This window comes from Podarcis muralis, chromosome 6 (assembly GCF_964188315.1).
Source record: "Podarcis muralis chromosome 6, rPodMur119.hap1.1, whole genome shotgun sequence".
Lineage (NCBI taxonomy): Eukaryota > Metazoa > Chordata > Lepidosauria > Squamata > Lacertidae > Podarcis > Podarcis muralis.
In genome coordinates, this window is record NC_135660.1 from 60,236,322 (window position 1) to 60,295,715 (window position 59,394).

Consider the following 59,394-nt stretch of genomic DNA (forward strand, 5'->3'; position numbering starts at 1 on the left):
TGTCTCAAGTCAATTCTGCCCTCCATTTAAAAAAAAAGACCTGTTTTAGAGTGAAAGGATAGACAGAGCATCTGAAACCACACCTAGCTTACAAATCAAATGCAACCGTGACTCACGGTTCTTTTAATTTTGCTTCTGGAAAATACACACAGAGACATGCATGCATGCATTTCCACTGCAAGGTTAGGGTGACACTGGAGGCAAATTCTGAGGTTTTAATTACGGCTTCGCCTAACGCAGCAGCTGGAAATGGGAGGTACAGCCTTTTAGAAAATGAGCACAGGAGCAATCTGATAACTGAGTGATGCCTGCTGTGGAGAAGGGGTGTTCTGAGCATGTCTCTGCCCTAGAGAGCTTATTGGTTTTCTCAAAGTGTGGGCAACATTGCTTGCAAAGTCCCTAACTGGTGGGCTTTGAAACTGTTTCTATGGATACTTGGGGGGGGGTAGGCCACCATTGTAATACCATTTGGGGATTTTCCAAACAGTGTGTTTTCCCCTCCCCTCGTCAGCTAGATAGGTATGTTGTTGTTGTCGTTTAGTCGTGTCCGACTCTTCATGACCCCATGGACCAGAGCACGCCAGGCACTTCTGTCTTCCACTGCTTCCCGCAGTTTGGTCAAAGCTATATAGGTATAGGATACAGTTACTACGAGACCAGTCCTTAAATGAGTCTAAGGGACATTTATTTCCTCATCCATGTCCGTAAACTGGTGCCATAGCTACAGGGGAGCTAGCCAGCTTTTTGCCCTGGGTAAAGCCTGTGGAGGGAGGCCATTGAGGCTCCCAGTCTGTGTGTATATGTACACAAATGTGTGTGGGGTTAGTGTGTGCCAAACTGGTTCTTTGACCCAGGTGAAATAAAGCCTAGTTTTGCCCCTGCGGTACAACTTTCATAACAGAATTTAAAGTCCAAGGAAGTTAGATTCTAATGGCATGACTTTAATCTACATTACAAATTGTACTGATGGCTGTCTCGTGGTGAGTGACCACAGGTGGGCCTAGTTCATTCCCAGCAGCAAACTATGAGTATGAACAAGGCAAAGGCCGATGTGAAGCAACTATAAGTGTCACAATGATGTTGAAGGGAATTTTAATGTCAAGGTAACTGGATCTGTGCCTGGGTTGTCTGCTGGAAGTAGGGCATCAGCGAGAGGGCAAGACAAGGCAAGTATCTTGCCAACCTCAAAGGAGGTGTGGTCTGCTAAAATAAACCAACTGGATAGGTCAAGATCCTTGCCAAGAGTTACCAAGTACCAAATAATTTTGTAGATGACACATTTACACCCTCATAAAAATGTCATTTCTTCCATTTCTTGGTTTATCAGTTATTTTTCTACTCCACCCATGGCATCACACTAATTATAGTGGTCAAGGAGCTTATGAAGACAATTCCAGAAGCTAAATCATCTCCCCAGACTTCCTCCAGGTTCAACACACATGTGAACACCCTCTCAGAAGTTAGAAAGTAAGAGCGGTTGTTTCATCTGCATGCTGGTGAGACTCAGCTTTATGTTTCTTTTCCTTTTTTTTTAATGTGATACAGGCTGGCACTTCATGAAGTGCCTGACAATAATACAGAGTTTGGATGAAAGCCAGATGACTGCAAATCAGAAAGGAGTGGGGAGTTTTGCTGCAGCTAAAAAACAAAGCAAAACACCAGCACACTCCATATATTGATAGCCACTGTGTTTTGTCATCCCAGACAAACATTTCATATATAGGCAATATGTCCTCTACCTATTGCATATTTTTAGACCGGGGTGGCTATCCTGAACTGGACTCCCAAGCATATTCTCCTGACCCACCGCAACCTCACTAAGTTTGTCATAAGCAGCAAAAGGTGGGAGACATTAAGTAGACATGGCACTGGCCAGTGGTTTGATGGCAATGCAAACTTCTGCCTTGCCAGTCATCACATTTGCCATTTGATAAGTTTGGATGGGCTGCTGACCCCCCCCCCCTCCTTGATCTACATGGATCAATGGAGGAGGAAGTGGCTGTGTGTCCTGCACAAGTGTGTGTGTGTAAGAGAGAGTTATTGGTGGCTGGCTACACCCAGTTTCATTCATGGAGCTGCAGGAAAGTTGGTCAGGTGTGAAGGCAGTCAATGGGCCCAAAACAAGTTAGTCACTCCAGTCTAGGCTCTTATTAGATTGCTGATTTGAGTAACAAAATGTTTTAGCCAGGCTGAGTAGAGAAAAGACACACACACACACACAAAGTACTTCAAGCAAAGCTGCAATTAAAGTTGCCAAGTACAGTGGTACCTCGGGTTAAGTACTTAATTCGTTCCGGAGGTCTGTTCTTAACCTGAAGCACCACTTTAGCTAATAGGGCCTCCCACTGCCGCAGCACCGCTGAAGCACAATTTCTGTTCTCATCCTGAAGCAAAGTTCTTAACCTGAGGTACTATTTCTGGGTTAGCAGAGTCTGTAACCTGAAGCGTATGTAACCTGAAGCATATGTAACCCGAGGTACCACTGTACTAGTGTTGAAACAGCACCAGACACAAAGTCTGATGCTGGGCTGATGTCCACTGTCCTCATGGGGGGGGTGGGGGGAATGAAATATTTATTGTCATTTTACGTAACTCAAATATGAAACTGAGCTGAAGCCCTAAAATATATGATACTCTTTTATTACAACCATTGGTGCTGGAAACTTAGTAATTCCTGTTTGTCTACAGTTAACACAATTCCTGCTCTCCCTCCCTTCACTGTTCTGATATCCTATCATAGGTTGCCAAGAGGAGCAGTACACATAATTTCACCTGCAGCTGTTAATGGAATTAAGCCCTTTCTTTAATCTCGATCAGAACATTTTTCTCACCATTTTAGAAATATTAAAGCATCAGATTAATATGTGAATTGTGAACTTGACAGGTTAGGTTTGTTTTTTTAAAAAAATCAAACTCTATTGGCATGTTTGATTTACGGTATATTGTTAAACATTTGAGGAATGACTAGACAGATGAACCTTTCTCTTGAAGGCTCCACCTCCATGAGCAGCAAAGGGTGTTCCTCTCTTACATCTGAGCTCATGGAGGCTTTGCGTAATACTCTGTGCCGAGACTTGGAAATAACTTGTTGAACATTTGAAAGACCAGCCTTACCAAAATAAAAAATAAAAAAATCAGCAAATAAAAGATTACAGAAAACGCTTGTTTCCAATAGATAAAAAAGTGTCAGATTTGTAGAAAGAAAATTTGTTTTTACCCTTTTGCAAGGTTTCCCCTTGGGCTACAAGCCACCACATTTTACTTGCTGCTAAATCACAACCAAGAATAGGTCCTGACAAAGCAATACTTCCAAGCACTCATTTACTCAAAGCTGGATCTGCAAAAGCTGACTCACCAAGTTTGTAATATCCTGTAGAAGTATGCAAGGAGTGTCAAATAACTGGCTCAAGAATTGTCATTAGTCAAAGGACTGACTAGGTTCTTTGCATACCAGCCTACAAAAGCCACATCACTACTACTGTCAAGGTGGTGAAGGCTTTCGCCTTGCTTCTCAAGACTTCGGGGCAGATCCTCTGGGAGCTGATGACAATGTTTCAGGGATCCCAAGGGAGATAGAGAATTACTCCCTATATACAGCCATACCCATTAGCAAAAGGTGGCTGGATTTAATAACTCCTGGCATCACACTACATTGGATTAAGTGGAGCAAAGAGTGACTCCCTCCCCACACTGTCCCATCATTCCAAACCAACTGGGGAAGAAGTTACATAAAGAAAAATTGCTGCTTTAAAAACCGCCAACACTAATCTTTATTTTCATGTTCCATAAAATCACGTTATTAAGATAGTCAGAAGAAATCAACAACAGACATTAATTAAACAGTGTGCTATTTTGTTGGCAATGATATGCTAGCAAAATGGAAATTAATAATAATAAAATAATAATAATAATAATAATAATAATAATAATAATAATAATATACCCCCACCCATCTGGCTGGGTTTCCCCAGTCACTCTGGGCAGCTTCCAACAAAATATTAAAAATACAATAAAACATCAAACATTAAAAACTTCCCTAAACAGGGCTGCCTTCAGATGTCTTCTAAAAGTCAGATAGTTGTTCATTTCCTTGTCATCTGATGGGAGGGTGTTCCACAGGGCGGGCACCACCACCGAGAAGGCCCTCTGCATGGTTCCCTGTAACTTCACTTCTCGCAGGGAGGGAACCACCAGAAGGCCCTCGGAGCTGCACCTCAGTGTCTGGGCTGAACGGTGGGGGTGGAGATGCTCCTTCAGGTATACTGGGCCAAGGCTGTTTATATACAGTGATGTGGGTGGGACAGGGAGGAATGTACACTCTTTCCTAAACCTCTCCAAACCACAGCCCCACACCCCACTGTTGATGCAACTTTACACCAACCCCAGCACTTTTGCAAATCATTTCTTTCCTACTGACTTCAACTAGAGGGATTTAAAGCAAACCAACAGCCCTGCCCTGGAGTTGATGACATCACCACAACACAGCATAGGCTATGGTGTAACTCAATACCCAATTGCTACACATTACCAGTTTCTGTTGTGTGCCAGGAGCTCCTAAACAGGCACCTCACAGCTGATGGGGCAGAGGGCGAGTCCTGGAGTTGCTTTGCAGATAAATATCCGGAGTAAATTATTTACTTAAAAAATCTCAGCGATGAAAAATAGGAATGAAGGGTCTGGGCTAGTTACTGCACTAGTTGAAGCAATTTTTTAAAAAAATTAAATTAAATTAAAAAGCATCTGAGTTGATTGACCACAGCTGTTCTTCATGCTACACAACAGTTCCCTCAAAAAACGTCTCTTGACCAGAAGGCCCCGAAGTTGGGATTCACCATGGTGGAAGTCATGAGCAAAACATTGTTTAGTGTGAATTTACCCTGATATACATATTTTGGTATGCGTTTTGCCTAATATACAACTTGCAAATCCCCCTAACAGAAGACATTTCTGTATGTTTTCTCTAAAGTGTGTGTTGCTATGCACGTTTTACACAAAGCATGAGCGGCTTAAGAAAAGAATTGCCAATGGCACAGCTATTACAGGTGTGCACCAGATTCAAATTAACCCCAAATCCTGAGCATAACCGGGCTGATTCAGAGAGATTGGGACTAGTCAAAGGTGAAGAACTTCCCTTAGAATCACTACAGATCGAATCTGGGATTGCCAAAAGCCTCATGAGTGATTTGAGGATAAAGAAGCTGTTGCAACATTTATCCCCAAACTTCCCCAATAAGTAAAACAGTAGGACAATGCTTCCTAAACCATTTTTACCCATGTACGGTACCACAAGAAATTTGGCTAACCTCTTAGTGATTTTTTCCCCCTGGCTGTTGTAGAAATTATAAAGTACTGTGCTACATACTGCATATTTATTTTTACTTTTTGCTTCTCTCATTTCTTATATTATACAGTGGTACCTCGGGTTACAGACGCTTCAGGTTACAGACTCCACCAACCCAGGAATAGTACCTCGGGTTAAGAACTTTGCTTCAGGATGAGAACAGAAATCGTGCAGCGGCGGCGCAGCAGCAGCAGGAGGCCCCATTAGCTAAAGTGGTGCTTCAGGTTAAGAACAGTTTCAGGTTAAGAATGGACCTCCGGAACGAATTCAGTATGTAAGTAGAGGCACCACTGTATTTACAATCTGAATTCCATAAAATTCCATACAATTCAAAGAGAAGGGGAAGACAGGTGATAGTGTAGTTTTGTGACTGGCGGGCCTACCTTCTAATAAGCAATATTCTAAATACCGTATTGGCCCAAATATAAGCCGCACTCGCAAATAAGCCACACCTTTAAAATTGAAGGGGGGAGGGAAGAAAAAAAGACAATACTTGGGCTGCCTTTCCCCTTCTTTCCGGCGGCTCGGGGGAGGCTTGGGAGTGAGTGCGCTCCCAGGCTGCTTCCTGGTGGCATAGCTGTCAACGTTTTCCGTTTTTTAAGGGAAATTCCCTTATTCTGAATAGGATTCCTTGCAAGAAAAGGGAAAAGTTGACAGCTATGCCTGGTGAGGGGAGCTGCGCTAGTTTGCCAGCGGCGTAAGGTCGCGAATATAAGCCACACTTTTACTTTTCATGGTCAGAATGGGGGGGGGGGGAGTGTGGCTTATATTCAGGCCAATATGGTATAGGTATACTACTACTACAACAACAACATTTGAAAACATCAGAAATCTTAAAAGAAACAAACTTGATATTGTATTAAATGAATGTTGCCAGAACTTTTTCTATCATCTTTGATAACGTAGATTTGCCATTTAAGCTCATCAATTAATTATAGCCACAATAGGTAGGAACAGAACCTTCATGTCCAGCAGTGGTTTATCACTGGTTTAAAACCTGGCAATAAACTGGGGATTACAGCCTCCACGATACCCTGCTTGTGAGCTTAAGAGATATTTGGCAAGAGAAAGAGTGCTAGGCTACACGCTCTTTTGATCTTATCCAGCCGGACTGAATTCTTAAGGGTTTTAAGCTGGGACATGTAAATATAAGGGCCACTGCTTCTTGCAACACAGCTTTGTTCTTTCTGAACACTTTTTACCATAGCAAAAAATCAAACCACCCCACACAACAATTAGCAACATAGCTGTTAACAGAACAAGGCATGAGAGTTTATATACGAAAAGGTGTGTGCATGCATTAAATGTATGTAATGCTGAAATGTGTTTGCGTAATTTGACAGCTACAAAGATACATGCCAAGGGGAAAGACACATAGCTATGATATGATTTTCTATTAAAAGACAGGCCTAGCAGAAGCCTAATCCTATTTTAAACAGGTGTGCAGTTAGAATTGCCAGAGGTTCTATTTTTAAAGCAATAGTCCTTGTTTACGAACACCTTGCTCTGTAACACTCACAAAATAAACAAATTGGGTTGTAGCCAACATTAGCTCTGATCAGAGTAAACCTGTTTAAATTAACCCATTTAAATTGAGGCCCATTATTTTCAAGGGATCTACTCAAAATGGAACTGACATTGGATATAACTCAATAGCTCTACTTCTTCCTACTGGGAGCGAGGGTTGCTCTCCTTGTCTTGGTAGACGTCATCTCACAGGGTAGCCAAGTCAGTTTCCATTCCAAAATCAGGCCTATAACCTGCCTGAAACTAATATAGAAAGTCAGTGTCATCCAAGAAAGTCTAGAGCAAGCTGGCAATCGTCTGCTTGAATGCCTTACCCAGTGTGGAGGCCACTCCTGTTGTATTTCTGCCTGAAGTTCTGAAAGAAAGAATATGGCATCCTATATACTTCCCTGGAGCTTCATGTCCCTTCTCATAGTTAGAAACCATTAACAGATACACATCCCACTCCTTTTATAAAATGCCTTTCTCATTTGTATCCAAAGAAACCAGGGTGACGTAAATGAAATTTCTCATACTATCTTCACAAGAACCCTGTGAGGTAGGCCAACTGCTGCCTCTTTGCCTAATCTAAGATCACAGAGTATTAGATACTCAGATCTAACAAGTACGGCTAGAAGGAACCTTCCTGCAACAAACTACAGTGGTACCTCTGGTTAAGAACTTAATTCGTTCTGGAGGTCCGTTCTTAACATGAAACTGTTCTTAACCTGAGGAACCACTTTAGCCAATGGGGCCTCCCACTGCCACCGCACGATTTCTGTTCTCATCTTGAAGCAAAGTTCTTAACCCGAGGTACTATTTCTGGGTTAGCGGAGTCTGTAACCTGAAGCACCTGTAACCCGAGGTACCACTGTACTCAGGCTTAAGGGGATTCACACATGGAAAACAAAGTATAAAATCATAGAGTTGGAAGGGCCCATGGGTGCAGAAGATCTTAAAAGTTTTATAGTAGGTAAGGGTAAAGGAAAAGGCACCCCTGACCTAAAGGTCCAGTCGCGGACTCTGGGGTTGCACACTCATCTCGCTTTACTGGCTGAGGGAGCTAGCGTACAGCTTCTGGGTCATGTGGCTAGCATGACTTCTGGTGAACCAGAACAGCGCACGGAAACGCTGTTTACCTTCCCGCTGGAGCAGTACCTATTTATCTACTTGTACACTCTGACATGCTTTTGAACTGCTAGGTTGGCAGCAGCAGGGACCGAGCAACGGGAGCTCACCCCGTCACAGGGATTCAAACCGCCGACCTTCTGATCAGCAAGTCCTAGGCTCTGTGGTTTAACCCACAGCACCACCCTGGGTTCAAATCTGCACTCAGCCGCAAAACTCACTGAACAATCTTGGGTCAGCCAATGTCTCTTAGCGCAACGTACCTCATGGAGTTGTTGTGAGGTCCATGAAGTAGAAGGAGATATGCATACCACATGATGTGCGATAAATAAATGAGTGGGCAACACTATTACTGTATCAAGCAAACATTTCTATGTGATTGAACTGTGTGCATCCCAGAACATTCTGCAGTATGTAGAGGGCTTGTGTGTATAATAACATAAATTATTGGCAAGCTGAAGGAATTATCTTGGACTCTATTCACATAAAGACATTTTGAATGCTTGAGTTTCCTTCCTGGATTCAATTCTAGTAGGACTCTTATGCAGACTTGATACAGATTAGTCTGCCACAGTTCTGTATGTTGGATTTATAGCACTTCTAGAATCATAGAATTGTAGTTGGAATCTTGAGGGTCATCTATCCCTACCCCCTGCAATGCATTACTTTCCTTGATCAAACCATTATACTTCTGTTGATGTAGCCTAGAAAAGCATTAGCTATTTTTGCTGCTGCATCACAATGTGGACTCCTGTTAAGCTTGTGGTCTGCTACTAGATCATTTTTACATTACTGGCAAGCCAGGTGCCCCCATCTTATATTTGTGTAAGATGGGGAGCACATTGGAACAAATAATGCTCAAACCAGCTTCTGAGAGCTTCTGCATCTTTTAAAACACACTAAATATACCTTACTGTGTCATTGCAAAAATATTATAGGAAGAGCCCTACTAATGAGAACTTTCTGCATATAGCTAACTTACCAAAGCACAGCCAGGACAACCCTATGCTGAATTAAATGTATTGCTTTCTATTTTCATTGTTACACATGTGGGTTTCCCCTTTCCTTTTCAGTTGCTTGCCCATAACAAAGCTAAGTTTTCAAGGTAAAAAAAAAAGGGGGGGCGGCTTTGCAACCTGCATAACAGGCCAACTTAAATTTGGCCCCCAACAAGTCAGGTTGCATGAATGGAGCAGGACCATGTGTATAACCAACCAAGGAACAATCTGTTCTTTCTGAAGGAGTGGGTGAGGATTCAAATATTCACACCAAGGAGAAAAACAAATGCTTAACTTATATAATATTTAAAGCATTCCCTGCACATCTCAGGTGGCAGATATAACCAGCACACTTTGCTTGCCCTTTAACCCCTGCCCCAAACCGGAGTTTCTCTCTCGTGCTCTCTCACAAACACATACGCTTTTATGTTTATTTAGCAGTGTAATTTTTAGGCCACTTGGCATTTGAAATATCAAACCGGGCTACAGAGATAGCAGCTTCCCTCCTGCCTCCATTAGGGGCACAACCTTACAGTGGCCACTTGCCAGTGCTGGGCAGGTCCGGCCCAAAGACAAAGTGGGTTGGGCAACCAATATAAATGTTACCTTTGTACAGTAGGCTAGTTTTACATACACTCATATATCGCTCTCTATCCTTCATCCAGGCAAGCAAAGGGCATTAATATCAGGCTTCAAGCACACATTCCAGCTAGGCAGAAACACTCAAGGCTGGGTGCAAAACAGGGCAGGTGAGGGGTGCAGCCCAGGGAGAGGTGTGGCTTGACATACAGCCTAGAGCAGGGCTCAGGAAACTTTTTTAGCAGGGGGCCGGTCCACTGTCCCTCAGACCTTGTGGGGGGGGCGGACTATAGTTTTTTTGGGGGGCGGGGAAATGAATGAATTCCTATGCCCCACAAATAACCCAGAGATGCATTTTAAACAAAAGGACACATTCTGCTCATGTAAAAACACGCTGATTCCTGGACCGTCCGTGGGCCGGAGTTAGAAGGTGATTGGGCCGGATACGGCCCCTGAGCCTTAGTTTGCCTACCCATGGCCTAGAGAGCCAGAGAAGTCTAGACAGCTGCACTTGGCCACCATTCCTGAGTTTCCACACCCGTGTTCTACTGACGTCAGCAGCATTAGCAACGGTGTATCTTGAGCTTTGGTATAACAAGCACTTGCTACTCAGCTGTCATACTATAAAAGAAATGCAGAGAAGGCTTTGGGTAAATTCGCACCAAGTATTCAGAATACCAGTGTAGGAGCAAGCACAGGACGGTCAGGCTTGACATTGTGCTTGTGCATCTCTATTAAAGAATGGAAACAACTTGCCCTCCCCTGGGATGCTACTATCCATCAGCATGGACAATACTAAGCTAAATGGAGCTATGTTTCCTGGAACTTTGGCATCTTGGCAAATGACACATCAGGCTTCAGGAGTTGCACTGCGTTCTGTTAAGAAAATATGTGTGGGTTATACAAAAGTATTATACAAATATTTTTCTTTGTTATTAAATTATGTAAGACTTGCAGCTGTGCCACAGATTGCAAGGTAAACACAGGCATAGACCATGGTAGGAAAAAAGGTAGCTGAAAAGGAAAATTTTTCATGTTGAAATCAGCAGGCGGAAGCAGGGTCAAGCATTTCTCCTTGCACCTTCTGCAAAGCGCCTCCTGTGAAAATCACTTTGCGAAGAATGGGCAGATGAACAAATATGAAGATGTATTATACCCATAGAGAAGACGCAGAATTCACATCTGCACAAGGACCAATCGATCTGAGCCTCTCTGTAATCCCAAATACCTCTAGGCAGGCCTCAGTAAATCACTGGTGAGGAAAATGCATTCTGTACATGCTCTGGAACCCTGTTTCTTGCTTCACAGGCAATAACCATGAATAAGATATTCCGTCCAATTATTTTCCAGATGCAAATGCGAACGTTGCCTCACAAGGCGTATCATGCTGAGTTTTAAACCCTGTTGCGTTAAAGGCCTTGATTTCCAAGTAAAGGCAACATGCTTAGCCTAACCTGCCTCCCTTTCTGGCTAGGCTCCTAACATAGCTGAGGAAACAGGGTGACCGCACCAAAATCCTCTGCGGCCCCATACTTCCAAATTTCCCATGAAACAGGACTGAGTTTCCAATGAAATGTGAAAAGCCCCATAAAAGGAGCCTTAGCCTGAAGCAGAATTCTGCTGAAGCCGAAAGCTCGCCTCACTATACCTGGTGTGACTGTTCACCTGGCCCTCGTTAAAAGGGTTTTATTGGTATAGCTTGATGGACTCTTAACTGCTGGCGTGTTCATCACCGAAGGGCACGAATCCCTGCTGGATTTTCAACCCCTATTTTTTGGGGGGGGGAGAAGCAGCCCCATTCCCCCCTCCCTTTCGAGCAAACCGTCTCCCTCCAAGCCCTGCGAGAACCTGAAGCCTCCTCCGGCCTGGCGGGAACCGGCCTCCTCCAACCCACGCGAGAGCAGAGAGCCGCTTCCACCACCCGAGGACTCCCCTCTTCCTCCTCCCGCCTAGTCCTGCCTGCCTCTCCCTTCCCACACACACACACATACACCATTCATTCAGGCCCATCCGGCTTCTCCCTCCCTCCCTCCGCCCGGCGGAGGCTGGCAGGGGGATGACGTCACCGGATCAGGCTGACCGGCAATGGGCGCCATTTTGAAACCCCCAAACCTCCGGCGGCGTCGGCGCTGGCGGTGGCGGCCGCCACAGCAGCAGCAGCAGCGGCAGGGGCAGCGGCGGCAGCAGCTCGGGCACCGGCGTCGCTGGTAGCGGCTCCCTTTCCGGTCGCGGTCGGTTTACGTCTGCCACGCGGGCTTCGCTAGGCCCCGGTCTCCGCCCGCCACACACACACGGCGCAACATGGCAGGTGAGGAGAGAGAGGGGCGCACCAGAGGCAGCGGCTATGGGGCTGGTTTGGGTGGCCCTAGTCTTGGCGGGCGGAGGCAGGCCTGAGGCCTCGGGGAGCCGGGCGGAGGGAGCTGGAAGGCTTTGGCCTATTTATCCTGGGTTGAGAGCGATACTGAGAGGCGAGGCTCGGGCTTCTCAAGGCATTTCTTCCCTTTCCCGTCTCTTCGCAGGGGTGGCCGGCGGCGGCGGAGGCGGCAGCAACGATTTCCAGTGGTGCTTCTCCCAGGTGAAGGGGGCGATCGACGAAGACGTGGCGGAAGGTAAAGGGGGTGGTTGCTGTTGTTGTTTTAAGTATTATTTTGAGGTGGGTGGGTTTAGGGGACGGAATGACCCTGGGCTCCTAGGGAAGGGCCTCCGAAAGGCCTCACTTCCTCTCGACCCGGCTTTAAAAACCTCCCGCAATGGGGGTGGTGGTGGGGGGAAGGAATAATGGCAGAGGAGGCTCCTGCTAGTCCCGGAGCTCCCTCCCAAGGTTGCTGCAGGCCCTTCTCCTCTGCAACAACCTCCCCCCCCCCCTCCACCTTCCTGCAGGGTTGATGGGCCTTCACTTGCAAGGCATCCCGCAGGTCCCCAAGCGCAGGATGGGAAGAAGGAAGGGGCTGAGGATGAACCCTGGTTCCCACCGCAAGGGTGCCCCCTCCACCCACCCCGGGCCCTTGTTCGGTCTGGAAGCAGCATTAGTCTCGAGAAAGTGTTACCTTTTGCTCGCCTTTTTGTGGTTCTTCCCTTCTCTCCCCCCCCCCCCAAACCAAACCACCACCATCTTCATCCCCCCCCCCTTTTTTTTAATATGTGTAGGGGGGATTGCAGAGTCTGACTAAGCTGCTGCTTGCTCTGCCTCTCCACACTGTACAGAAAACTGCTGTCTTTTTTTCCCTTTTCTTTTTTTAATGTTCTGGGAGAAATGACAGACAGTGGAACAAGAGGATTGAAAAGAAAAAAAGAGGATTGGGAGTGGGGAGCAGTCTGTCAAGGTTGTCAAGCTACATTCTAGCCATACAAGGGAGGGGAGGAGGCAGCCTCCTCTGAAATTTAGTTTTTAGCAGCAGAAATGTGAAGTCTTCTTTCTGGCAATGCGCAGCTTTAGGTTAGGTTGAACAAGTTTGTAGCAAAAACCAGCCCAGCCTGTAAAAGTGCATTAAAAGTTCATTCTTAAGTATGTTAACTCCAAAGTAAATCTTACAAAGTTCTTTTTGATTTATTATCTAGTAATTAAAATTGCAGCCTAACTGTTGCTGCTTCATTAAAGTAGCTGGCTGGTACCCATGGTATCCTAGAGTTTTATGAAGAGTCTGCATTGTTTTTTGAAAGTGTACAGGTTGTATTCGTAAACTTATTAAATACACTCTTATTAAAAGTTTGGTTATTTTGGATTTTTTAACATTTATACTACTGTCCTTAAAAGCATTTTAATTTGAGTTTGTGTTGTATTCTTGTTGTAGTTTAAAAATATTTCAAAAGACAAAAGTTGTGGGTTTTCTCTTTACAAGAGTGGAGAGGCCAACTTAGGGTGTGGTTTGGAGGAAGATACTGAAACTTCTGTGATTACTAATACTCAGACTGATAATAGGTGACCCTTTTAACATAATATACTTAGAGACTTAAAAATGGTTTGCAGATAAGCAGTTTCCACACTTTCTTGAAACACTATTTTGTTTTCCTGAAAGTGGCATGTTTTCCAAGAAGCAATACAGTTTCATTAATGCTTACTTAGGTTCAGTTGCCATTCTTTGTTTTATTAAGATGTTTATGCATAGTCAAGCCTTCTGAATCATCAGTGGGTTTTATTGCTGTTTGCTTGTAGAATAAGTGTGGTAGAAACATTAAATAATTATTGGTGAGATGTGAAAGAGTTCTGTGCTAGAATGGATAGTAGTAAAATAAATTCCAGTATGTGTACTAAATCTAGTATTGTTTTTCAACCTTGATAGTGATATTTGATAGTCTTCACACAGTTCTGTATCTGGGTGGCAGCCAGCTGCTAAACATTGGTAACAAGATGTCTACATGCTTTCATATTGAGCACAGTTAATATTTATGTAGAGAGTTGCATTTAGAGTTCTATTTATAGTGAAACAATTAGCCACACCCACAGTATGTGTGTCTGTCTCTAGCTACTTTGTGTAAGGGGAAGGGGTTACATGAATAAAATACCTGGTCTTGCACCAGGTGGGAATTTATAGTATAAATTAACGGCACTAAAATTTTCCCTAAATACCTTGATCATATGTTCAGTCTTACAACTTTCTTGCTCATGGTAATAAACGACTGCAGTGCATATCAGTTTATCCTGTTTTGAAACAGTTGTTGCAGTATACTTATTTTTGTTGTGAGAAAATAAATTTCGAACTACTCGCTGATGAGAATTTTTTTTTTATAAGATTGGCAATTGGTTTTAAAAAGTGGGTAATTTGCCATCTACTGTCCACATTAATTTTTCAGAACAGTCTCAAGGAAGAAAGAATATTGTGCTTATGATCAAAATTACTCTTCTCTGGAAGGCTCCAGTCCCTCTCAAACTTTATAGACACCCTTCCAGATCATGTGGAAGCCTCATTGTTTCCATAACAGTTTGCAGTATTTCCTGGGCATTGTGACCTATCACATGGCTATAAAAGTTAGCGTGGCTTAATTTAGAGAAGAGCAGTTAGAACCACATTGGAGTGCAGAATAGGACAAACTTGCTATTAAATGTGGGTTGCGTGCATGTTATATTAGTATATTGGAATATACTATACTACATGTACAAGGGCATGTTTTACTTTATGGAATATTTGAAAATATTTGACCATAGCCAGATAACAAATTCACTTAACCAGCATCTCAGCTCTAATTTTTGTCCTTGTTTATTTGGACATACTTTCACATCTTGCTTCCATTTCCCTTACCGCTATTTTTGAAACAACTTGTTCAAGAAGCTATGTAAAAGAAATTGCATTTAGGTTGTTGGGCCCCAAAGAAGGGCACTATAATTGATGATAGTATGTTTTCGCTGTTTTGTCAATAACATTTTATAATCTTTAGAGATAAGGCAGTATAGAGAGTTATGCAACTAATCTTAAAAATAACAATTTTCTGCACTGGGCATAAGCAAAACTATCAACAAAATTATATGCTAAAAAGAAAACTGACATTCAGGCAGCACATTTGAGAACTTAACCAGTTTTTCAGGATTAAAATTAAAATGTTGTAGATCAGAGTACTCCAAACACATGCAAGTAGTTGCTTGCATTTCACAGTATCACAGTTAATAGAATCCTGATATGTCTGTAACATGTTTTCCTTTCTGTTCTTATACCCTATCCAATTTTTTTTTTTTACTTAAATACCATGGATTTTAAAGGAACTTGCTTCCAGGTATAGGCTGTACCTATAATACTTTTAGAAAATGAGGCCCGTAATTTTTTATTCATATATTTGTGAAATGCCATCTTAATAGTGATACCCCCAAGGTGAAAATTACATTGCTAACTTCCTTCTAGCTTTTGCACTAATCACACAATGTATGGAGGTGTGTATTTTATTTATATGTGTACAAAATAGGCTTCTAAGTTATGCAACAATCTTCTCCCTCTGAACAACACATAAATTCATCCTATAAGACCTATATTAATTCAGATTTTAGGAACACATTTTTGCATCAGAACCTAATATATAGTGTTTTCAGCACTGGCATTCATGTGTACTATACATTCCACCATAACTCCATATAGGTAGGCAATGCTGGGTGAGAAGATTTGACAAGAATGTGTCATCTCCCTGTTCGTAACATTTTTATTTTCCTGTCAGTTTCTTGTAGCGTAATGCGAGCCTTGATTTCTCTCCCGACTGTTGACTTTCTGCTACTTGAAGAAATAATACAGAATTTTTTTCTCCAGGCCAAAGTCTTGTCTTTACTCTGTAAAGTACCCATCAAATTGAGGGTACTATATTTTTATAACAATACAGGCATCCCCCAACTTGTGCGCGATCAACTTCGCGCGTGACCATGTATATGCATGGTGCCAACAAATAACTAACCTAAAACGGTGAGAGAGAGCTGGAAAGTCCTTGTGGCTCACAAGGAAACCCTCCCCAGAGCCTGAAGAGGACATCAGTGAGCCAAAAGTCCAGAAAAAAACACTCCAGGGGCTTTGAAATGGTATGCAGGAGCTCTCACTGCTGCCGTGCTACCCCATTCAACAGCTGTTGGGCTGGAAGCTGTATGTACTGCAGTACATGCGTATGCATGCGGGGCCCTGGAACGTAACTCTTCATAAGTGGGGAGTCGCCTGTACTGTACTATGGAACTGGGAATTATGGATTATAGTTCCCTGTTGTCTGTACATACTGTTGTAAACACATATTGGACAGTTTTGGACGCTTGTACCTGCTTAATTAATCAAGATGAGTAATAGACTGGTGGGTGTGCATCAGCCCCTTTGTTCCTTTCCTTGCACAAGTGAGCAAATAAACCAGGAAATCTGAGATTGACTATCATTTCTGGCTTTGTTTGAACTGACAAAGTGTTGTTAATGGCTCAGAAACAAACCACAGTATGAAGTTCACAAATCTTAATGACTTATTAAGCTGACATGTGAACGTCCAAACACAGCCATTATATATTGTGTGAAGCTGCCCTTAAGGCAGGGGTTGGCAACCTAAGGGGTCTTTTAACTGGACCATGCACCCCTGCCGGTCGATCGGCTCCCATGCGCTGTGCTAAACCAGTGCAGAACAGAGTGGGGACCACCTTCCACAACACTGGCCGGCTTCCCATTGGCTGCCAGTTGATAGACCGCACCCTATCCTGCTGTGACTTAATAATATCCTTTAAACTTGAAATTTAGATAGGCCAGGGGTCTGCAACCTTTAAGACAAAAAGAGCCACTTGGACCGAAGAAAAAACAACTGGGAGCCGCAAAACCATTGCGACATTTAAAACAGTGGGGAGTGTCGGGGCACACAATGCGCCTCCTCCCCTCGCTAGTATCCGCCCCGGAGCCGCGGCAAAGGTGTAAAAGAGCCACATGCGGCTCTGGAGCCACGGGTTGCTGACCCCTGAGATAGGCTATAATGAACTTTATACTTTTACTTTATGATGCTGTTTTTGTGCTGAAATATCACTACTGGTAACGAATCGGTGTTTGGGAGTGTTTAAATGCATTCTTATGAATTACCATATTTTTCACTCTGTAAGACGCACCCGACCATAATACGCACCTAGTTTTTAGAGGAAGAAAACAAGAAAAGCCAGCAAGAGCCGCAGACATGCTCGCTTGGTGCGGCTCTTTATAGATAAAGTGGCTCTTGCTGACTTTTCCAGAAGGTGGAAGAAGGGACTGATGGGCTGCCCTCTGTCCCTTATCCCACCTCCCTGAAAAGCCAGAGCAAGCTGTGCAGCTATTGCTGAAGCCAGCAACCCAGAAGCGCTGCGCAGCTCTCGCTCTTGCTGTGCTGGCTTCAGCGATAGCTGTGCAGCCTGCATTCACTCCATAAGACGCACACACATTTCCCCTTACTTTTTAGGAGGAAAAAAGTGTGTCTTATGGAGCGAAAAATACGGTATGTGTAGCCTTAAATAAGTGAAAATTTCAAGGCATTTATTGAAATTTATTGAAATGATCTCACATGCCACTTATTTTGTATTGATCTGGTACAGAAAGATGTGGAGCTATTAGAATGTGGAGCTATTATTAAATGGTCTCGAAAGTGCTGATTTGAGTATAGCAAGATATTTTGGTAAATGAGGCTGCAATCATATATACACCTTAGAATAGCCCATTGAACTTGGTGGGGCATAGTTCTCCGTAGACATGTTAAGGATTGTATGGTTAAATATCACTTTTGCTTATATTTAAACTAAAAAACATTTTTTCGGGTGGGGGGGAGTTTGATCAATGTTACTTCCTTATCCCAATGTTGTGCATAACAACTTTAAAAATGCTTTTGATTTTGAAGCTTTGTATCAACCAGATATGTAAACTGACTTGATCCTCAACATAGTAACTGAGCTTTGCAGAATTTTCCTTTCTTGCCCCATCACTTACCCACTCCCACTCTCCCTACGTACATTGTCAGCACTTAGTACATGCTGCACACCATTAATTTTGCCTTTGCTGTGTTCTTTGCCACACAGTATGGTAGGACTGGTGCATTTGGACCTGTCCACCCTTTAAATGTTGCTAATGTAGATGGCAAAACCCTGTTGTGCTTTCTCCCATCTTGAGCAATAGCACTGTAGCAATTCTATTTATTTATTTTAAAGCATTTAAATCCCAAAGTGGTGTACACTGTGTACAGTATAAAAGCATTTGTTAAAACAAAACTATAGCCTGAAATCAATAAAACGGTATAAAAACAGAAAAGTATGTAAAAAGAAATAAAACAGATTCAGGGGATTCAAAAACATAAATATTGTGGCTGTGCATGCAGGCTCCTATACACACTGGTGATGAAAAGTGGATGGAGGGGAGGAGCCATCTGCTGATGCATGTCTATCCAGCCAGGGGAAACCACTACTTCAGGCAAGCAAGAAATTGAATCCCTAAGCTACACAAGAATGTACCATATCACATAAGACATGCTCCAAGAGGCATAATATTTTGAGAAACGTACTCATTTCAAACCATCTTTCTTATTAGCAACACTAGATTCTCTGGTTTTACATTTGAAGGATGTGACTAATTCCATATAGAAGCAACTTTAATTTTTCAGCAAACACATTTTCAGCTGAGCAGATGTCTTGGCACTCATGCCTGTAATCCTGCACTGCAGAGTTTCTTCCTAACTGCATGGTTCAAAGTGCTTTAAGAGCATTGCTATAAGCAAGTGGTCTAACTTGCTTAAAAAGCAAGCTATTATTTGTTGTCACCATCAGGCCCTCCCTCAAGTCCTCTGGCATATGCAGAGAGGTTGGGGTCTTCCTGTCTGTGCATGGGTGGTGTAGAGAAAAGAAGATTGAAGGGACTCCTGCTATACCTTACCTTCTGAAAAATTGTACTGCAATTGGAAGACTCAAGGAAATATGTGTACTGCTGGTCATTCTGCTTATTTTCTTTGGAAAAATTGCAGTTCCTATGCCAAACCATCCCATGGCATGATTTTTCAAAACTTATGCATTTAAAGAGTTGTTTAGAACCAAATAATAAAAATCAAAGAGTTAGAAATAACCTCAAGTTCATCTAGTCCAAAAGATCAAAAAAATCCAATATGTTTTTAACTGGTTACCATTCAGAATTTACATAAAGCTGCGTGACAGGAATTGATAGGGATACTTATCAGTAATTTACTGGGGTTCATGTGCTTCCCAGGATCATGCCCTATATGTTAGGTCCACAGTGCCTCCTTTCAAAAGATGATTTTAAAAAAATCAGATAATTTATATGTAGTAAGAAAAGCTTCCTAATGATTATCATACTATAATAAGAAAAGGAAAAAATAGTACACTCGGGTTGTACTCCTGCCTTCATGTTTCTGTGCAGTAAAGGGTTGACCAAGCCATCAGTTCATTGTATTTTTTTGTGGATAGTTGAAGGCACAGAAACCCTATCTAGTACACCAATGCACAGCTCCAGGATTATGAGCTTAGTTTGAAGCAAAATCAAATATGAAAGTTCATTTCATGCAGGCAACTTATTCCTACTTCCAAACCTTCCTCATGTGTCTAAATACAGGCACAGGGCATTTAAGGTCAAAGCAATGTTGCTGACTGACTTTCTGCTTAGAGACAGAAGAACAGCAGTGCTGATCTGACGGATCCTCACCTTTCTTCTATCGCTGATTTGGCAAGCTATTGATTAATTCCTTCAATGCTGTAATGTGGCCTAGAAACAAAATATAGTACTACCATGCTGTCTTGTCATGACGGATTCTTATAACCTTTTTCTGCCTATTGAGAAGAAATATGCCTAATCTTTGAAAATCTTAAAAGTATAAATGATTGTTATACTTTGTCATATTGTTAAAAATGGATTAGACCTGAGTATTGCAAATAAGTAACTGAAGAAACTAAAGGTCTAAATCTAAAAATGTTAGCAAAATCAGTATATTGCTTATAGAATTTAGCAGGTATAGGTATTTTAACTTTCTGAAACATCACAGGCATTCAAACCTTCTTAGGCCACCAAGTGAACAGGAAATATGTTGAGTAGCTGTTGTATGTTTTGTTACTTCGGAACTACTTTTACCTTAACTGATCTAAATAGCTAGTAAATTCAATGGACTTTAGCTTAGAATTGTCCTCATTTTTGAGAGACAAACAGATGTAACGCTTAAACATCCCAATAAGATGTTTGCATTCTAATTTAAGGATTTGGGGTGCTAGCTATTAAACTTTTTGCCAAAGTTTGAATCAGGATGATAGTCTCAAAAAGACTGGTAAGGATTCACATGTAGCAAAAGCATCCTGTAGAAAAAGTGAACATACAGTGCAAAAGTTATGAAGTGTATATAAATAGTTTTTCATGCATTACTTGTGGATAACATTGCTTATACAGTCATCAGGTAATCTTCCGTATTGGGAACATTTCCAGAGCAAAACATGTGCCCCTCCATTGCCTCAGCATTAGTGTTCACCATACCTTGCAGATATTCCATGCTTCCCTTCAAGTGTCTTGAAAGCAAATGTGTTAGTATTTGCTATTTATTTTAATATAAAGAGGGTTGTATCTTCATGGGAACACTAATGCGGGAACATTAGAAAAAATAGCATATACAACAGGCTTACAGGTCATGTTTTAATGTCCCATGGAAATTTTAATTTGCAGCAAAACAGGAACAGGCAGAAACAGTGTCCAACCAGTGATTATTAGGGATTCGGGGGATTAGATTGTGGAATTGCCTCCTAGATATTGGTTTGTGGAATTTCAAAGGGTTCAGTGCCAGTTTTGCTAACATCTTAATGAAACTTCTGAGAAAGAACATCAACCTTTTTGGAGTGAGGTGCCATCAGTATGCAGATGACACCCAACTCCTTGCTTTAATTACTAAACATTGAGGTGCTGCTATTTAGGGTTGCCATATTTTGAAGAGCAAAAAAGAGGATGCTATGATGCAATTTGCCTCAGATTTTACCCCTGAAAAAGAGGACATGTCATGGAAAAAGAGGACATAGGGCAACCCTATCTGTTCTGAATATGTGGAAAGATGTAGCCATGTGGAGAAGGGGTAACAGATTGACACTGAATCCAAACAAAAAAGGTTTGATACTAGCATCCTGCAAAAAAGGTACATTTTCCTATAATTGATTGGCGTTTCAGTCTTCCTATCAGAACTGGAACCAGGGGTAGGAGTGGGTTATCAACATATTGTCCCAAACTGGTCTGAAGTCTATATCATGATGTCAGTTTCATGATTTTTGACCTGGAAATATTTTGTGAGTGTGAGTGTGTGTGTGTGTGTACGCGCTATGCAAAAATCACGATGTGGGAAAAACAATGAAGCATGACAATTACTCTACATAGCTTCATCCTTATTTCAGACATTGTGATATATCGGCATATTGTGATGTTTAGCTGATGATATATCACAACGTTGAAAACCTTGTGATATATTGATTGTATGTTGATCACCCAGCTCTATTCAAGAGTTGTGCTGAACCTTCTCTTTGATGAGCACTTATCTGCAGGACCAAAAATAGTTCTATGCCAGGTCCATCTGTTGTGGAGGTGCCACCTAATTATGACCTTGTGGTAGACTTCTGTTGAAAAATAATTAAAGCAAGTTACACTTTGATGACATAGAGGACATGGTTTGGAATAAGAAGAAAATGGGTAGTCATCATGCACAGATTAACACAAGTTTGTGAAAGCAATTTTCCAAAATAGCTTCTAGACTTAGTCCTGCAACAGAATTCCATGAACTATGGCACCTATGTTTGTAAAATGTATGCTAAATGATACATTTTGTGGTGTTTATAATAGTTAACGTAATGTTGATAATTCAAATAATTGTTAAAATATGTGGAAAATAATGTCTTCCTGGTTGCATGTTATTGCCCACAACATATATTTGGGACATACAGGGATTTTAGTGTATCAGTGATTGGCCAATAGTGTTGCCTCCAAAAGCAAAATATAATAGCAAAGGCTTTTTCTAACTCTGGTTTAAAGATATAAGTTAAGCCTTTTCTAGCATAGAAATGCAGTTATGGGAAAACTTCATCTGATGACATTGTCAGACGTCTTATTTCTTGTTTGTGGCCCCTGACACATGTTTGTGCCCTCTGTCCTACCCACAAAATAGGGCATACATTTGCATATATGATACAAAACAAATGCAGACCTTTCGTGGGTGGGATCGGAGACCCAATATGCATACAGTGTACTGTGCCTAGACAATCCTGTTGGCACTTCTGAAGGAACATAATCTAGTTCATCAATAAAAATGTGCTTCAAAGGGTTTTCTGAACAAGGCAACTTTTAGTTCCATACATAAAAAAGTCAGGTAGCCTGATTAATGTTATGTGTCGTATGACATTATCATGGTAGTATGAAACTGCTCCCAGATAATAGGACAAGATTGCTTATTGAGTTCTTCTGTGTTCTCTTGGAATCTCTGGCAAAATTATAAGTGTGTATTTTGTCTTGGTTGCTGAATTCATGCTGTTGGAAAAGGGGATTTTTTTATAGCGGAAAACAATTGCTTCAAGAGGTCCATCTGTGCAGCTTAACCTTTCCATTCAGCTGATAGTAAACCATTTATAGCTATATGCAGGCAAACACAAGGCTTTAAGCATACTGGGTATAAAAATATTTCCCAGATGCTTGAATGAAGCACCACAATAAGAGGTCTTGTCTGATTGTTATAATTCAATGACTGTGTTTTGAGTTTATTTTTTAAATTACAAGATCTGGATTACTTTGTTTTGAAGGGACTTTTTTCTCTTATGCTTAATCTTTAGTTTTTGTTTGTGCATAGATGCTGTTAATGTAGGAGCCTTAATTTGCTATTTGTAGTTGTATGCTAACATAGCTTCCCATATCACTCTAGTTAGAGGCTGTCTAAGAATAGAAGTGATTATAACTTGCTCACAAAAATTCACATATAAAATCTTTCTAAATGGTGCATTTGCATTCAAGCACCTAAGTTTTCCCTGTAGAGGGAAAGCATTTGTTGTCAAAATGCTTAGTGGTTAGAACCTTTTGCGTCATTATTTTCAGTAATTTATGGGAAGGTATAGCAGTTGTGGAAAATTAATGTTTTCTCTCAAATAAGTTGTACATGTCTAGTACCATCTGGAAAAGAAGATTGCAAAATAGTGTATCAGGTCTTGAACCTGAGTTGGTGGATGTGTGGCTAGCTCATGTGTTATGGGCTTGCGCCAAAGCTGAGTAGTTACAGTATTGGTACAACATTCTATATCACTATTGAATTTCCTTTCACCATAGTTCTAGTAGAACTATGCTGGAAGAGCAAGTGGTCTGTTCAATCTAATCTTCTTTGCTTGGTGCTCAGAGCCTTGAGGAACACTAGTTTATTGCACATTCGCCTCATCATTACCGTATATTCTCCCCACTCTCTATGGGTGAGGTTCAACTATTGTTGCACTTTGATGTAGAAGATGTGCATTGGGAATGCTGGGAATTTGCTCCAAGGTGGATCTGGGCTCATTGACAAAGCTTGCTGCCTTCTTAGAATGCAGGTGTTCAAAAACCTCAAAACTGGTTGTCAAATCTTAGCTTGAGAAACCAGCTAGTGGCACTTGAGGCCAAATTGCATTTTTTTGCTTCAGCCTGGAATTCTCTGATCTATTGCTCTTTAAAAAAATCCTCTTGAAGAGGCCATTTACAGCATGGATAAGAGACTTAACCCCATGTCTCTTAGTCCCACCCATGTTTTAAATTTTCCGACCATGTTACTTACAAGTGCAGTTTTGGATCCCTGGCATGAAGGAGAAGAAAGTGAGTGGCAAGGAAGCACTCTCTTCCCTGTGCCCTTCTCTGATGCAAAATATCCTTTACCAAACTGAAGCTGTGTTTGACAACTTAGTGGTTGCAAATCCTTGTTTCCTAGCCTCTACCAGCACAGGGACACGGGTGGCGCTGTGGGTAAAAGCCTCAGCGCCTAGGGCTTGCCGATCAAAAGGTCGGCGGTTCAAATCCCCGCGGCGGGGTGCGCTCCCGTTGCTCGGTCCCAGCGCCTGCCAACCTAGCAGTTCGAAAGCACCCCTAAGTGCAAGTAGATAAATAGGGACCGCTTACTGGCGGGAAGGTAAACGGCGTTTCCGTGTGCGGCTCTGGCTCACCAGAGCAGCTTTGTCACGCTGGCCACGTGACCCGGAAGTGTCTCGGGACAGTGCTGGCCCCCGGCCTCTTGAGTGAGATGGGCACACAACCCTAGAGTCTGTCAAGACTGGCCCGTACGGGCAGGGGTACCTTTACCTTTACCTTTTTACCAGCACAGGATCTCACAAATGTGGAACTGTCCAGTTATCATACATAGCTACAATGCTGGTTCCCCAGCAATATCTATGCCTGTTTTAGTGGATGGGGGGCAGTAAAGTCATATATTGGCTTGTCCCTTTGGTTTGAGGGACACTTAATGACATACATTTAGATTCATGCAAGCCTCCCTGCCCCACAGCATATATATGATAACTACAGTGGTACCTCGGGTTACATGCGCTTCAGGTTACAGACTCCACTAACCCAGAAATAGTGCTTCAGGTTAAGAACTTTGCTTCAGGATGAGAACAGAAATTGTGCTCCGGTGGCGCGGCAGCAGGAGGCCCCATTAGCTAAAGTGGTCTTCAGGTTAAGAACAGTTTCAGGTTAAGTACGGACCTCCAGAACGAATTAAGTACTTAACCCGAGTTACCACTGTAGACAGAAATCTACAGAAGGGGAGATAGTAATTCTGGCTGTCGTTAGCAAATTGTCATTTCTGTGTCTTCTTCTAGTATGCCATTCTTAAGATAACCAACTATTACCTTTGGATCTGCTGGCATATTTTTTACTAGAATTTCTGATAAAATTCTAAAATGTCTGAATCTTCATACATGCCTAATAAGGTGGAATATATTTGTTCCAGGCATTTCACATTTCCATCAACAATCTATAATTTCTGGGTATATTATTTTATCAGCATATATTGTTCCCACTTAGGCTGATATTTGTGTTCTAGAAACTCTAAATTGGTTAAGAACTTTGCATAATCTACTCCCTTTGTTATCAAACATAATTCATATTTTACACCTTCTTGGGTCACTTAATGAACCACAAATCCATAAACGTTTTAAGTATATCTCTAATTTCAATGTATAGTGTAACAAGGGGAAAGGTATAGGTACCCCTGACCATTAGGTCCAGTCGTGGACGACTCTGGGGTTGCGGCGCTCATCTCGCTCTATAGGCCGAGGGAGCTGGTGTTTAACCGCAGACAGCTTCCGGGTCATGTGGCCCCATAACTAGCAATTTCTGAAGTCTGTCTGTGACTAGGAATTCAATTTGAGCTATCAGACTGAATCACTGCCAAAAAAAGGTTATAAAGATTGGTAGCTCTTACTAGAGGTAATGAAGACATCTTTCTAGAGAACTATGGGTGACATTATTTTTTAGTATGGAAGTTATTCAAAGAATATTCTAATCTAGTTCTCTAGGGTTTTCATTTGCGTAAAAAAATCACTTGTGTGGTAGAAGATACAAGCCATTTCAGACAGCACAAGCTTATGCTCATTGGCTTCCACTTCCTGTTTCCCGTTATTGCATCTAAAATTGTTAATATGGAGCTTTGAATATCCATGCATAACTTTGAAACAAGAAATGATTTCCTCTCCAACACCATCCATTATTACATTTATATGGGCCAGATAAATTATCTCACTAACTTCCCAAAGGTTATGGAAATCTGTTCGCAGGTGGTTCGTTTTATTAATCTAAAATACTAATTTTACCATGCCAAACCTGTTTTTCTCCAAAGCATGTTGCTATGTCTTCAGTAGAGACTGCTTCAGATTGCAGCCTAAGAAACATAAAAGAGTGAGGCCAGGGTCCACAGAGCTACACAACTGTGTAGTACTGTCTCCTCAAGTTGTAAGGTTCAGTTGTGTGAAGCAGCCCAAACACAAGCACATCCTGTGCCACATAATTAGTTAATTTTGAAACTGAAGCAGTTAATAGTATCATAGAATTGTAGAGTTGGAAGGGACTGCAAACGTCATCTAGCCAACCCCCTGCAATGCAGGAATCACAGCCAAATAATCCATGACACCCAACTTCTGTTTTAAAACCTCCAATGAAGGAAAGTTCACTTCCTTCCAAGGTAGGTTTTTTTCCACTGTTGAACAGCTCTTACCATCAGAAAGTTCTTCCTAATGTTGAGTACACATCTCACTGATTCAACATAGGTGTGTTTGCGTGTGCATCTGTGTAGCTACTTGGATTCTGGCCTATAGGTTTAGCATGATAGTGTGTACCTTAACTTTAGAAATCACTATTACCCTGCTTATACTGCTCACTAGAGGGAAGAGGAATTAAGTAAACTCTAGGAATACTGACATCAGAGTGTTACCTTGCGGTAAGGGAAATGGGTGTGGGGGCATAGAAAGCACTGCAGACTTCATTCTCATTTTATTGAGATTTGCTCAAGTCTGCCAATATCTTAGCATGTTTCCTTAAGAAAAAGGAATATCTCCATTCTCTCCTCAGCTCTGTTATTGTAGTGTTTCAAATTTATTCACTGAATAATTCAAAATTTAGAATCTTAATGCTAGTAAGTACATCCAGTGTAGCAGTAATCTTTCTCGCACAATAGAATATAATAACCAAGCGGGCTGGGGAACAGATTACGTCTAGTTATTAGATAATGTTCAAGGAGCTCTTTCATCCATTGAAGGGCAAGACTGGATCCAACCCAATATGTTTTATCCCTTCCAAGCTGATAAATTAATGCCATGGTCATAGTGTTTGTAGCTTTCTATAACCTTGAGGGCTTTTTAAAATGGAAAGCCACATTTTCAAATGTTGTTGTGTTAGAGGTATTATTACAATCAATCGTATATACATTTTGTCAAACAAATAAATAAAACACTGAGTGGCTTTCCATGTGTCCTTTAGGTAGAGTTTAGGCTTATGCACCCATGACCTTTAGACAACATTCATTACTAGGATTATTTATTTATTTGCATTTATATACCACTGCTCTGCCAAGGCATCCAAGGCAGTTTACCATTTTAAAATAGTAAAGCAAATAAATTATATCAAATGTACAGTAGTAAAGTCTTCTCGGGCCAACTGGGAGCTGATGGCACAAGCTTCCTGGCCTGGGCTCCCTCGCTTCTCCCTTCCCTCAGGTCACACAGAGCTCCAGGGAGTGTGGGAAAGGAGCTACCCCAACAGTTCTCTCAGACCGTTGATGTTTCTGTCAGGAGCCGATGGTATGTGTGCCCAATTTTATCCTAAATTGTCATTTGTCATATTGTTACAGTAGAGCTAGGTTGCATGCTTTTAAATGCAGGCAGTAGCTGTTGGTGCAGCAGAGCAGGGAGGGGAAATGACATTGTGGAGGCTCAGCGGCCTCTCAGGAACCAGCAATGGCGCCTGGTGTTCAGAAGACCAGTGACCAACCCTGCCTACACTGCCCCACCGACCACTACTGCATATAGGCGGCCTCCTTTTTGTACTTTGAGCATCCATGACCGCCTAAGCTGCTTGTGAATTTCAAAAGGCATCTTGACATCCATAGCTGGTGCCCATTGTAACTGGTAGGGAGGAAGGCAAACAGGAGATAGCGTCGGAGACAATGACTCCCGGAGCCACAGCCAATGACAGGCAAAACTGACTCCTAGTTTTGTCCACATCCTTCTCCCTGCTGAGTTCTACAGTGGAAGCACAATAAACGACTTGGACGAAGGAATTGAAGGGGTGCTAATCAAATTTGCAGGCGACACCAAACTGGGAGGGGTAGCCAATGCTGCAGAAGACAGAATTGGGATTCTAGACTGTCTTAACAGATTGGAGAACTGGGACCAAACTGACAGAATGAATTTCAATAGGGGCAAATGTAAGGTTCTGTGTGGAGGCAGGAAGAACCAGCTGCACAAATATAAGATGGGGGACACCTGGCTTGCTGGTAGTATGTGTGAGAAGGATCTGGGGATCTTAGTGGACCACAAGCTTAACATGAGTAAACAGTGTTATGAAGCAGTGAAAAGTGAAAAAAGCTAATGCTATTCTAGGCTGCATCAACAGAAGTATAGTGTCCAGATCAAGGGAAGTCATAGTACTGTTCTGTTCTGTGCTGTGTGCATAGGAGGGTGGTCAAGATGGAAACAAAGGCTTATGAGGAAAGGTTGAGGGAGCTGGGTATGTTTAGCCTGGAAAAAAGTGACTGTGAGGAGGTATGATAGCCTTCTTCAAATATCTAAATGGCTGTCACATGGAAGATGGAGCAAGCTTTTTTTTCTACTCAGAGGGTAGGACCCAAACCATTGGATTCAAGTTACAAGAAATGAGATTCCAACTAAACATCGGGAAGAACTTTCTGACAGTAAGATCTGTTCGACAGTGGAATGGACTCTCTCAGGAGGTTGTGGACTCCCCTTCCTTGGAGGCTTTTCAGCAGAGGCTGGATGACCACCTGTCCTGGATGTTTTACTTGAGATTCCTGCATTGTAGGGGGTTGGACTAGAGGTCCCTTCCAACCCTACAGTTCTGTGATTCTTTGATTTTAGAGTCATAAGAAGGAGGAATCTGACAGTCAGTGCTACTCCCTGAAATGATTGTAGGTAAGGCAGGCAGGTGGGGATTGGCTGACAGCAGATTGGATTTGGTGGGGCAATGCTCCATTCACTGAAATGAGCCAGCCTCCCCTGCATCTTGTTATCTTTAACATTTCCACACTCAGTGTTGAGTGCACAAATTTGAGATTGTTCTTCATGATGTTTGGACTACTTAAAAGGTGATGAAAGCTTGTAGAGAGAACCCATCACTTTTAATAGTACAGTTGAAAATCAGCTTGCAAATTCATGTGGACCTGTTGTCCGTTCAATTGTATACCCTGTTCTTAAGGTACTTGGCTCACTTTACACATTATAATACTTTTGTCTCTGTTTTCTGTTTACAGCTGACATTATCTCAACAGTTGAATTTAATTACTCTGGAGATCTTCTTGCAACAGGAGACAAGGGTGGCAGAGTGGTTATATTTCAAAGGGAACCAGAGGTCAGTGCCATTCAAAACAATAAAAAAGTGGTTCTTCTCCCTTGCAGTTTATGTTTAAAGTGAATGGTATCACAACATCACATCATCAGTTTTAATTTATGATCAAGCTATTTTCTTTTAAAAATTGATCTTTATACTTTACCTGCCAACTATTTCAAGTACATTGATGTTTCCCCCCAGAATTCATTAAGTCACAGTCAATCTTCAGATTACTCATTTTCAGATGATACTACCTACATTAGTTGTATGTACATTCATAAGTAGGAATAGAATGGCTTGAGGAACATCTGTTCTTTATTGCTTGTTCAACTATTCTGAAAAAGAATGCAATAAGATGACTAAGAAAGGTTAAGCAATACATATATATCCTTAGCCACTGATGAGAAAGATTTTTGGGTTGGCTACTAGTTTTTATTTTACGTGTTTATTACATAGGTATTGTGTCAGTTGAAGGGGAAAGTGTGCACTAAGTCATACCATTGTGTTAAGGAATGCACATTTGTCTTTGGCAATCTTTAGAGAGAGGACTTAACAAAAAAAATAGAGAAAACTTGCTGATACTTTTAGGAACTGCAAATAGAAAGGTACTAGAAAAAGCTGTCTGATTTATTCACACCATCTCAGGAACCTGTAAGTCTTCATTCCAACTAGGGCTGCAGTCCACTTTGTGCACTGAGAGGAGTTTAAGGTTCACAAAATAATGAGGTCTTGCAGCACTGCAAGGCAAGAATAGCCTTGCTTTATTTCAGATTTTGTAAAAGGGGAAAAGCCAGTTGCAATACTGGTTACCTTACTATAGATGAGGAAGAAATTTTGATTTAAAACTTTGTGGAAGACACACATGCAAAGCTAATCAAGAAGAGCCTCGTTTTCAGAATAGTTAAAAATTAGTAGCTGCAAGAACAAGTGAATTGATTCCATACATTTGCTTTTTCAAAGCAACAACAAAGGAATGATACTTTTATTTTTTTTAAATGGTGCTTCCAGATATGTGTAATGGAGCTAGGTTTCTCTGACTAAAGGTAATTTGTGACATTGCTCCAAGTTTATGAACCGTGAAACAGTCATATACTGACTTAAACCATTGGGCCAGTATTATATTCTCTGATTTGGCAACAGCCAGTGATTTATTTTTTGGGGGGGGGGAGTTGAGTTAGAAAAATTTTCCATGCAACTTAGGTCCATTTTACTTGTATTTGGTAAATAAATCTAAAAACTGCCCAGCTTGTCTAATATTTGATTGCTGCTGGCACCCATTTGTTGTTACTTATGAATCAGATTTTTTTCCATTAAAAAATAAAGTATTGGAAAACTTTATGCCCCATATCACTGGCAACAGCTCTCTAATGTCCCAGGCAGTCGTCTCTCCCAGCCCATATTGTATCTGGGGATTTGCTGCATGGATAGCATGTGCTTTATCTCAAAGCTACTTCCCCTTCTTGATCATAAAATGAACACTGCTATTTATTACACTTCTTGAATTAAATGAACAGTGGTATATTCCAACCTGTCATTCAGTACGTCAGCTCTTCTGAATTTTTTTCTCCTTTATGTAAATAATTCCTTTTGCAATTTGTATGACAGATTAAGTTGTAAAGGTCTACCTTTCAATAGACGTGGCTATGATTCAAGAAAGTTGTTTGCCAACATATAGGCAGGAGCTCTCAAGTTTTTGCTGCAAAACCGTTAGTCAAAGAGGCAGATTGAAAACAGTTTGCTTCTGTGACTGTTAATATGTTGCAGCACAAACTTTGGTTCTCTCTTTGTTCATACACATGTGAACACAGCTTCTTTGCACCCTTTCCGTTGCCTCTTTATCATGCAAGAACCTCTTCCTGTTGTACTTTGCAAGTGTGAGGGCAGGTAGATGCTTTAATAAATTCAGTATATTTGTTTATTGAATAACTTCTGATATTGTTGGAATCTTTGTTAATTCTTCTGCTTAGTATGTGCATGCTACAAAAACGACTTTTTCACACATGTGTGTTCCCTTGCAGAACAAAAGCCGTCCTCATTCAAGGGGAGAATATAATGTTTACAGTACCTTTCAGAGTCATGAACCTGAGTTTGACTACTTGAAAAGTCTAGAAATTGAGGAAAAAATTAATAAAATTAGGTGGTTACCACAACAGAATGCTGCTCACTTCTTATTATCTACAAATGGTAAGTTTACACAACACATTTTTCTGCATATGTTCTAGTTGTATCTGATTACTTCTAGATCATTCATGTCTACTTACATATAGTATCATTTCTAATGTAACTACAGTGGTACCTTGGATCTTGAATTTAATCCATTCTGGGAGTCCATTCGACTCCCAAAACAGCCAATTGGCTCCAAGAGCTTCCTGCACTCACGTTGGACATTCAGCTTCTGAAAAACATTTGCAAACCGGAACACTCACTTCCGGGTTTGTGGCATTCAGGAGCCAATTTGCTGAGGAGCCAAGCCGTTCGACTACAAAGGTACCACTGCATAATTGAATTCCTCATTTGCAACACCAAATAACTGCTTGGTGCTACAAAAGCAAGTCAATAATAATAATAATAATAATAATAATAATAATAGTTGTTGCTGTTGTCATAATCAACCCTGCCATCTGGTGTTTCAATTTCTGCAGTCCCAAATCCCCACACTGGCCCATAAGCTAATAGCAAAGTGTAAATTTGCCATGACATTTAAACTGGTGAACCATGGGTTCTCTTGCTTTGTAAGCCATAGTTCACTAAGCTAGTTCAGTTGTTCTTTATGAAACCGTTATCGTGCTGTGGACTTCATAACCAATTTTGAACGATATATTGAAAAATCACCCAGGTCTAGACATAAGAGCATTGAGGCTATCAGCATCATGATGTAACCCTCCTTGTAAAGGAAACCAATATGCTTTCTCACTGTCAGTGTTCCCAACTGTTCTTTTCCGGACACTAAAGAGAAATTATTTGTGAAGTGTTTACTTGTCCTATGTCAGATTTTCACAATTGCCCAAATTATTTTGATATCTTTCTGCAAACCCTTTTATCACTTGCTTGAATGGGCAAACAAGAATATATCTTTAAATTAAGTGATTTAAGATGCCGAAAACCTTAATATTTAATAATTTAGTAAACGATAAATCCTTGAAGACTCCACTCTGCTTCTTAACTATTATACAAGCTAGTATTAATAATTCATGGCTTAATAATGTACTTCGCTGAACTGATACTTTTCACCCGAAGAGGACAGCATTATAGTGGCAGGAAACCTGCAAGTGTGCTGTGTTTCTGAACATAGTCTGGCCCCCACAGTATTGTTGAGGATCTCTGAATCATGTTTTTCTGTTCAGTTTAAAATATCTCCAGAAACCTATTTGACACAATGAACCAAGAGATTTACAGCCGTTGTGCTAGTTTATTTTATTTTTGCACTGGTTTTCTTAGGTAAATTAACTGGGGTATTTTTTAAAATACTGTTTTTAGAAAATCCAAACACTACTTTTGTAATAACATGACTACATGTTATAATAAATACCTTGCATAATGAAAATATCTGAAGAAATGTTTTCTCGGTATAAAAGTATCTATTTCTCTTCAAATAATCTACAGCATTTATCAGGCAAATATATCCATTTTATCAGAGTGTACTCTAGGCTGTTCATCATTATGATAGTGCTTTTTATATTTTAAAAAACTTGTTGTGTAAGACTTTCTACTTATAGTTGAAAGAAGGTTCTTAGTTGCTTACTGAAATTGTAAATTCTTCAGTTGTGCAGACTGTTGTGGCAGGCACAGCTGAAACAAATGCTTATTGTTCAGGCTCTTAGAGGCACTCCTGACGTAATTATATAAATGCTAGTGGCCTAATGCATTTGTGTGCTTGGTTATACAGAAACTATGCATAAGTTCTTCATAAAAGTTGCAGCTTTGTAATAGAGAACGGTGACACTTCACATTGTGTGTTGCTGACAAATTGCTATATACAATGGTTGCCTAAATTATATTAATTTTACCACCACTAGAAAAACCAATACAACACAGGGTTGTGTATGTGCCATCATTCTTCAGGAATGCATAAAAAGTGCAGCTTGTGTATCAAATAGAATTCAGTTTCATGAGAAATAAAGCCCCACTCTAGCCCGTATGGTTACAAAGATATGCTTTGTAATATCAGTACTTCTGAAATTTCAGGGAAGGGAAGGGACTGAATAAGAGTGGAAGCAATGCTTTGTAGCTCCTTACTCCTTCACAATATTACCCAAAATAAAATTGATTATGGTCTGGGCTTCAAAACTCACCACTTGTAAGTGCCTCCCAATTCTCTGTAAAGTGCAAGGGTAGGGAGAGTTCAGGTCCCTTTTTCTCAACAATGCCTTAGCAAACACAAGTATCACAGTGGAAATGAAACGACCTAGCCCTTCCCACAAGCTTTGGAGAAGAGGCTGCTTTCACTGCACCTTCCCTTCTTTAAAACCCTGCTCACAGTGAAATCCAGCCCGCCTGCTCACCCAAGTCCTCTACATGTGACAGAAACAGTGTACCTGAGTATCTCTGAAATGTGTGTGTGGCACATTATTTCTATACAACCATTGCATAATATGTTCCACTTGCAAAGATTATGCATTTAGAATTGATTTGTCTGGGCAGAGTTCAGTTTATAAACAAACCATTCATTCAGTCTTGTCCACGTCCAAATTCTTAGTCCAGCTTGTATACCATACTAGGTTATTTGTAAGATAACAAAGTAGCTTTCGGTGTTGTTTGATTTCAACCATTTGAATATTTTCTCCTTTTTTCAGATAAAACTATTAAATTATGGAAAATCAGTGAACGAGATAAAAGAGCTGAAGGTTATAACTTGAAAGATGAAGATGGAAGACTTCGGGATCCATTTAGAATCACAGCACTACGGGTATTTTGTTACCTTTATTTAGAATTAACAAAATCTAAGCAATGTTACTAACTGTTGCATCACAGTTGTATCATGCAAAGTAGAAACTTGATTAGATACTTGATTTTTTTGAAAGCCATAGTCTGACTTGGTAAAATGAAGCTTCCTCTGTTCCTTTAATTCAAGACGTTTAACTCCCTTGAAATGTCTACAGTTAACCTAGTCATTTCAAAGACAATTTTATCTGTGTATTTAATACTGTTCTTTACTGGATGTTCTGGAACATTGTTAAGCTATTTGAAAACAGGAAAAGGTGATTCTACTTATGGTTGTATATCGGTTAAATTTGCACTTTTGGAAACTTGCACAATGTTATACCACTCTTGATTGTTTTTGAACGCTGAATACAGGCTGCTAGAGAGCCTTTTCGGCTTAATCTTTCACAGGCACAGAACAGTTTGACAGTCACCATTTAAAATATCAAGCTACTTTTGAAACAGTGATGTACAAAAGTTAGAAAGTGCCAAAAGTTAGAAAGCAAGATGTCAGAGGAATGTGAAAGGACTTGATACACATGTTGTTCTATAGGTCTGAGTCATGCAGTTTTACTTGGCATGCTAGTGCGTTTATGCCTTGTGTGTTGACACTTGAATTCTAATTTTTAGAATGGATTTGTGATCCCTGACTAGAGAAGGGTGTTGAGTTGATTGAGATCTGAAATAGTACACCATTAGAAATATCAAAATCTTCAAAAGTAGGGGGTCTATGGCTTGGCTTTTGAAAAACGGGGTCCACAGTACTTAACTAATTGGGAATCACTGATTTAGGGTATATTCAGAAGTAGTTCTGCTTGAGCAAAAGGCTACTTAGTACTATTTTGAATGCAATCCAATGCCAGATCATTCCAGCAACTTTTGTAACGTTAAAGATTTTGTAACTTTAAGATATTGTAGTGATTAGCCCTTTAAATAAATATTTTATGTAGTAGTGAACTTCTCTCCCTTTCTCTATTTTTAGGTGCCAATATTGAAACCCATGGACCTAATGGTAGAAGCAAGTCCCCGAAGGATATTTGCAAATGCACACACATATCACATAAACTCTATTTCAGTAAATAGTGATCATGAAACGTACCTTTCTGCAGATGACCTAAGAATCAACCTGTGGCATTTAGAAATCACAGACAGAAGTTTTAGTATCCTTTTTTATATTAGATACATAGGACTACTTAATGCTTAGTAGCTTCTTACAATAGGTATTACTGGCCTCAATCAATTGTTCTGAATATGATAAATCATCTGTTTTCTTTTGTTTAGTCTTTTAAGACAAGGGTAGGGAATCTCTGGTCCTCCCAGGTGCTGCTGGACTATAGTTGCCATCATCATTAGCCATGCTGGCTGAGGGTAATGGGCACTGAAGTTAAATAAAGTTTGGAGAGCCTACATGTTCTCCACACCTTTAGAATTTCATGAGTTTTGAGTTTGGAAGAGCAAAAAACTGCAAGGCATGTAAAAATGGTGGACTCTCTTTCCTTGGAGGTATTTAAACAGGTTGGATGGCCATATGTCATGGATGCTTTAGCTGAGATTCCTGCATTGCAGGGGGTTGGACTAGATGACCCTTGGGACCCTTCCAATTCTATGAAATGTCGGGGAGGGGGAGCATTCTTCGCAGCTGTCTTGTGCTGTCAAAATAATGAGCAGTAACAGTGCCTTGTAACTTCTTTCTGCCTTGAACTCTTATGACCCCCAGTAAACAATTCTTCTCTGGGTTTTGCATTTTTAAAAATAATATTTAACTCTCATATGCTAGAGTTCTCTGACCAAACTGTGGGAGGCAGTGGAAGACAGGAGTGCCTGGCGTGCTCTGGTCCGTGGGGTCACGAAGAGTCGGACACAACTAAACAACAACAAAATGCTAGAGTTCTGTTTGGCAACTATATTAAAGGGAGCCCCAGAGCAGTGACCAACATAGTGTCTGATAAGACCATAGCCAAATGATAGCTTTAAAATGTACAGTGCATTATTGTGTTTCTATCCCCTCCTAAAGGCCTGGACAAATTAAATTCAGTCTGAACATGGTCGGGAAAGCGGGTGCTTGATTCCCCCCACCCCCTTCCACCTTGAGTCCCAAATATGAGGTGCTGCTATGAGAAAGCTGTCTCTCATGTTCACATGCCCCGACTGTTGGTGGTGGTACTCTGAGAAGACCCTCTCCCCTCCACCCCTGTTGTAAACTGCAGGTTGTAGAGAATGGTGATCCTTCAATTGTATTTTAGATGATAAACTGAATGCTAGAAATGTCAATTCCAAATCTCCCTGTATTGCATACTTTGAAAGTTATATTTTGAGGAAAACAAATCTATATGAACCTATACAAACAAACTTTCAGACATTGTAGATATAAAGCCTGCTAACATGGAGGAACTTACAGAGGTGATAACGGCAGCAGAATTCCATCCTCATCATTGTAATGTGTTTGTCTACAGCAGTAGCAAAGGAACTATACGGCTCTGTGATATGCGTTCATCAGCTCTTTGTGATAGACATTCAAAATGTAAGTATTTTCTCAGTTTTCTTTACCACTTCTCAGAAAAAAACAGGTATGTTTTCTGTAAAGGACGCGGGTGGCTCTGTGGTTTAGACCACAGGGCTTGCCAATCAGAAGGTCAGCAGTTCAAATCCCCGTGACAGGGTGAGCTCCCATTGTTCAGTTCCTGCCAACCTAGCAGTTCAAAAGCATATCAAAATGCAAGTAGATAAATAGGTACTGCTCCGGCGGGAAGGTAAACGGCATTTCCGTGCGCTGCTCTGGTTCGCCAGAAGCAGCTTAGTCATGCTGGCCACATGACCTAGAAGCTGTCTGCGGACAAACACCAGTTTCTCAGCCTATAGAGCGAGATGAGCGCCGCAACCCCAGAGTCGTCCGCGACTGGACCTAACGGTCAGGGGTACCTTTACCTTTATGTTTTCTGTAAACTAATATTAAGTTCTGTTTATTGGTAGAGAACATCCCAATGTCTATCTGGGATCTCACCATTCCAATGGGCATAGAGTACATGGTGTCTTGATTTTTTAGGGCACATTTCAGCAACTCTTGTGGGGCAGAGGTTGGAAACCACTGATATGGCTAAGCCTTGGTTAACTAAAAATGTTAAAGTATTAACCCTAATAGTAAGCAGCTTTTCTGTCCACTTTCACAACTTTCAGTCTTTGAAGAACCTGAAGATCCCAGCAGCAGATCATTCTTTTCAGAAATAATTTCCTCAATATCGGATGTAAAATTCAGTCATAGTGGTCGATACATGATGACCAGAGACTACCTTTCAGTTAAAGTATGGGATCTCAATATGGAAAACAGGCCTGTAGAGACCTATCAGGTACAGTGTTTGTGTGTTATATTTTATAATAATAAAGATTTCTTCCCAAAATTGAACACGTTCTCATGCTCTTCAACACTTATATATTTTAAGGTTCATGAATATCTGCGAAGCAAACTTTGTTCACTGTATGAGAATGACTGCATCTTTGACAAGTTTGAGTGCTGCTGGAATGGTTCTGATAGGTAAGGCTGACTTGTGTAAGGAGACTCACTTAAATGCTTGCCTGAATTGAAAATTGATGGTGGTTTTAATTTAAGCAGAAGGAAAAGTGAGATCTATGATCCACACGGGCTGGTGAGCAGGGCGGGGGACAGCCTAAACTTCTACTTTAGCTTCCACAGTAGTTCTCGGTGCATCTATATTAGTTATGTCATTGTGTACTTAATAACTTGCTGTAGGTCATCCTCAAAGTATATGATGGGTAGCATGATAAAAAACAAATGTGCTGCCTTAGGAGGAAATATAAATTCAGTGATGGTACATTTGCTTTGTGTGGAAAAGAGAGGGGGAATTCCTGGGATCAGTCCTCGGTATCTCAGACGTCAAGCATGTGGCCTGGTTGCTGCCAGAAGAAAATTTTGTGTGTGAATTGAATGGTATCTTAGAGATGGTTGGCTGCTTGAAATATACTTTAGTGTGGAAGTGGACAACCTTTGTTCTGTTAAGAAGCATATGCCTTTGGGGGTAAAGTGTTGGGATCCACATGCCAACTGTGGGCCAAACGCCAAAGTGAGTGGGGCCCTCCTTTTTCCTGTCTTCCCACCCAGTGGGCTGCTAGTATAGAGACAGATTGCTCTTGCCAGTGGTCTGAACTGATCATTTGCTGCAAGAAGGTGTTGAAATGAGGTGAAGGACCGCACAAATTAAACCCCAAGGGCTTTAGGCGGCCCGCTGCTCAGTGTGTGGCACGATATAGCATAGATGCCACAACACACAAAGATTCAGCAATGCCTTCCTCCTGGTTAAGTGCATCTCCGCTGGGGAAAACCCCACCCTAATAACGAGAGCTGTTGCCAATCAATTGGTCTGGATAAGCTGCTTGTAAGAGACAGCTTCTTATTTACATGAAAAACATGATATACATAGGAAAATACTAATAAAATAGGAATGCCTCTCATGCCATTGTAACTATCCATTAAGGTCTGCAGGAGAGGCCCATCTTTTGTGCTTCCACCTCTAACTGAAGTTCAGGGAGCAGTGGCCTTCTTCAGCAGCACCTCATCTCTGGAATGACTGCCTCTCTAGAGGCAGGTCTGGTACTGACATCTGTTCCTTTTCATTGGTTAGAGAAGATGCACCCCTTCCCCCACTCTTAGGAGGAGTGAGAACTGTAAGGAGCCACAGCAGTTTGTTGCCTGCTGATGATCTTGCATATTTTAAGGAAATTTTAGACTGTTCCACTCACGTGTGTGTGGTTATTTTATTGATGTTTTGTTGTTATCTTTCCCTGAAACCCATTGATGAACAAACTAGTAACAACAAATAGATAGATAGATAGATAGATAGATAGATAGATAGATAGATAGATAGATGATAGATAGATAGTAAGGAAAAGGAAATTGCGACCCTCCTAAAATTGCAAGTAACTTGACATTACTTATCAGAAGTAACCGATGAATAAAAAGTTGTTATCTTCTCTTTTCCAATGCAGTGCTATTATGACTGGCTCATACAACAACTTCTTTAGGATGTTTGATCGAAACACACGGCGAGATATTACATTAGAGGCTTCAAGAGAAAGTAGCAAACCTCGTGCTATCTTAAAGCCCCGGAAAGTGTGCACAGGTGGCAAGAGAAAGAAGGATGAAATAAGTGTTGACAGTCTGGACTTCAATAAGAAGATCCTTCATACAGCATGGCACCCTGCAGAGAACATCATTGCTGTAGCTGCCACCAATAACTTGTATATATTCCAGGACAAAATTAATTAAAGACGGCTTATCTGAGGACAAAGTTGTCGTCTTGCATAGTTAAGCTCAGTTGTTTATCTGTCAGAGAGATGGCCTTGTCCTCCCAGTAAAGAACATTGATGCACTTATTTCCCTTTATAGGTAAAGGAGAGAAGCTGGCCTGGACTTGAGTTCATGGTGTATTTCTGCCTTCAGTGAGGGAGAACGTGGAATTGAATTTTTGTAAACGAAAAAAAGCCCACTAGAAGCAGAATTGATGGACAATACTCAATAAAGGCCAATATTCAAAACAAATGTATTTATTTAAGTCTGAGCCTTCCTTTCCAGTTGATAGACCAAAAATCTAACACCCAAGAAACAAATTGTCATAAAAATGTAATTTCTATCTCACGTGCTCTTTATCTGCTGTAATATTTGGGCTTTTCAAAACATATATTTGTGCTTTATGCCTGTAAACATTCTTTCTCTGGCCTTCATCTAAGCTTTAGGTGTTTCTACCTTTGAGCATATAGGTAAGTCTAGAGTTGGGTGTGTAGACAGGTTTTTCATGTATATTTACTCACCAACTGTATCTATAACCACACCTTCCGGTGTAAACCACTTAATAAAAATAACAAACTATAAAAAGTGTTTTTAAATCTGAAAGTATGTATTCAGTCTTTTTTATTGCATGTATTGAGATTGTGCAAAATAACTCTGACAGAAAGATTTGAAAATAGTTTGTCCCAAAAATATTAGGTTGTATCCAATGCTAGTCCTGCTCTGAACAGGCCCATTGAAATTAAGACATGTGACAAACAGGCTCATTAATCTCAATGGCTCTACTCTGAGTAGAACTTAATTGAATACTATCCATTTTTTGACAGTATAAGCAGTTTAAAGCAGTATCTACTGCTTCAAACACTAAACTGAATTTTTCTCTCCAGTTGTCATCACCTTAGCTTGTATTAGTTTTTTGTGTAAGAAAGGGGGGGCATCATAAGGTGCGTAGAAAAGACAAAGTGTAAAGTACTTGTTTAAAGTTATATACAGCCTTAAAGGAGCAAGATGGTCTTTTACATCAAAACCTTCAACAAATCACTGCTCTGGTTTAACAGTAAACATGCCTCAACATGTGAGAAGCATACCTTAATGTGCATTACTACTACTTCTTTTTTAACCTTTAGTCCTTTTTGTTCCATAGAGTACACTTTTAAAAAATATTACAACTGGGCATAAGCATATGCATACAAAACTTTCCACTGCAGTCCAAATGTGTATGTTTTTAAACTTGATTATGCCAAACAGGAGCACAACTTAAACATGTTTTAACTCTTACTCCAGGTCTATAACACCAGGAGATCAAGCTGTCTTGAGGCTGAATACTGATGTGAAAATATATTTATAGAATACTGAGTTTCCACTAGCAATAGGGGGCTGCAGAAAAGTTATGGGGTCTCTCTCGCTCCTAGAAGATACGTGATTAACTCCCAGTATTTCACTGTAAGCTTCTGTGGGAGAAAACTTGTACACACAAAAAGAGTGGGCACACTTTTAATAGCATCAAGTATCTTAAATACTAGCGCAAGTACTATCACTTGCTCCAGACTTCCTACTAAATGTGCCTATGAAATCCTCCTTAAAATTCAGGCCCTTTAAGCTTCCAGGGTGAAATACTTGTGTGTGGTTTACACTCGAATTTTAAAGAAATGAAGGTTTAATATGATTGCTAGAGTCCGATATGAATATGCAAGAGCAGCATGTCTCTGTTCCTACCCTATCAATTAACGTCCATAGAGTGCCACTCTTGTTCGCGATACAATAATAAATACTAATTTGGGGTTTCTAAAGATAAAGATTAAAAATCGTATACTGTATATCAGTTGTGACACTATTTGCAAATCTTGAAATGTGGAACGGTTAGGTCATTTAACCATTAGATTGACTTTGTTCCTTAAAATACATGAGGTAAATACAATGGGATTGTACATAATTGTTCAATTATTTTGACCAAAAAGTTTAATAAATTTTAAATGTTTACCTGCACTTGCTCTGTGTACTTTGAAACTTTTTCAATGTACTCTTCCTCCCTAAAATTGCATCTGAATTGTCCAAAGCACTATCTTTTGGTATGTTATTTTCACTGTACAAAGTAATCACCAGTAGCTGCTACATGAGAGTAGCTTACACCCCAAGATAGATGCCAGCCACACTTCTTTGCATAGATGTGACACGTCTACTGCTTTCTATAGCATTCTTTGGGCCTATTTAGGTGTATGCTGGAAGATGCTATGATTCCGTATTTCAGATTTTTAAAAATGTTTTCAATGCTTTTAATGCTAGACTGTTTGCATGTCCTCTTCCTACTCCCCTACTAAATCGTAGCAGTTAATTGTTTTGCAAAGCTGTTAGTTGAAATAGCTGAGAAACATGAAATGCTTCAAGGCGCTTGCTGTGACTAAGTCAGAGGTCTCTTGATGTAAGGGATAGCTTTGAATTGTGCATTTAATGTAAATGGGTTGGATTCTAAGTTTTTTCCTCAGTAAATGAAAGGGATTCTTTCATTCACAAAACAGAAACTCGAGAATCCAAGTCACTGTGTTATCCAGCCTATTTAATACTCAATATTGAACATCTTGAAATTGGAGTTAGACTCCATTTTCCTGGTTCCAATCATACTATCAGTCTTGCATGTATTTGGATTGCTTCGTATTATTAAAATGTGTGCTTATGTTTTTACAGCACCTTGAAAAGTATTGTTGATTCACAATGAAGATAGTCATTGTTCAGCTTTTTCAGCTTTTCTGTAACATCCTCCCATTTGAATGATAAAGCAGTTGTGATGAAATGTAGGAATATTTAGCTTTCGCAGTAGAATCAACTTAGTAATACTGCAATCAACTTTTTGACTCTTAATATTTAGGTCTGTGAGAGCTTTAATGCATAGGCAGTGCTGTACTATTTGACTTTGAGTTATGGTATAATTTCAGAGAATATAAACTCAGGCGTATTGTGAGGGCTTCCCTTCCTTTTGAAGCATCTGGATAATTACATTCAGATCTTACCATGAATATGCAGATGCTGTCTGGCTGGCTTATGAAGAGTCATTTAGGATGCTGGCAGCTGTGGATCCCAATTTGAACTGGGCCAGGAAGGAGCCTGAACTTTGGCTCCCAATTTATGACTACAGCCGGCTGCATTCAGGGTGAGAGGCCTGCTGACAGTCTGGCACACATTCCTTTCAAATCGGCTCTGTTTTGGTATCTACCAGTTTGGGTTTTGGAATTGATGATGGGTCACTGGAAAACGGGGGCATTTGTATCCTTACAATGGGCCGCTCAAGGGCCCTGGCTAATACTGTTTTGCAGAAGTGTGCTTGTTCACTTCCTTGCTTTTGTTTTGGTAGGTGCTTGGAGGGTACTGGTGCCCATTTGTGGCCACTGTTTGGTGTTTCTGGACCAATCACAGGGTGTGGCAAGATGCTCATGGAATCCAGTTTGGGCTTGGCGAAAGTGCATGCATGCAGTGGCTTGGGTAGGCATGGTATACAATGAAAGTACATTTTGCCAGCATTGTTCAACCCTCTCATATTTCGGTCATTTACCTGGGTGGAAACTTTTGCAGTTGCTGAAGGTCAGTGTTCAAGCCCATTTGGAATTCCGGGTCCTCTAACAGTGGTGGCCCAGGGCCTTGATTGTGTGGGCTGAAGCTCCCCCAAGGTGGGTTTGTCAGGATTATGGTGACCCCCAGCTATCTTAATTGGGCATGTCAGAAGATAAAAAGGGAAGCCCAGCAAGCCCTGGTTGCAATCCTGTGTGATACTATTCACCACTATGTTAAGATGGAACTTCGTGGCTGAATAGGCTCACTTCTCCAATATGAGTAACAATAAAAAAACAAAAATTAACAATATTTTTATTTAAAAAATTAAAAAATTGTCCAGTAGCACCTTAGAGACCAACCAAGTTTGTTCTGGGTATAAGCTTCCGTGTGCATGCACACTTCTTCAGATACACTGAAACAGAAGTCACCAGACCCTTATATATAGTGGGAGGGTGGGGTGGGGTTTTTCTCAGGAGGGTAGTAGGAGATGGGTGATTGACTCAATGGGTATGGTAAATCTGTTGACGACTGTTAACAGCTGCAATTATTCCTACAGGAAAAAGCAAGGGATAGTATGCAGATGATTAGCATATGTAATGAGACAGGAATCCAATATCTCTATTAAGACCAGGTCTCTCCATAGTTTTCAGTTTAGTGATAAGTTGTAATTCAGCAACTTCCTGCAGTGTGCTTTGGGCAACATAATTTGCTGCAGGTGGGAGAAGAGGGACTAAGTAGAGGCTTGTCCTTTTCTGTGGCGGGTACGTGTAGGACTTCTACAGATTAGGGTTTGGCAAGTGCCCTTGGTGAAAAGCAATTTGCCTTCTGTGGCCTCAGTAAACTCAGTATGGTTCCATTTAGGGTGGGTCTGGAAGACTTTTCTTACCACTTATGGGTGGAACTGACAGAAGGGTGGACCTAAAACCCACCCCCTTTCATGCGGCACGGTTGGCCTCGCCTGATCGGTTAGCAGTTTGGTTCCTCCACAGTTAACACTGCAGAAAATAGGAATAAAATCATGGCCCCATATTTCACCCCAACTTCACACATGTCAAACGCCTTTATTCACACAAAATAGGGTTCTTGGTCTCCCTAGACTTCCAACATGTTGACACACAGGGCTTGTAAAAGATGAATATAATTCAATATCCGGCTTGCTCGTTTTTAAATGCTAGAGTTCTGAGAACTTTTTTCTATAGAAAGGCATTTGGTTCCCAAATTCTATTGTACAAAGATTATTCTGCCTTTAGATAGCTATGTTCCATGCTAGTGACGACTGCACCGAAGTGCCTAACTTCCCCACCAGGGATGGGGAGTTTTTCTCTAGGCCACATGCCAATGGTAAGGGATGAAGCCCATGGCAATATTGCACTCTTTTCTCTGCTTCTCTGCTAGCAAGTCTGCCTTGCCTTTGGATTTTATTTTTGAAACGTTTGACAACTGAACATCCTTAGCAGCACCTCTTCCTCATTTCACACATCTTGACTACTGATAACACATAATTCAAAAGCAGTGAAATATTTACTCGCTTTATTGTTTTTGTATAGTAGCAATAAACTTGTAATATACATTCAGTGGAGTATTTCACAGCTTTTCGACTTTGTGAGTTGCCAGAAGATGAAGTTCTAGATGTTTTCCATTCATGTTGTGAAAGCCAAAACAGTACTATTCTAGCACGATAGTTGCACAAACTCCCACTAAATAAATGAGATTCGTATGCAGTACATACACAATGGCAACAAGCAGCTTCAATCAAGAATCCTTTTTTTTTACCGCCTATCTCCTTTTGCTAAATCAAAACAAAGCTACCAATTCATTTTATGTACAATGTCCAGTTTAAAAAGATGGGTTTCTTCTTTAAATGTGCCTTATCTACTCAAATTTGCAAAACAGTAAAGTAATGGTCTTTTGTGATTTTACTAAGGCCCAGAAATACACAGCATTGTCCCCATACTTTGTATTAATTCAACCCTTATTTTTTATTTGCAAATTGGGGGGTGGGGTGGGGTGGGGGTAAATAATCCAATAATTAAACCATTGCCAGCTGACATTAAGAATATCCCATTCATCCTGATTCAAATGTATAAATTAATATAAGAAGTCCAAATGGGTAACTGAACAAAATTAATGGATTTATTGTAAGCCATGCGTTCAGACACAGCAATTTATGGAGTTCCTAAGGAAGCAGTTCTGCATATTCACTCTAGCAGGAGAGAGCTTCGCATGTCTATATGCTTTTGTACTTGTGTGGCTGCTTTTTCCACTGATGGGCGTAGGTAAATCCTTGCAAGCAGGAAAGTTTCCATCAGTTAGAATACCCACCTATTAATAGTAAAATGGCTTAGAGTCATCTTTCCATATGGCGAAACAAAGGCACACCAGTGGCTCACCTCATTCATTTAATCAAGATATTTTCAGACTACTTACACAAGAGAATGACACCAAACTGGGAGAAGTTGTCAATGCTGCAGAAGACAGAATTGGGATTCAAGATGACCTTAACAGATTGGAGAAATGGGCCCAAACGAACAAAATTAATTTCAATAAGGACAAATGTAAGAATCGCCAGCCTCACAAATATAAGAGAACATGTGGCTTGCCATTGGTGCATGTGAAAAGGATCTAAGCTTAACAGTGATGCAGTAAGAAAATAGGCTAATGCTATTCTAGGCTATATCAACAGAGTATTGGAAAATATACTTGTCTTTGGAAGTGCTTGACTACCAAAATGCCTTGGTTGATCGTTGTAAATATTGTAGTACCATACACAAGCATCTATTTAACTCATAAGAATTTCCTGCAAAAACAACATTCCTTGCTGCTTTTCAATAAGGCTGTGATGACATTCAAAACTTATTTAACTGGTAAAATCACAAACAACTGGAGTTTTGTATTTAAAACCATTGTTGAACTTGCAAAGATTCAAGATGGCCAAAAGAAGTGTAAGTTGCAAATGTTTAGCATATGTTCATCCTTGTGTAAAACTTGATTTCAAATGGGCTAATTGCTAAAACCTGCACTGAAGCCTAGTGATAAGCTTGCACTAAGGCACATGTGCCTGTAAAAAGTTCATTAATGGGTAATTCTCAAGAAAATTGCTAAGACCAGATACCTCCGAGTATCAGACATGAAGGCTCAGGAGGTCTGCCATACTTAAATTGTGGCTGGCTAGATAGCTTACCTTAGCAAGGGTAATCATTGGATATACAGTGGTACCTCGGGTTACATACGCTTCAGGTTACAGACTCCGCTAACCCAGAAATAGTACCTTGGGTTAAGAACTTTGCTTCAGGATGAGACTAGAAATCGTGCTCTGGTGGCACAGCGGCAGCGGGAGGCCCCATTAGCTAAAGTGGTGCTTCAGGTTAAGTACGGACCTCCGGAACGAATTAAGTACTTAACCTGAGGTACCACTGTATGAAATTAATCATCACCATCATTCCAGAGGAACCTTCAGAATGGCTGTTGGACTCAAAGGAGCATGAAGGTTTTCCCCGAATTAAGTACGTAATCAGAGATACCACTGTATATACTCTGTATTGCAGGCTTACTTACCATACTACTTTTACTTCTGTTGCATATACATTTTCCTTTTTAAAACATAATGGAAAGATCCCATACTAAAACACACAAACCTGTATTTAGGATTTAGAGAGGTATCTTAAAGAAAATCACTAAACTGCTTCACAGACTCCAGCCTTTAGAAATGTAAGGCCATAATACTCTTGACCAAATACTCTTGCTATGCAAATCAAGTTGTACCAACAACAACCCAAACCAATTTCTTTTTTACAAAAGTGAAACAAGACTAACCGTTTAATCCCTTGCTACATAATTTTCAATATAGACATTTGGTTCACAAACACACAGTTCATTTAAAGACCTCTGTCAAAAATTTGATGACTTGAGCGACAAGAGGTTAGTTTACAAAGGAGTCATTTGGTGTTGGTTTTCAATCTTTCCCTCTACAATTAGAAAAAGCCCCAAGAGCACACAACATTTAGGGACCAAAACATACATAGCTGTGCCACTTCTGCACACACAGGAGTTCCTTTTCGTTCACCATTTTGCATGTCTGGATGTATGTAGTCATGGTTTTTGTAGGAGATGAAGATTTGTTCCCATCTTACAACGAACTGGTGCTGTAAGCTGTAGTTGTCAACCGTCTTCCGATATAAATCCTGAGACCAACAAAAAGACAGCCAGTAACTGCTCTGCTTAATTTTGAAAGACGAAAGATGGTAGGGAAACCCCTTTCCCTCTTACTTTGACTACTCACTGTGCTATAAAATTGGTGGGAATCTGATACCACAAAGGATCCAGCCTTCTAAGCAGCTAAGAATTGGCTGGGAAAGGTTAAGCCAGGGGTAGTCAACCTTTTTATACCTACCACCCACTAATGCATCTTTCTTGATGGTAAATTTTTCTTATCGCCCACCAGTGCTCGATGGAAGGAGGATTCAGCTTGTGCCATAGAACCCCCTACCACCCACCCAGAATCCTGAAACACCCCCTAGTGGGCAACAGGGACCAGGCTGACAACCCCTGGGTGAACCGAAGAAAGGAAAGCTTCCCATCCTATCACACCTGGAGGGTTAGAGGGGCCTGCTGAACCCTGTGGGATAGGGGGCTGGAAGCACATTTTCCTCACACACTTCCTGATGGTGGGAACCTTATCCTTTTTCTAGGCAGTTTCAAGGAAGCCTTTAAAAGCTTGGAAAACTTAGCTCCATCTGGGTCGTGTCCATGTGAGCAAGTAATAGTTGTAAGCTTACTTGCACAGCTGAAATAGCCTCCATTGGATGTCTGTTTCCAATGGATTGCATCCAGTGCTCCTGTGCCTACTCGTATAGCAGATTTCTGCTTATAGAACAGAACTTCCTCTCGTTGGCCTCCCTTCCACCCGGCACCCTCAAAATCTGCTCCGGGAGGTTTGGGGGAGTGCAAGAAAAAATGGGGAGGTTTTGATGCATGAGTGGAACTCCAGATGCACATCGCTGGACATCACTCAATACCTTGCACACATCTCTACGCCACTCGCATTAGATGACAAAATGCGAAATATCGAGGCACTGAAAAAACAAACTTGGGGGTGGGGGTAAAATCTGGTCCACTTCAAGGATCAGAGGCAAAGCTACTACAAAGTCAGATTTCATGTTTTATGGCTGTGATAAAATGTCATGGCTGCCACCAATCTGGGATGAAGGAGATGGCATTCCATTGCTGCCATTCACTCAGCAGTAATTACAATTCTGCACATTCTAATATCTGAAAACTGATCATCACCCTATATCTTTATAGCACATCACTTTAAAAAAAGGAAGAGATTTTACCCCATTTTGTTTTATAATACCGGTGTCTACCATAAACCTCAAACATCACCCCAAAGGCTTATTGAATGATTCCCTGAATGCAGATTCTGTCCATGTAACCATATTTGATCATGATGGGTAAATTACATTTTGATGGAGTTTTCACTGCAAGTTATCTTGTAGATCAGGAATGGGGAGCCTGTCTTCCAGATGCTGGACTACAAAAGACCCATCCAGCATGGTCACAGTAATGGGATTTGTAGTTCAGCAAAATCAGGTTCCTCATCCCTGCCGTGGATCAAAACATTTTGAAGTGGGCCAAAGCGTAGTGAGTCTAGTTTTTCAACTATAAAGCCATCTCTGTGCCTTAAAAAAAAATGAGCACTGTATTTCTGCGTTACTCTTTCTTCGTGTAAATTAGTCGACACATAAGTTTCTGGGAGAAGCACACTAGACATCTGGTCCCCTACAATCTCCACAGTGAATTGACTGAAGGACTCCTTACCCTAATCCAATGGCAAGCAGATGGGAAAGCAACAGAGATGGCAGAAAAACCTTCAAAAATTCCGCAGAGAAGATGCCCCCTTTCTTCATCACGCTCGTGTTTCTCATGCTGAGGGTGGCAGTGCGCTTGGGGTGTTTAAACAGAAATTCCCTAGTTTGTGACGAGAAAAGAAAGAAAGAATCCAATCTGTAAAGGTCTGTCACCATATACTGTACATACCAGCGGGAATCAAGGCAGCTTCTGTCACACTTACTTGGGTGGAATGTTTTCAGGCCTGCTGGACCAGTCCCACATCCAGTCAGAATTTTTCTTCAAAAGCTGTTCAACTTCTTTCCTTCTTTCCTGAAAATCTTCCTCAGACTAAAAGAAGGAGAGATATAATCAATTGGCTTGGATGTTATTTCTAAAGTGAGGGGGGGGGGACACCTATTCAGCTTCTTTGGCCATTTCTGCAGGTTCCCCATCCCCGCACCAGACCATTCAATGGCTTGGAAAAGCCATCTGGCAATCTTCAGAAAAGGCCCGGCTTTACCTGAGAGCTATTCTTTTCTCCGCTGCCACGGCTCTCGACTTCAGAAGCTCTGTGAATGTCCTGAGGCGTCTGGGATCGAGGAGGACTTGGTAAAGAGAAGTTACAGGGCATTAACCCGCACAGAACAAGGTTTCTAGATTTCGTTGCTTTAGCTGCAGGACCAAGGCAGTTCAGATTGAGATGCCACAACTCAGCCACTAAGCTCACTGGGTGACTTGGAGCCAGCCACCATCTCTCAGCCTAACCAACTTCACAGGGTTGTTGAGACGACAAAACATGCGGGTGGGTGTGCCTTTGTGAAGAACCATGCCTTCTGAGCTACTTGGAAGATTAAAATGGAGGAAATAAATACTCTCAAGATAAGCATAGAAGAAGAATGCTGAAGTTCTGGGAGTGCATACCCTCCAACATTCCTCATTTCTCACTCCCCGCCAACTGACCCTCCTTGAGCCCCCATTTTGTGCGTCCCCACCCCCGCAAAGCATTTCCTATCAGACGATGGGCAAGTGTCACCATCACTACATCAACAGTACCCTAATCGCTTGTTTTCCATTTCGGGGCTAACAAAACACGGGCCACAGTAGCAGCATACATAAATAACCTTTTCTGACACCTGGGAATTTCAGTCTGAATTATCCGCAACAGAAAGGACTCTGGGGTTTTTAGGAAAGTACTTAAAAAAAATAATTCAATTCATTATGGATCATTTCCCAATTGTCTTTTACTCTTATACAAGTCCGTAAATAGAGACATTCTAGGATCAAATCAAAAGGGACACGGGTGGCGCTGTGGGTTAAACCACAGAGCCTAGGACTTTCCGATCAGAAGGTCGGCAGTTCGAATCCCCACAACGGAGTGAGCTCCCGTTGCTCGGTCCCTGCTCCTGCCAACCTAGCAGTTCGAAAGCACGTCAAAGTGCAAGTAGATAAATAGGTACTGCTCCAGTGGGAAGGTAAACGGCGTTTCCGTGCTCTGCTCTGGTTCGCCAGAAGCAGCTTAGTCATGCTGGCCACATGACCCGGAAGCTGTATGCCGACTCCCTCGGCCAATAAAACGAGATGAGCACCGCAACCCCAGAGTCGTCTGTGACTGGACCTAATGGTCAGGGGTCCCTTTACCTTTACCTTTAGGGTCAAATCAGAAGCTGAGGCAGCTTTCATAATACCCAGACTATCCCTGGAAAATGGGGACACTTGGAAGGTATGGGAGTGGCCTCAGCTCTTATCCAGAGACCCTGATTGGATCAGGGCCACTTACATCATCTCACAGATCTGCCAGCCTCTTAAGACTACATGCAAATAAATAGGAGAGTGTATCCTTTGAAAAGAGCAAGTGCTATCTCTTTTGTTGTACCTGTCACAATGGGAGCTCTCTCGTGAGCTGCTTCTTCCAGACTCATGCTGGGCATCTAGAAGGATTTTCTCCATGTCGCCATTGTGAATAGAAATCGAGGCTGGGCCTTGCTCCTGGCTTGTTGCGTGGGCACCGTTACCATTCCCGTTGCTGGAAAAGTGCAGCTCCACCCAGGAACCTGTTCGCCATATGTTCAGAAACAAAACAAAAGCCACACAATTGCATATTGGGAAGCCTTCAAGCAGTTTCATTTGCCGGCATTCTGTTCCAAGCCTGGCTTAATGGCCTCCTTCTTGCATTCCAGGAAATGAGCAGAGTATTGCCTGTTAATAATAAATCTCTGCTCTAATAGGATCCTGCAATGATGAAGCCTTTTCAGTCACCATCAGAGCACAGGAGTTAGGTCTTCACCCTATGCTGCCTCAACACCAGCACCACACTTGATGGTCCTTTGGAAGATCACCTAGTTCCCACAACAGAAGACCCTACTGTGTATGAAATCTGCAAAAAAGCATGTGCAGATTAGGGACGTCAGATGAACCAGTCAGAAATGGGCTATCAAATACGCTGACCTATTTTGATTTACTTTGTTTCCCGGAGGCGTACAAGAGGACCTCCAAGGGGGAAAATGATCCACAGGTGCAAAGTGTGAGTAGGATTCTTAGTAGCAGAAAATGCATTCAGTATTCCAAACATGGTAGTGATACTTGGCTTGGAATCTGGATTAACAAACAGACTCTATTTCCTTTTTCCTTTTTAAGCATTGCAAGTCCCGGGCTGCTTTATACATTAATGGGTTGTCTTTCCATCCAGCCACAGTGCTGGGAAAAGCACAATTTTAATTCAGCTAGATATTGACAAATATAAGGCTCCATGCACACATTATATTCTACATTCAATGCACACCAGGATATTGGGGGAGGGGGTTCCCTCTACCTAGCTGGCACACAATATGGACCTATTACATATTTCATGCCCCTGAAAAGCACTTTCCCACAAACTGACTTCATTCCAAAAATAAAAGCTGAATTGATTCTGCATTACCCAGCAGAGCGTCCATTTGAAAATGGATGAAGGCAGCTGCCCAAGGACGTTGTGGGCCGGCATATACCAAGACCACAATCGCCACTTCCTTCTTCACCTGAGGCATAGGCAGGGCAGAAAAGGCATAGCTAATCTAACCAAGGGGAGGGTTTTCAAGTCCGTAGGACGTAACCACACCCACTCTTATGGAGGGCAGGATGCAGAAACAATCTAGATGGAAAGCAGCCTGTTCAAGACAAGTATTTGTGGTTCTTTATTGAGCAAAACTACCGTACTTCATTGCACCACAAATGAAATATGGGTGTCCATAGCTTAAGAACAGTATGTGAGAAATTGCCACTTTTTTCCTGTGGAAGAAACAGCATCCGAATACTGCATGTCTCCAATCCCTACCATAAACGCTGGTTTTTAAAATTAAATGTGGATATGGGGGCTGAGACTAATTATACAGCATTTTGAATCTTTCTGTTCAGATTCAGTAAGTCTTTATTATGCACAATAAAGGCATCTTACAAATCAGTTCATTGTCCTTCTCTGTGGCGTGCTTCTGGGGACTAAAATCCCCAGGATACTTAGTAGCAGGAGAAGGAAGGAAGTTTAAAAAAGGGGAGGGGGAACCAGCACAAGCAACATGTCAAACAACCGCAGGCAACCCTGTTGCCAGATTGAAGCTATAAATAGCCTACAGATTATATATTATACCACCTACTACATAATATCTCCTGAGCAAACAAGTCCTTCTGGGTCACTTTGAAAAATAAACAGTCCCTGGGAATTGTGAAATACCCTCTTTCAAAACAAAAGTTATAAAAGGCACCAACAGTTTTCAGTCACATGGCATGAACAGACAGCTGCCAGCCTGTGCTTCTGCCTGCTAGGTCTTGAAGCTTTCCCAAGCAACAGAATCCCATTCTGTGAGGGAAGCTGCACCAGTTGAATTTCTACCGCAGAAAGAGGGGAAGAGAAGCCAGCTAACAGAACTCTGAAGAGAAGCACAAGGTGGCAGTCAGATTTGATATCGTGGTCATTAATGTATTAATTGCCTTCTACGCAACACTCCCAAGGTGATGTACCATAAAAACAATTTTAAAAACACACACACAAACAGTAAACACATTTAAAACAAAACTGACACCATACAAAACAGACACAGCAAAGACTCATTTTTCCAGCTTGGAAAGTGCAGATAGTTGCTGCCTGCCGTAAAGCAACAGGAATGCTATTTCACAGAAGAGGACAGCCCCACTAAAAGTCTCCTGTGAGTAACTATGGAGCAGGCTTCTGAAAAATCTGGAACTTGCAGGAGAAGTTCTTCCACAGATTGTGGGAAATAAGCTGAAGTAGAGTTTGGAAAAGACTACAAACTACAACTTATTTTCTCCTTGTTTTGTATTTCAGAAAAAGACAACTACAACCCAGCAAGAATTCTGCCAGTGTACCCTATACATTCAAAATACCAGGCAAGAAAATAAAATTTAAAAAGAAATCTAAAAGTATGGCTGATGGTGCAGTGGGATGTTTCACATACTGTGCAAGTTTTACATTTACAGCCGCTAGTTTGATTTCACTTCCCTTAAGTTTTTTTGTGTGTGTTTTTTGGGAGGATAGGGCATATGCATCAGCTCTAGTCACTACAGTGTAGGTGGGGCAGACCTATATGAATGTATTAAGATCACAATGGTACAGACTGGAAGATTTTTGCTTCCTACATAATTATTTTTGCAGCGCTACATCTAGGGAGCTCATATGCATTTTGTATATCACAGTCCTCAGCACATTTAACTCTGCATGTTAACTGCACATACATGAAATCACATGCTTCGCAAGAATCAGGTGCTGTGTAGCTAAAATCATTTCAGGCTTGGTAGAAAGTTGACTCTATATAATAATAATATTAATAATAATAATAATAATAATGTTTATTCTTTATACCCCACCAATCTGGCTGGGTTTCCCCAGCCACTCTGGGCGGCTTCCAACAAAAGATTAAAATACAATAATCCATCAAATATTAAAAGCTTCCCTAAACAGTGCAACAACAATAATAATATAAATCAATACCAGCACATCCGCTTTGCAACGGACTTCATATTTAGCAATACACCCTGGTACTGTTATTATTACTTAATGATCCAATTACTGGTACGATCTACATCCCACTGAAGTCAACAGGGAAATTCTTTTATGTTACAATCTACCTTCAGGTTTCTCATTGTATGTTGGTAATAAAACCCAGGACTGCAGCTCCTTGAACAAGCACTGTATGTCAATAATTTCCGAAGGCCAATTATTTACAGCCACAAACGTTGCACAAAGTTCTGAGTAAAGGGCCTATGAGTCATGCAGACAAAGGTGTCATGAGCACAGATGGGAGAGAGCAGGGATGACTCTCGCAACAATAAAAAAAAGTGCCCTGGATCTGCCCGCTCTGCACTTCGAAGGCCTTGAGCTACACAGCCCTGTGTCTGAAGAATACTTGCCCTCCTGGTTGGCACTTCAGCTGGCCAGGAGCATTACACGGCCGGTGCGAGGCGAAGGAGGAGAAGCAGTAGCAGCCGCCCATTTCCAAATCTTAGAGAGAAGTCAAGTTATCGACAGCCCCACCAAACCGAGAGGGCCTTGGCCAGAAAACGGGGGCAAGCTTTCCCCCTGGCATTTCGCCATCCCATCCGTCTGCTTCTCCTACCAGTGCCATTTCCCCACGAATTTCAGAATCGCAACCACCGTTAGGGGAAGGGGAGGAAAGAAAAACAAAGCAAGAGTGACTTGGGGAAATCTCTGGGGTTCAGAAACCAGGCGATCAGGAATGCCCAATATCTCTGCCTCTGATCAGCCAAGAATAAGAGCCCCTCTCTCTCCCTCCCTCCCCCCAGTAAGACTTCTCCCAGTAGAGGCCCAATGGTAAAGGGGGCCCTTAAGGATCATACTGATCTCATGACAAGGAGGCCGATCCCTTACCCTGCAAGTTCTCCTCTTGCACCCCCAGCCCCTCGCTCGACGACATGGCTCCTGGGAAAGAAGCGCGTCTATTTTGGAGTCTCTCTCTCTCGGCTGCTCTCTTCCCGCTGACGCCGCTGACAGTAGCAGCTGCTGCCTGCTTCGGGAGCCAGCCGCGCACGCCCAGCTGATCGACCCCAGGGAGAGATCCCGTCTGTTATTGTTATTGTTGCTGCCGCAGGTTCGAGGGAAGGTGACGTCGAGGGAGAACGAGCGGCCCGGATTGGCTGGCAGGCCAGATCTTCGCCACGCCTCCTCCTCCTCCTCTGGCTGGCGATGTTTGCAGTCAGCTGGCTGCAAAAAGCGAGCAGGGGAAGAAGCGCAAAGAGAGCAAGCGTGGAATCGGGAGGTATGTAAATAGCAACCCTTGCAGTGATCGCAGTATTTTGCGAGGTTCCCTAGCAAGGCGGCTCAGCTGTTCCCCGCCCCCCCCCCCCAACAAGCCTGCTATGCTCGCGCAATGGAATTGTTGTTGTTGTTGTTATCCAGAGCACTTTAACGCAGGATTTAAACCCACGAAGAGACCCTGCCCACCGGACCATCAACTGCATTGCACGCTCCGGATTGGCTGGAGTGGGTGGCAGAAGGTAACCCATCCCGTATTGGTCGCTGAGCGTGGCTGGTCTTCTCTCTGATTGGGTGAGGAGCGGGGTGGGGTGGGGACCTCCAGGAGGATCCCGTCGCCACGCAGCCTCCTAGTTAATCTTTAGATGAACGATTGTGACCTCCTGTTCCAGCATCGTCTCGTGCAGCCCTTAAACTCGTGCGCTTGCTAGGCAACTTGTTGACCTGTCCAGCTTGGTCGTCTGGGAACATTAACCCCTTGCTAGCTGCAAAGGCTCTTTCGCTTCCTGCGCTGTTATCTATCACTTTCCTGGTGCGCAAAAAAAATGTTCTGTTAAGCTTTCGCAAGCAAATGTCTCCTGAAAGCTCCTTTACCCCACTAGCCTATTTGATAATCTCCCTGTTGCCTAAACTACGCCACTTCTGTTTCCTAGGCCCAGGGTAGCTGTGTAGAGCAATAAAACTCCACAGGCTATTCTGAAATCTGCGAAGAACCTAGAAAGCTGTCTCATACCTTGTCAGAGCATAAATCCATCCAGTGCAGTATTATCTACGCTGCTCTCCAGAGTTTGAGACTGGGGACATTAGGGATTGAATCTGGACTTTTGCACACAAGTGAGATGTTCTACCACAGAGCTTGGGCCCTTCCCCAGAGGTCAGTCAGCATATCAGCCGATACATGGCACATAGTGGCATTCCACCCACCTCTTGGAAATGCTTCTTCTCTGAAACCTTGTGTTGATTTCGCCTGCTTAAGAAAATGCTTTCTGAGAAATATGCCCAAGAGCCAGAATGTTCCTAAGCATGGCATCTTCAAGGTTACAGCTTCTGCTTCACCGGCCTCTCCCATCTGAGAGCAAGAGCATCGGGGGATGGGTATAGCCATGTGGAAGCTCCGTCAGATGAACAAAGTGCAGTTTACCATGTTGCAGGAATTTATGTATAGGTTGGGGAGGGGGTTGCTCCTCCAGATATCATGCACATGCAGCACACTACCAAAATCAGCACAATCACTTTTGTGACTTTTGTGATTTGTCCCCACAAAACACTTCATCATAATTTCTTCCTATCTATTCAAAGGGCCTTTGCTGCAGGATACCAAATGTAAGAATTCACTGATAAATGTATGTATGTACTGGCTCACTGGGAAAACTTCAGAAATTCATATAGACGTGAGCTCAGCTATTCAGCAGCCCCTCTGCCTGAGTGATAATTCCTGGCATCCTGATACCTGAGTGCCAGACAGGTAGCCATTCCAGAAATAACAAACCCAGATGAAGACAAAAGGGTGTGATTAACTTAGCTGGGAAACAGGGAAATGTAAATATCTCTTTTGTTACACTTGATGGGTGTTTGATGGAAGGCAACCATGATGTATTAGTGATGTAGTTGGGGGGGGGGATGTAACATGGGGATTAGCAACTAATAAAAGTTTGGATGCTCTTTTGTTCGGGGCTTCCATCTTGTTTCACCTTGTGGCAGGTGGAAGTCCTGTCACGACAGTCTTCAATAAAGACCAAGTCTACTCGCTGCTGTTTTGCTCTGGTACTCCTGGCTGGTGTCCTTGTTTTTTTGTCCAAGGGAGCCCTCAGATTTCTCCGTTAACAACCATTTCCAAAAATAGGCTGAGCCAGCATGCAGGTATGTTTTCACCTTGACGCAGATCAAAACATCCATAAATGGGTCCACATAACTCCATGCCCTCCAAGGTGTCTCTGATGAACATAGAGACATCCTAAGGAAAAGTGGGACATTCCAAGATCAAATCAGAAACTGAGACGGCTTCTGTAAATCTGGGACTGTCCCTGGAAAATAGGGACACTGATGCTTTGCCCCCCACCCACTTTGACTTCACCCACCCCTGCTGGTATGTGTTTCTCAACCACTTTCTCCTGAAGGAATGCAGTCCCTCAACTGCCCAAAAGATTGTCCACCTCAGCTATGAGGTGAGACAGAGAGTCCAAGAACTTTGTGCAGGGATCAATGTGAGCATGGGTTTGTACCCGGCATTCCCACTTCCAGATCCAGGAGTCTGTCGGCTGGACTACTTTGGCACCCACCAGTGTATCTCAACTAGCAGTGTATAACTTGAGAACAAAAAAGACACCGAGATACCGTAACTCAGGTGGTGCCCTGTGGTAAACTCTGCTTTGTTGGTATAATCCCTTCATCTTTATGCTAGTCACTGATAACTTTTCTCCAAAGAGATTCCTCTCTGGAAGTTCAGTGGCCTGATCAGGGAACTCTATATAGAAATCCTGTCAGCTGCGGTGTTGATGGTTTTCAGTTGGTTCTTAGCACAGATGAGTGAGTCATAGACTGTACTCAGTAACCTTGAAGGTTTTCACAATAGGCTTCGCAGCCAACCACAGAAGCAATAGGGAGGGAAGTTGGCCCATCTCTTCAGGAATTGAAAATAACTGGAGAGTAAACTAGGGTAATCCATGCTTGTTCTGGGGAAAACCTTCATGTGGTGCAATGCTCCTTTGAGTCCAACAGCCATTCTGAAGGTTCCTCTGGAATGATGATGATGATTAATTTCATACTGCTTTATATTGACGCGGGTGGCGCTGTGGGTTAATGCCTCAGCGCCTAGGACTTGCTGATCAAAAGGTCGGCGGTTCGAATCCCCGCAGCGGGGTGCGCTCCTGTCGTTCGGTCCCAGCTCCTGCCAACCTAGCAGTTCGAAAGCACCTTCGGGTGCAAGTAGATAAATAGGGACCGCTTACCAGCGGGAAGGTAAACGGTGTTCCGTGTGCTGCGCTGGCTCGCCAGATGCAGCTTGTCACGCTGGCCACGTGACCCGGAAGTGTCTGCGGACAGCGCTGGCTCCCGGCCTATAGAGTGAGATGGGCGCACAACCCTAGAGTCTGTCAAGACTGGCCCGTACGGGCAGGGGTACCTTTTTATATTTTTAAGAGGAAAAAATCACAACACATAAAAAAATCGAACAAAACAATCCAGAATAAAACATGACTGAAGAAAGTCAAATATAAAGTATACTTTCAAAGCAACAAAATTAACAGGAAACTAAAATATTATGTTAAAGGTTTCAAAATAATGCATTACAAAGGAGGTCAATTACAGAATGCACATTAACATAGCAATAAGTTAACAAAAAGAAATCTTAAAACATTTCAGAATAAAACACTTCTAAAGGAAGTAAAATATAAACTGCACATTTAAAACAATATAATAATAATAAAATAATAAAACTGCATAATTAATAGCCAAGTCAGTGTCAAATGTGGGTAGAACAGCCCTGACGAAATATTCCATGGACCCATCTTATTTTGATGGTTGCAAGTTGTTTTAAATTGTTTCTATTTTTTTTAATGCTGTAACCTGCCACCAGATCTTAGGGTGAAGTGTGGGTTGTAAATAAATTATAATAGTTATTAATTATATTAATAATAATGCTGAGAACAGGAACAGGCACCCTGTGGCTCTCCGGATGGTGTTAGACTTCAACTTTGATCACCCCATAAAGCAATATATATATTTAAAAATTACTATTTTATTTTTATGAATGTATTTTTAACAGCAGCAGCAACAATAGATAACTAGCATAGCCCATCAACATTTAGAAAGCCCCACAGGCTTCCCATCACTGGCTTTGAATAACCCCCAGTAACCTAAACAACCACAACTGCCTGACTCAGAGTAAGGCAAGCTTCCTTTGTTCCTACTTCTTGGGGGAAACAGCATCAACATGAAATGAAATGCACTTCCCTAATAGGTTGTAATAAAGTGTCTTCTAGGCTGACTCCATTTAGCCTGCCTCATTTGTATGTGTGCTCTCTGGTTCAGGCCAATGGGGAGCACATGATTTCCCCCAAAGCATCCTGGGAATTGTAGTTCCTCCCTCACGGAGCCACAATTCTAAGCACCCTTCATATACCACAGTTCCCAAGATTCTTTGGGAGATGTTATACAGTGGTACCCCGCAAGACGAATGCCTCGCAAGACGGAAAACCCGCAAGACGAAAGGGTTTTCTGTTTCGGAGGCGCTTCGCAAGACGAATTTCCCTATGGGCTTGCTTCGCAAGACGAAAGCCCATAGGGAAATCTCCGGGGACCTGTTTTAAATTGCTGGCGGTCGGGAGCAAAGACTTTCGCCCACAGCTGGCCTTCAGAAGAGGTCCTGGACCTCTTCTGAAGGCCAGCGGGGGGCAAAAGTCTTTGCTCCCCCCCGCCTGCCTTCCCGGGACAGCGGAGACTTCTCCACTGCCCCGGGCGATCTTAAAATGCTGGCGGGCGGGAGCGAAGCATTCGCTGCCGACCCCCAGCATTTTAAAATCTCCCCG

The 59,394-nt window shown here is 41.8% G+C and overlaps 2 protein-coding genes and 1 long non-coding RNA gene across 5 annotated transcripts; 2 read left to right on the top strand and 1 right to left on the bottom strand.

Annotated features, from left to right (window-relative positions):
* Positions 1–11,606: 11,606 nt before the first annotated feature.
* On the top strand, positions 11,607–41,223 carry PPP2R2D (protein phosphatase 2 regulatory subunit Bdelta). 3 transcript variants are annotated; one of them, XM_028729898.2, is made up of 11 exons: positions 11,617–11,860; positions 12,072–12,161; positions 27,173–27,256; positions 28,945–29,042; positions 31,040–31,205; positions 33,815–33,927; positions 34,924–35,101; positions 36,298–36,462; positions 37,116–37,285; positions 37,379–37,470; positions 38,940–41,223. In XM_028729898.2, the coding sequence occupies exons 1-11, from the start codon at positions 11,854–11,856 to the stop codon at positions 39,217–39,219; spliced, it is 1,443 nt and encodes a 480-aa protein (XP_028585731.1). In that variant the 5' UTR covers positions 11,617–11,853; the 3' UTR covers positions 39,220–41,223. The 3 variants fall into 3 exon arrangements, with proteins under 3 accessions (XP_028585733.1, XP_028585731.1, XP_028585732.1); XM_028729900.2 differs by lacking the exon at positions 37,379–37,470 and having other exon boundaries at positions 11,607–11,860; positions 38,940–39,112; XM_028729899.2 differs by lacking the exon at positions 27,173–27,256 and having other exon boundaries at positions 11,622–11,860.
* Positions 41,224–44,293: 3,070 nt separating this feature from the next.
* BNIP3 (BCL2 interacting protein 3) lies at positions 44,294–54,684 on the bottom strand. The gene is made up of 6 exons (XM_028729897.2): positions 54,485–54,684; positions 50,483–50,660; positions 49,130–49,214; positions 48,851–48,957; positions 48,598–48,747; positions 44,294–46,961 (listed from the first exon to the last, which is right to left on the bottom strand). The coding sequence occupies exons 1-6, from the start codon at positions 54,528–54,530 to the stop codon at positions 46,907–46,909; spliced, it is 621 nt and encodes a 206-aa protein (XP_028585730.2). The 5' UTR covers positions 54,531–54,684; the 3' UTR covers positions 44,294–46,906.
* A 51-nt stretch (positions 54,685–54,735) lies between these two features.
* Positions 54,736–59,192, top strand: LOC144328015 (uncharacterized). Its single transcript, XR_013393227.1, has 3 exons — positions 54,736–54,872; positions 55,015–55,110; positions 55,522–59,192. It is a non-coding gene; the product is annotated as an uncharacterized LOC144328015 (long non-coding RNA).
* The last annotated feature ends 202 nt before the right edge of the window (positions 59,193–59,394 follow it).

Bases quoted from the DNA above. Each gene is read 5' to 3' on its own strand.
- PPP2R2D (XM_028729898.2), top strand. The intron at 12,162-27,172 runs GTAAAGGGGGTG...CCCTTCCCTCAG, and splicing joins CGACGAAGACGTGGCGGAAG to GTCACACAGAGCTCCAGGGA. The intron at 29,043-31,039 runs GTCAGTGCCATT...GTTCCCTTGCAG, and splicing joins TATTTCAAAGGGAACCAGAG to AACAAAAGCCGTCCTCATTC.
- BNIP3 (XM_028729897.2), bottom strand. From the start codon at position 54,530: ATGTCGTCGAGCGAGGGGCTGGGGGTGCAAGAGGAGAACTTGCAGG. The intron at 50,661-54,484 runs GTAAGGGATCGG...TATGGCGAACAG, and splicing joins GCAAGAGGAGAACTTGCAGG to GTTCCTGGGTGGAGCTGCAC. The intron at 48,748-48,850 runs GTAAGTGTGACA...GTCACAAACTAG, and splicing joins CCTGAAAACATTCCACCCAA to GGAATTTCTGTTTAAACACC.